Source organism: Rhopalosiphum maidis, chromosome 3 (assembly GCF_003676215.2).
Source record: "Rhopalosiphum maidis isolate BTI-1 chromosome 3, ASM367621v3, whole genome shotgun sequence".
Lineage (NCBI taxonomy): Eukaryota > Metazoa > Arthropoda > Insecta > Hemiptera > Aphididae > Rhopalosiphum > Rhopalosiphum maidis.
The window spans coordinates 11,022,243-11,083,925 of record NC_040879.1 but is presented as its reverse complement, the minus strand read 5'-3'; the positions used below and the strand labels follow the sequence as shown (position 1 = coordinate 11,083,925).

At 25.5% G+C, this 61,683-nt stretch overlaps 1 protein-coding gene and 1 long non-coding RNA gene across 2 annotated transcripts; both read right to left on the bottom strand.

Annotated features, from left to right (window-relative positions):
* Positions 1–8,436: 8,436 nt before the first annotated feature.
* On the bottom strand, positions 8,437–10,521 carry LOC113560236. The gene is made up of 3 exons (XR_003406099.1): positions 10,407–10,521; positions 9,384–9,517; positions 8,437–8,500 (listed from the first exon to the last, which is right to left on the bottom strand). It is a non-coding gene; the product is annotated as an uncharacterized LOC113560236 (long non-coding RNA).
* Positions 10,522–33,458: 22,937 nt separating this feature from the next.
* On the bottom strand, positions 33,459–42,944 carry LOC113559822 (protein PFC0760c-like). Its single transcript, XM_026965586.1, has 9 exons — positions 42,571–42,944; positions 38,831–39,036; positions 38,482–38,753; positions 38,252–38,414; positions 38,022–38,174; positions 34,288–34,425; positions 34,072–34,218; positions 33,751–33,982; positions 33,459–33,688 (listed from the first exon to the last, which is right to left on the bottom strand). The coding sequence occupies exons 1-9, from the start codon at positions 42,728–42,730 to the stop codon at positions 33,528–33,530; spliced, it is 1,632 nt and encodes a 543-aa protein (XP_026821387.1). The 5' UTR covers positions 42,731–42,944; the 3' UTR covers positions 33,459–33,527.
* Between the last annotated feature and the right edge of the window lie 18,739 nt (positions 42,945–61,683).

The window sequence follows — 61,683 nt, the reverse complement described above, 5'->3', positions numbered from 1 at the left end:
GAGTTGCAAAGGTGTTAATTGCAAGATGTTAATGATAATAATTCTTCAAGGAATGAGAATTCCAAAAAAATTGTTAGCTTTACTTATGTGAACAAACCACATCATTACAATAACTTTGATAACAATAGTTTAAATTAATTTGAAAGATTATAATTGTATGATTAAACAATGCTCACTAAAATTATCTGTGTTAAATTCACACATTGATGAGAAAACATAATAATAACTTTGGACCTGACGCCGTATGACTGTAATATTGACTTTCAATAGACTGAATGGTGAACCATCAAAGACAACGTCATATGACTCCATGAAAATCTGTAAATAATAATGTGCATTAGTAATCGGAAATAGAACAGAAAAAATAATGCATAATTATAGTTACAAAAAGGCTAAACTTCCAAGATTAGATAAACAATATGATATAGTTGAGTTGATAAAGCAAAAGTGTTTGTACAATAAGAACAACGTTACAATAAAATAAATATTGTTGTCAGAGTTCTGAGAAAAAAAAATTGGCTTCAAAAAATATAACCAAAATAGTTTGAACTAGGAACTCATGTAATGTTTTAAATGACATTAAAGAACATTCCACTGTTAAAACATATAAATAAATCGTTGACTGCAATAAATTATTATTGAATAAACTAATAATTTTCCAAAGTTTCAAAACCAATGTCAAGTTTCACTATGAATTTATTATTCAAATCAATTTTAGGAGAATTCCTCACTCTATTTTTACTAAAATCAAAAAATTTATTAAACTCAATTACTTTTACTTTACTACAGAATGATTGAAAAACAGGATTTACCATTTGTGGTGGCAATATCAGTATAAAACATACAGTGACATTTAAACACTATTTTTGTGTTACTGCTACTGTATATTTTTAAGAAAACCACATAAGAATCCTTAAGATCTCTACAAGTTGTTTAGAAAGTTAATTAAAAGAATGAACATTTGAATGAACGATAATATTAATTGGGTAAAACTTAAAAAAATGAAGAATAATAACAGACCATTGTCCCAGAGTTGCAATAGGTGTTAATTGCAAGATGTTAATGGTAATAATTCTTCAAGGAAATGAGAATTCCAAAAAAATTGTTTAGCTTTACTTATGTGAACAAACCACATCATTTACACTAACTTTGATAACAATAGTTTAAATTAATTTGAAAGATTTTAATTGTATGATTAAACAATGCTCACTAAAATTATCTGTGTTAATTCACAATTGATGATAAAACATAATAATAAATTTGACGGCCGTATGACTGTAATATTGACTTTCAATAGACTGAATGGTGAACATCAAAGACAACGTCAGATGATCCATGAAAATCTGTAAATAATAATGTGCATTAGTATCGGAAATAGAACATAAAATAATGCATAATTAGAGTTACAAAGGCTAAACTTCCAAGATTAGATAAACAATATGATGTATTTTGTTGAATAAAGCAAAAGTGTTTGTACAATAGAACACGTTACAAATAAAATATATAGTGTTGTCAGACTTCATAAGAAAATAAAATTGGCTTCAAAAATATAACAAAATAGTTAACTAAGAACTCATGTAATGTTTTAAATGACATTAAAGAACATTCCAATGTTAAAAAATATAAATAAATCGTTGACTGCAATAATTTATTAATTGAATTAACAATAATTTCCCAAAGTTTCAAAAACCAATGTCAAGTTTCACTATGAATTTATTATTCAATCAATTTTTAGGAGAATTCCTCACTCTATTTTTACTAAATCAAAAAATTTATTAAACTCAATTACTTTTACTTTACTACAGAATGATTGAAAAACAGGATTTACCATTTGTGGTGGCAATATCAGTATAAAACATACAGTGACATTTAAACACTATTTTTTGTGTTACTGCTACTGTATATTTTTAAGAAAACCACATAAGAATCCTTAAGATCTCTAACAAGTTGTTTAGAAAGTTAAATAAAAAGAATGAACATTTGAATGAACGATAATATTAATTGGGTAAAACTTAAAAAAATGAAGAATAATAACAGACCATTGTCCCAGAGTTGCAATAGGTGTTAATTGCAAGATGTTAATGGTAATAATTCTTCAAGGAAATGAGAATTCCAAAAAAATTGTTAGCTTTACTTATGTGAACAAACCACATCATTTACAATAACTTTGATAACAATAGTTTAAATTAATTTGAAAGATTATAATTGTATGATTAAACAATGCTCACTAAAATTATCTGTGTTAAATTCAAAAATTGATGATAAAACATAATAATAAATTTGACGCCGTATGACTGTAATATTGACTTTCAATAGACTGAATGGTGAACATCAAAGACACGTCAGATGATCCATGAAAATCTGTAAATAATAATGTGCATTAGTATCGGAAATAGAACAGAAAATAATGCATAATTAGAGTTACAAAAGGCTAAACTTCCAAGATTAGATAAACAATATGATGTATTGAGTTGAATAAAGCAAAAGTGTTTGTACAATAAGAACACGTTACAAATAAAATATATAGTGTTGTCAGACTTCTGAAGAAAATAAAATTGGCTTCAAAAAATATAACAAAATAGTTAACTAAGAACTCATGTAATGTTTTAAATGACATTAAAGAACATTCCAATGTTAAAAAATATAAATATATCGTTGACTGCAATAATTTATTAATTGAATAAACAAATAATTTCCCAAAGTTTCAAAAACCAATGTCAAGTTTCACTATGAATTTATTATTCAATCAATTTTTAGGAGAATTCCTCACTCTATTTTTACTAAAATCAAAAAATTTATTAAACTCAATTACTTTTACTTTACTACAGAATGATTGAAAAACAGGATTTACCATTTGTGGTGGCAATATCAGTATAAAACATACAGTGACATTTAAACACTATTTTTTGTGTTACTGCTACTGTATATTTTTAAGAAAACCACATAAGAATCCTTAAGATCTCTAACAAGTTGTTTAGAAAGTTAATTAAAAAGAATGAACATTTGAATGAACGATAATATTAATTGGGTAAAACTTAAAAAAATGAAGAATAATAACAGACCATTGTCCCAGAGTTGCAATAGGTGTTAATTGCAAGATGTTAATGGTAATAATTCTTCAAGGAAATGAGAATTCCAAAAAAATTGTTTGCTTTACTTATGTGAACAAACCACATCATTTACAATAACTTTGATAACAATAGTTTAAATTAATTTGAAAGATTTTAATTGTATGATTAAACAATGCTCACTAAAATTATCTGTGTTAAATTCAAAAATTGATGATAAAACATAATAATAAATTTGACGCCGTATGACTGTAATATTGACTTTCAATAGACTGAATGGTGAACATCAAAGACAACGTCAGATGATCCATGAAAATCTGTAAATAATAATGTGCATTAGTATCGGAAATAGAACAGAAAATAATGCATAATTAGAGTTACAAAAGGCTAAACTTCCAAGATTAGATAAACAATATGATGTATTGGGTTGAATAAAGCAAAAGTGTTTGTACAATAAGAACACGTTACAAATAAAATAAATAGTGTTGTCAGAGTTCTGAAGAAAAAAAAATTGGCTTAAAAAATATAACAAAATAGTTAACTAGGAACTCATGTAATGTTTTAAATGACATTAAAGAACATTCCAATGTTAAAAAATATAAATAAATCGTTGACTGCAATAAATTATTAATTGAATAAACTAATAATTTCCCAAAGTTTCAAAAACCAATGTCAAGTTTCACTATGAATTTATTATTCAATCAATTTTTAGGAGAATTCCTCACTCTATTTTTACTAAAATCAAAAAATTTATTAAACTCAATTACTTTTACTTTACTACAGAATGATTGAAAAACAGGATTCACCATTTGTGGTGGTAATATCAGTATAAAACATACAGTGACCTTTAAACACTATTTTTTGTGTTACTGCTACTGTATATTTTTAGGAAAACCACATAAGAATCCTTAAAATCTCTAACACGTTGTTTAGAAAGTTAAATAAAAAGAATGAACATTTGAATGAACGATAATATTAATTGGGTAAAACTTAAAAAAATGAAGAATAATAACAGACCATTGTCCCAGAGTTGCAATAGGTGTTAATTGCAAGATGTTAATGGTAATAATTCTTCAAGGAAATGAGAATTCCAAAAAAATTGTTAGCTTTACTTATGTGAACAAACCACATCATTTACAATAACTTTGATAACAATAGTTTAAATTAATTTGAAAGATTATAATTGTATGATTAAACAATGCTCACTAAAATTATCTGTGTTAAATTCAAAAATTGATGATAAAACATAATAATAAATTTGACGCCGTATGACTGTAATATTGACTTTCAATAGACTGAATGGTGAACATCAAAGACAACGTCAGATGATCCATGAAAATCTGTAAATAATAATGTGCATTAGTATCGGAAATAGAACAGAAAATAATGCATAATTAGAGTTACAAAAGGCTAAACTTCCAAGATTAGATAAACAATATGATATATTGAGTTGAATAAAGCAAAAGTGTTTGTACAATAAGAACACGTTACAAATAAAATAAATAGTGTTGTCAGAGTTCTGAAGAAAAAAAAATTGGCTTAAAAAATATAACAAAATAGTTAACTAGGAACTCATGTAATGTTTTAAATGACATTAAAGAACATTCCAATGTTAAAAAATATAAATAAATCGTTGACTGCAATAAATTATTAATTGAATAAACTAATAATTTTTCCAAAGTTTCAAAAACCAATGTCAAGTTTCACTATGAATTTATTATTCAATCAATTTTTAGGAGAATTCCTCACTCTATTTTTACTAAAATCAAAAAATTTATTAAACTCAATTACTTTTACTTTACTACAGAATGATTGAAAAACAGGATTTACCATTTGTGGTGGCAATATCAGTATAAAACATACAGTGACATTTAAACACTATTTTTTGTGTTACTGCTACTGTATATTTTTAAGAAAACCACATAAGAATCCTTAAGATCTCTAACAAGTTGTTTAGAAAGTTAAATAAAAAGAATGAACATTTGAATGAACCATAATATTAATTGGGTAAAACTTAAAAAAATGAAGAATAATAACGGACCATTGTCCAAGAGTAGCAATAGGTGTTAATTGCAAGATGTTAATAATAATAATTCTTCAAGGAAATGAGAATCCCAAAAAAAATGTTAGCATTACTTATGTGAACAAACCACATCATTTACAATAACTTTGATAACAATAGTTTAAATTAATTTGAAAGATTATAATTGTATGATTAAACAATGCTCACTAAAATTATCTGTGTTAAATTCAAAAATTGATGATAAAACATAATAATAAATTTGACGCCGTATGACTGTAATATTGACTTTCAATAGACTGAATGGTGAACATCAAAGACAACGTCAGATGATCCATGAAAATCTGTAAATAATAATGTGCATTAGTATCGGAAATAGAACAGAAAATAATGCATAATTAGAGTTACAAAAGGCTAAACTTCCAAGATTAGATAAACAATATGATATATTGAGTTGAATAAAGCAAAAGTGTTTGTACTATAAGAACACGTTACAAATAAAATATAATAGTGTTGTCAGAGTTCTGAAGAAAAAAAAATTGGCTTCAAAAATATAACAAAATAGTTAACTAGGAACTCATGTAATGTTTTAAATGACATTAAAGAACATTCCAATGTTAAAAAATATAAATAAATCGTTGACTGCAATAATTATTAATTGAATAAACTAATAATTTCCCAAAGTTTCAAAAACCAATGTCAAGTTTCACTATGAATTTATTATTCAATCAATTTTTAGGAGAATTCCTCACTCTATTTTTACTAAAATCAAAAAATTTATTAAACTCAATTACTTTTACTTTACTACAGAATGATTGAAAAACAGGATTTACCATTTGTGGTGGCAATATCAGTATAAAACATACAGTGACATTTAAACACTATTTTTTGTGTTACTGCTACTGTATATTTTTAAGAAAACCACATAAGAATCCTTAAGATCTCTAACAAGTTGTTTAGAAAGTTAAATAAAAAGAATGAACATTTGAATGAACGATAATATTAATTGGGTAAAACTTAAAAAAATGAAGAATAATAACAGACCATTGTCCCAGAGTTGCAATAGGTGTTAATTGCAAGATGTTAATGGTAATAATTCTTCAAGGAAATGAGAATTCCAAAAAAATTGTTAGCTTTACTTATGTGAACAAACCACATCATTTACAATAACTTTGATAACAATAGTTTAAATTAATTTGAAAGATTTTAATTGTATGATTAAACAATGCTCACTAAAATTATCTGTGTTAAATTCAAAAATTGATGATAAAACATAATAATAAATTTGACGCCGTATGACTGTAATATTGACTTTCAATAGACTGAATGGTGAACATCAAAGACAACGTCAGATGATCCATGAAAATCTGTAAATAATAATGTGCATTAGTATCGGAAATAGAACAGAAAATAATGCATAATTAGAGTTACAAAAGGCTAAACTTCCAAGATTAGATAAACAATATGATGTATTGGGTTGAATAAAGCAAAAGTGTTTGTACAATAAGAACACGTTACAAATAAAATATATAGTGTTGTCAGACTTCAGAAGAAAATAAAATTGGCTTCAAAAATATAACAAAATAGTTAACTAAGAACTCATGTAATGTTTTAAAGACATTAAAGAACATTCCAATGTTAAAAAATATAAATAAATCGTTGACTGCAATAATTTATTAATTGAATTAACAAATAATTTCCCAAAGTTTCAAAAACCAATGTCAAGTTTCACTATGAATTTATTATTCAATCAATTTTTAGGAGAATTCCTCACTCTATTTTTACTAAAATCAAAAAATTTATTAAACTCAATTACTTTTACTTTACTACAGAATGATTGAAAAACAGGATTTACCATTTGTGGTGGCAATATCAGTATAAAACATACAGTGACATTTAAACACTATTTTTTGTGTTACTGCTACTGTATATTTTTAAGAAAACCACATAAGAATCCTTAAGATCTCTAACAAGTTGTTTAGAAAGTTAAATAAAAAGAATGAACATTTGAATGAACCATAATATTAATTGGGTAAAACTTAAAAAAATGAAGAATAATAACGGACCATTGTCCAAGAGTAGCAATAGGTGTTAATTGCAAGATGTTAATGATAATAATTCTTCAAGGAAATGAGAATTCCAAAAAAAATGTTAGCATTACTTATGTGAACAAACCACATCATTTACAATAACTTTGATAACAATAGTTTAAATTAATTTGAAAGATTTTAATTGTATGATTAAACAATGCTCACTAAAATTATCTGTGTTAAATTCAAAAATTGATGATAAAACATAATAATAAATTTGACGCCGTATGACTGTAATATTGACTTTCAATAGACTGAATGGTGAACATCAAAGACAACGTCAGATGATCCATGAAAATCTGTAAATAATAATGTGCATTAGTATCGGAAATAGAACAGAAAATAATGCATAATTAGAGTTACAAAAGGCTAAACTTCCAAGATTAAATAAACAATATGATGTATTGAGTTGAATAAAGCAAAAGTGTTTGAACAATAAGAACACGTTAAAAATAAAATATATAGTGTTGTCAGACTTCTAAAGAAAATAAAATTGGCTTCAAAAATATAACAAAATTGTTAACTAAGAACTCATGTAATGTTTTAAATGACATTAAAGAACATTCCAATGTTAAAAAATATAAATATGTCGTTGACTGCAATAATTTATTAATTGAATAAACAAATAATTTCCCAAAGTTTCAAAAACCAATGTCAAGTTTCACTATGAATTTATTATTCAACCAATTTTTAGGAGAATTCATCACTCTATTTTTACTAAAATCAAAAAATTTATTAAATTCAATTACTTTTACTTTACTACAGAATGATTGAAAAACAGGATTTACCATTTGTGGTGGCAATATCAGTATAAAACATACAGTGACATTTAAACACTATTTTTTGTGTTACTGCTACTGTATATTTTTAGGAAAACCACATAAGAATCCTTAAGATCTCTAACAAGTTGTTTAGAAAGTTAAATAAAAAGAATGAACATTTGAATGAACCATAATATTAATTGGGTAAAACTTAATAAAATGAAGAATAATAACAGACCATTGTCCCAGAGTTGCAATAGGTGTTAATTGCAAGATGTTAATGGTAATAATTCTTCAAGGAAATGAGAATTCCAAAAAAATTGTTTGCTTTACTTATGTGAACAAACCACATCATTTACAATAACTTTGATAACAATAGTTTAAATTAATTTGAAAGATTTTAATTTTATGATTAAACAATGCTCACTAAAATTATCTGTGTTAAATTCAAAAATTGATGATAAAACATAATAATAAATTTGACGCCGTATGACTGTAATATTGACTTTCAATAGACTGAATGGTGAACATCAAAGACAACGTCAGATGATCCATGAAAATCTGTAAATAATAATGTGCATTAGTATCGGAAATAGAACAGAAAATAATGTATAATTAGAGTTACAAAAGGCTAAACTTCCAAGATTAGATAAACAATATGATGTATTGGGTTGAATAAAGCAAAAGTGTTTGTACAATAAGAACACGTTACAAATAAAATATATAGTGTTGTCAGACTTCATAAGAAAATAAAATTGGCTTCAAAAATATAACAAAATAGTTAACTAAGAACTCATGTAATGTTTTAAATGACAATAAAGAACATTCCAATGTTAAAAAATATAAATAAATCGTTGACTGCAATAATTTATTAATTGAAATATCAAATAATTTCCCAAAGTTGCAAAAGCCAAAGTCAAGTTTCACTATAAATTTATTATTCAACCAATTTTTAGGAGAATTCCTCACTCAATTTTTACTAAAATCAAAAAATTTATTAAACTCAATTACTTTACTACAGAATGATTGAAAAACAGGATTCACCATTTGTGGTGGTAATATCAGTATAAAACATACAGTGACATTTAAACACTATTTTTTGTGTTACTGCTACTGTATATTTTTAAGAAAACCACATAAGAATCCTTAAGATCTCTAACAAGTTGTTTAGAAAGTTAAATAAAAAGAATGAACATTTGAATGAACCATAATATTAATTGGGTAAAACTTAAAAAAATGAAGAATAATAACGGACCATTGTCCAAGAGTAGCAATAGGTGTTAATTGCAAGATGTTAATGATAATAATTCTTCAAGGAAATGAGAATTCCAAAAAAAATGTTAGCATTACTTATGTGAACAAACCACATCATTTACAATAACTTTGATAACAATAGTTTAAATTAATTTGAAAGATTATAATTGTATGATTAAACAATGCTCACTAAAATTATCTGTGTTAAATTCAAAAATTGATGATAAAACATAATAATAAATTTGACGCCGTATGACTGTAATATTGACTTTCAATAGACTGAATGGTGAACATCAAAGACAACGTCAGATGATCCATGAAAATCTGTAAATAATAATGTGCATTAGTATCGGAAATAGAACAGAAAATAATGCATAATTAGAGTTACAAAAGGCTAAACTTCCAAGATTAGATAAACAATATGATATATTGAGTTGAATAAAGCAAAAGTGTTTGTACAATAAGAACACGTTACAAATAAAATAAATAGTGTTGTCAGAGTTCTGAAGAAAAAAAAATTGGCTTAAAAAATATAACAAAATAGTTAACTAGGAACTCATGTAATGTTTTAAATGACATTAAAGAACATTCCAATGTTAAAAAATATAAATAAATCGTTGACTGCAATAAATTATTAATTGAATAAACTAATAATTTCCCAAAGTTTCAAAAACCAATGTCAAGTTTCACTATGAATTTATTATTCAATCAATTTTTAGGAGAATTCCTCACTCTATTTTTACTAAAATCAAAAAATTTATTAAACTCAATTACTTTTACTTTACTACAGAATGATTGAAAAACAGGATTCACCATTTGTGGTGGTAATATCAGTACAAAACATACAGTGACATTTAAACACTATTTTTTGTGTTACTGCTACTGTATATTTTTAAGAAAACCACATAAGAATCCTTAAGATCTCTAACAAGTTGTTTAGAAAGTTAAATAAAAAGAATGAACATTTGAATGAACCATAATATTAATTGGGTAAAACTTAAAAAAATGAAGAATAATAACAGACCATTGTCCCAGAGTTGCAACAGATGTTAATTGCAAGATGTTAATGATAAAAATTCTTCAAGGAAATGAGAATTCCAAAAAAATTGTTAGCTTTACTTATGTGAACAAACCACATCATTTACAATAACTTTGATAACAATAGTTTAAATTAATTTGAAAGATTATAATTGTATGATTAAACAATGCTCACTAAAATTATCTGTGTTAAATTCACAAATTGATGATAAAACATAATAATAAATTTGACGCCGTATGACTGTAATATTGACTTTCAATAGACTGAATGGTGAACATCAAAGACAACGTCAGATGATCCATGAAAATCTGTAAATAATAATGTGCATTAGTATCGGAAATAGAACAGAAAATAATGCATAATTAGAGTTACAAAAGGCTAAACTTCCAAGATTAGATAAACAATATGATGTATTGGGTTGAATAAAGCAAAAGTGTTTGTACAATAAGAACACGTTACAAATTAAATATATAGTGTTGTCAGACTTCAGAAGAAAATAAAATTGGCTTCAAAAATATAACAAAATAGTTAACTAAGAACTCATGTAATGTTTTAAATGACATTAAAGAACATTCCAATGTTAAAAAATATAAATAAATCGTTGACTGCAATAATTTATTAATTGAATTAACAAATAATTTCCCAAAGTTTCAAAAACCAATGTCAAGTTTCACTATGAATTTATTATTCAATCAATTTTTAGGAGAATTCCTCACTCTATTTTTACTAAAATCAAAAAAGTTATTAAACTCAATTACTTTTACTTTACTACAGAATGATTGAAAAACAGGATTTACCATTTGTGGTGGCAATATCAGTATAAAACATACAGTGACATTTAAACACTATTTTTTGTGTTACTGCTACTGTATATTTTTAAGAAAACCACATAAGAATCCTTAAGATCTCTAACAAGTTGTTTAGAAAGTTAAATAAAAAGAATGAACATTTGAATGAACCATAATATTAATTGGGTAAAACTTAAAAAAATGAAGAATAATAACAGACCATTGTCCCAGAGTTGCAACAGGTGTTAATTGCAAGATGTTAATGATAAAAATTCTTCAAGGAAATGAGAATTCCAAAAAAATTGTTAGCTTTACTTATGTGAACAAACCACATCATTTACAATAACTTTGATAACAATAGTTTAAATTAATTTGAAAGATTATAATTGTATGATTAAACAATGCTCACTAAAATTATCTGTGTTAAATTCACAAATTGATGATAAAACATAATAATAAATTTGACGCCGTATGACTGTAATATTGACTTTCAATAGACTGAATGGTGAACATCAAAGACAACGTCAGATGATCCATGAAAATCTATAAATAATAATGTGCATTAGTATCGGAAATAGAACAGAAAATAATGCATAATTAGAGTTACAAAAGGCTAAACTTCCAAGATTAGATAAACAATATGATGTATTGGGTTGAATAAAGCAAAAGTGTTTGTACACTAAGGACACGTTACAAATAAAATATATAGTGTTGTCAGACTTCAGAAGAAAATAAAATTGGCTTCAAAAATATAACAAAATAGTTAACTAAGAACTCATGTAATGTTTTAAATGACAATAAAGAACATTCCAATGTTAAAAAATATAAATAAATCGTTGACTGCAATAATTTATTAATTGAAATATCAAATAATTTCCCAAAGTTGCAAAAGCCAAAGTCAAGTTTCACTATAAATTTATTATTCAACCAATTTTTAGGAGAATTCCTCACTCAATTTTTACTAAAATCAAAAAATTTATTAAACTCAATTACTTTACTACAGAATGATTGAAAAACAGGATTCACCATTTGTGGTGGTAATATCAGTATAAAACATACAGTGACCTTTAAACACTATTTTTTGTGTTACTGCTACTGTATATTTTTAGGAAAACCACATAAGAATCCTTAAGATCTCTAACAAGTTGTTTAGAAAGTTAAATAAAAAGAATGAACATTTGAATGAACGATAATATTAATTGGGTAAAACTTAAAAAAATGAAGAATAATAACAGACCATTGTCCCAGAGTTGCAATAGGTGTTAATTGCAAGATGTTAATGATAATAATTCTTCAAGGAAATGAGAATTCCAAAAAAATTGTTAGCTTTACTTATGTGAACAAACCACATCCTTTACAATAACTTTGATAACAATAGTTTAAATTAATTTGAAAGATTATAATTGTATGATTAAACAATGCTCACTAAAATTATCTGTGTTAAATTCAAAAATTGATGATAAAACATAATAATAAATTTGACGCCGTATGACTGTAATATTGACTTTCAATAGACTGAATGGTGAACATCAAAGACAACGTCAGATGATCCATGAAAATCTGTAAATAATAATGTGCATTAATATCGGAAATAGAACAGAAAATAATGCATAATTAGAGTTACAAAAGGCTAAACTTCCAAGATTAGATAAACAATATGATGTATTGGGTTGAATAAAGCAAAAGTGTTTGTACAATAAGAACACGTTACAAATAATATATATAGTGTTGTCAGAGTTCTGAAGAAAAAAAAATTGGCTTTAAAAATATAACAAAATAGTTAACTAAGAACTCATGTAATGTTTTCAATGACATTAAAGAACATTCCAATGTTAAAAAATATAAATAAATCGTTGACTGCAATAATTTATTAATTGAAATATCAAATAATTTCCCAAAGTTGCAAAAACCAAAGTCAAGTTTCACTATAAATTTATTATTCAACCAATTTTTAGGAGAATTCCTCACTCAATTTTTACTAAAATCAAAAAATTTATTAAACTCAATTACTTTACTACAGAATGATTGAAAAACAGGATTCACCATTTGTGGTGGTAATATCAGTATAAAACATACAGTGACCTTTAAACACTATTTTTGTGTTACTGCTACTGTATATTTTTAGGAAAACCACATAAGAATCCTTAAGATCTCTAACAAGTTGTTTAGAAAGTTAAATAAAAAGAATGAACATTTGAATGAACCATAATATTAATTGGGTAAAACTTAAAAAAATGAAGAATAATAACAGACCATTGTCCCAGAGTTGCAATAGGTGTTAATTGCAAGATGTTAATGATAATAATTCATCAAGGAAATGAGAATTCCAAAAAAATTGTTAGCTTTACTTATGTGAACAAACCACATCATTTACAATAACTTTGATAACAATAGTTTAAATTAATTTGAAAGATTATAATTGTATGATTAAACAATGCTCACTAAAATTATCTGTGTTAAATTCAAAAATTGATGATAAAACATAATAATAAATTTGACGCCGTATGACTGTAATATTGACTTTCAAGAGACTGAATGGTGAACATCAAAGACAACGTCAGATGATCCATGAAAATCTGTAAATAATAATGTGCATTAGTATCGGAAATAGAACAGAAAATAATGCATAAATAGAGTTACAAAAGGCTAAACTTCCAAGATTAGATAAACAATATGATGTATTGGGTTGAATAAAGCAAAAGTGTTTGTACAATAAGAACACGTTACAAATAAAATATATAGTGTTGTCAGACTTCTGAAGAAAATAAAATTGGCTTCAAAAATATAACAAAATAGTTAACTAAGAACTCATGTAATGTTTTAAATGACATTAAAGAACATTCCAATGTTAAAAAATATAAATAAATCGTTGACTGCAATAATTTATTAATTGAATTAACAATTAATTTCCCAAAGTTTCGAAAACCAATGTCAAGTTTCACTATGAATTTATTATTCAACCAATTTTTAGGAGAATTCCTCACTCTATTTTTATTAAAATCAAAAAATTTATTAAACTCAATTACTTTTACTTTACTACAGAATGATTGAAAAACAGGATTCACCATTTGTGGTGGCAATATCAGTATAAAACATACAGTGACATTTAAACACTATTTTTTGTGTTACTGCTACTGTATATTTTTAGGAAAACCACATAAGAATCCTTAAGATCTCTAACAAGTTATTTAGAAAGTTAAATAAAAAGAATGAACATTTAAGTGAACAATTATATTAATATCGTTAAACTTATAGAACTAGTGAATAACAACCGACTTTTTTCATATAGTTGCAATAAGTGTTTAATGCAGGATGTTAATGATAATAATTCTTTAAGGAATTGTACTATTCAAAAAAGTTTTAGCTTTACCTATGTGAACAAACTAGTGTATTGACAAAAACTCTGATTACTATGCTTACTGAAGTTATCTGTCCATTTCCCGAATTTGATAAGAAGGTATAGTATTCTAAAAAATTCTAATATTGATTATTGACTTTCATTTGTTTAAATGATGCATATCTATGACAACTTTAGATATTCTTTTAAAACCTTAAAATAAGATTATGCATAAGTACTGTTAATTGTACAAAAAAAAATAAGGAAATAAGAATACTATGGCAAAACTAAATTCATTTTTTTACTTGCTATGATATAATCATTTCAATTTCTTCGCATGATGAATAGAAGGTAAACGGCTTATTGAATCGATGCAACGTGAATAAATTATAAGTTGATTTTTTTTTTGAAGTTTTTGACTAAAATTTAATTGCTATGATAATAATTGATAATCAATCTATCACGATTTAAGATAGTATGATTCAATGTTAATATATTATACAGGTTGCCTCATAATCATGTAAACATTGAATAATCCCCGCTTCGTCTATTGTGACTGTGACGTCACCTCTCTTACAAATTTTAAGGCGGCGCATTGTTTTGCATGGCCATCTGTATTATTTTTCGTTCTTTTATATTTTTTAGTCGTTTTTTCACTATATTAATACGATATATTTCGGCGTTGTATACTTGTATGGTAAAGGTGTAACACTTATTTGAATGAATAAGAGTTATGCATTTATTGTTATAATCCTGAGATCTTCGTCAATTTTTAAGTAACTAGTAGCTACTTATAATACAGTATATCTGTATATGAGTATATAATCAGCCCTGAAATCCATCTACACCATTTTTTTACAAAATTAATCGTAATATTCTTTATTTATCATTAATGAAAGATATGCATATTTTCTGTGAGGTGAAATTAACCAATATAACCATTAGTTTTAGTTAATTTAAGAATTTTACTAAATTTATTCAAAAATAGAAATATTTTTTTAACAACATTTCATGGTTACCTTAAATTATTAATATTACACTTTACACTTTCTTATATTATGTACCAAAATATAGTTTTATATATTAGTATATTACTATAAGTACTTTATTTTTTTTTTTGCAAATTGTAAAATTAAGTGTTCATATATAGTTAAGGTTATAATATATTATTGTACAAAAGTTTAATATTAATAATTATTAGGGCACGGATGTTGTAGTAGTAAAAAACCACTAAAATTGATTGCAGTATTGCACTAAAAAATACCGAAAATTGCACTTAAAATATTAAAAATTGCACTAAAAATTACAACATTTCGTTATAATTTATAGATGTTTTATTTTAATTCTGCCAAAAAAATATATTTTTTACATTTTATATTAATGAATATTAACTAATAATCTATGCGTATTCTAAACATATTAAATATTTTAAATTTTAAACCTTATTGCATTGGACTATAAGTGTTTGTTTTAAATTTTCGAATTCGAACGCTCTTCGATTTGGAGCCAATAAGTTCTTATACCTCGAAAAACTTCATTCTACGTCGGTCGATGTAAGTGGAGCGTATTTAAAATAAGCTATATCGTTTATTGTTAAGTCTTCTGGTAAACCATCGAAACATTTTCCTTGACCAGTGAGTATATCATTTATTTTAATAATAGTTTCAAATCCGATATTCTTTTCAATAACTTTCTTGAATTTTTCATGGACTAAAATTCCTATTTCACAAAATATATTTTCTAATTTATTTTGAACATTTTTAATTATTCCAATAGCTTCAACTATCGAAAGTCCTTGATTTTCTAATTTTAAAATCGCGTACGGCAAAAATCCGTAGTTCGAGTGAATAAATACTAAAACGGCTGAAGTTGAAATCTAGGTAAAAATATTTTGTGAAACTTTTATTGAAACAGCTTCGTCAGGATCAAGTTCTTGCACGACACTTTTTACCTCATTAAAATATTTACAATAGTATGAAGCAGCCTCAAGCCATGTGCCCCAGCGTGTGATAATAGGTTGTGGTGGTAATGGTGTACCTGGTACTTTATTTTTAAAAAGAATAGTTCGGCTTGGTGCTTTTAAAAATATTTGTTTAATTTTAGCAATGAGTTTATCTATTTCTGGAAATTTTCCTCGTATGTCTTTTGCAACTCGATGTATACCATGGGCTAAGCCGGTGACGTGGATCATTTTTGAATACAGTGTTTTAATCGTAGTCCCTGCTTTTATATATATGGAGCTGCATCACTAAGAAACAGAAGGACGTCGTCATGACGAATGCCATCGGGCCAAAGAAGGAACATTGATTTATCGAATAATTTTGTTATTCTTGAATAATTTGCTTTATCGAGAATTTCTGTGTTTAATAAATACACTTTTCCGGGTTGGTCTATTTCAAGTGTACCAATCACAACATTAGTCACATATCTTCCATTAACATCTGTGGTCTCATCAATTGAGACCCAAATTTTATTTCCCTTTACATTGTCTCTTATTTTATTTAAAATGTCGGAGTACACCTCATCTACGTAATTTTTGCGTAACATAGAATCACTCGGAATGTCTCTATTCGTATATGTTTCCAAAAATAAACGAAATTCTGAGTTATTAATTTTATGCAACGAAATATTGGCAGATAATATGGCCTTACACAAGTCTTTAGAAAATGATGATTTTTTTGTAAGTGTTGTCACCTTAAGTTGTAATATAGACATTTTGGTGGTATTTTGTCGATTAACCGCCCGCTGATGCTTTGCAGTTTCAATATGGTGTGTAACTGTATACCTCCGTTCAGCATTTACTTTTGTTTCACACAATTTACAGAAAAGTACAGATTCATCACATGAAAACACATTCTCACCAAATTCTAATATGTATTTTTTTAAAACAATAGAATTAGTTGGCCTTATTTTTGGCATATTTACAGAATAATAACAGAACACGATAGCGCAAAATTCACGGAGTGACTGAAGAACAGATTATAAAAGTCAAACAGTCACATTTCACAAAATTATTATCTTCATATTATCAAAATAAAGATAATAAAAATAATAAAGTAATAAATTATTACTATTTACCTATACTGGAAATATTTAAGTATTATCTTATCTATAAAACTGCTGAGTTTCGAATATAGCTAAAATAGTTGTATAAAATGATTAAATTCAACAAAATTGCAATAAAATTGCACTTAAAACTTTTAGATTTGAATTCGTACTTATATGAAACGTATTAAAACTTACTTAGCAATAAATTGCAAAGGTAGAAGAAAAGTTGCAAATGCAACAACATCCGTGCCCTAATAATTATAAATGGCTACAATTAGGTCATCTGTTTTTTAAGTTTTTGAAGCTTGTGATTTGAAGTTGGGGTTTTGCTCTTCTTTTTTGAGTAATTTGTTAGAAATTAGTTTTTAAATGAGTTATGAGTTTTTAATTTACGTTATATTTATTTGCATAACTTGCTAAAAATCTTATCTATTGTAAAAAAACCAACATACGAATACAGATAATGTTCCCACCATTAAGTTTAATAAACTCTAATTTTTAAACTGGCGGAGTTAAACGTGATCTGCTGAGCATAAATTTGCTGTTACACACTTATAAGACGGAGCAACACATGCGAGTGTTGAGTCCTTTTAACTCCAAATAAAAATTTCGTTCTGACTACTGCCTACCGGTTTTTACTTTTGGTTTTAATAAATTGCACCGAAGCGGAAAGTTGAACGAATATTTATACATTCATAGGTCACAAACGGATTACTCAAATAAAATACTGTAAAAGTTACAACTATTTTTTTTTCAATATGATCATAAATTAGCGATTTTGAATTATTTTTTTTTTGTACAAAAACTTATCATAACTTCATGATACGCCTTGTATAGTTAAAAAATGTACATCACACCTGTGAAAAGACAAATCGGTTCTACCAGTATTTTTGGCTTTGCCTGGACCCTGGATAGTAAATAGTTATTGACGTTATTGCATACGGCAACTGCACAAGGCACAACATTAACCACCTTTATATTTCGGGATTGTCATTAAAACCAACTAATTTATTATACAAAACAACAAAATCTCAATAATAACATTTTTTATGTTGTATACCAGGAGCATAAAAAATCACACCACAGTGTAAATAAACCTGTAAAAAAGCGTGTAATTATACGTGCTATAACAAGCAAACAATTTTGTACGACGGGTGACATCACGGCACAATTTCCCCCACTCACATTTTGTCGGAATATCAAAAAACATGAATTTGACTACCTATTCTACGGGGTATCCTGATATGATCGTTCGTGAAATTGGGTTTTACTTTTTAAATTTATTATAACAAACTTCAAATTATAGTTATTTTTAATATTTAAATACAAATACAAATATATCATTAAAAACATTTAAACATTAATGAATCTTCATTTTCAATTCATTTAATTGTGTAATGGCATCTTTTTATGATTTAGAGTAGGGAGAGCAATTTAATTAATTATAGAGGTTTAGTGAGGTTTATTAACCACTGATCTATAACTTATTACTTATAGCTTTTTGTTTGTAACTTTCCCCGTAAAACTTATCTTTCAATTCTTTGAATTGAATCTACTAGTTGATCTGTAGGCTCCGGTGATCAGGCTTTCTGTAGACGTACATATTTTCTAACAGCACCTCCATCTGACATATCCATCAGTCCTCTGTCTGAAGTATCGAAATTTGTGCTCATTCACTACTAACGAATCACTCCCATTTTCCGAAGTAATATGACGAATTTGGCATAAATGCAGTTTAGCTCACAAACGATATTTTGGAATTTTTTTTTTTTTTAAATGTGTGTTTTTGCATCCTCAATTTTATGGTACTTTCTAAAAAAGCCGGTTGAACTTATTTTGGATGTTATGGTCTAAAAACTTCAAAATACTCATTTTTTTTTTTAAAATCGTGTTTTTGAATTTAAAATACAAAAAATTTAAGTTTTAAGATTTTTTTTTTTTAAATGATTGTATTTATATGCTCAACATGTTAGTGGAATCAGAATTTACCTATCGTTCTTACTTTTAATGTTATTGTTAACAACCCACATACAACTGAATTATAAAGTTATTTCAAACATTAGCATATTTGAGAAACTCAAAATTGATTTTTTGGACTTTTTTTTTTCATTCAATGAGTAATAACATAAATTAGTTTTTGGTGAAATCAAAATATCAAAATACTCCGAAAAAATTCTGTTTTTGAATATTAAATTAAAAATATATGTTATCATTCAAAAAAGTAAATACCTAAAAAATTATAATGATAAAAAAGATATCTTCAAAAACATCAATGCATTTTGAAATAATGTGTGTTGTTTGATAAAAGGATTGTCCTGTATAATGTTATAGGTAATACGTATATTACTTACGTGCGCCCGTGCATCAATTATGTTATGAATTAAACAATAATTGAATAATATGATTGAAATAAAGAATAAACAAGATATCAGTCATTTAGTTTTGTATAATTGATCTTATCGATGTTATTAATATTGTTATTTCTTAAAATTATTTTTATTTATTTTTATATCGTTATTTCAAAACTAGTGACTTCTTACGTACTTTGCTATTAACATACATTTTTATATTTTTGTATTTATTATTACTATAATTACTATAATTATTAGCATGTTATTATTTTATCTCTACTGATACTCAAGCACTGGACACGATAAGAAGAAGGAGTTCTCTACTGAACAGGTAATAAATTAGTTATTGTAGGTATTATGATAGTCGAAATTAATATAATAAGAGTAAGTTTTAAATAGTACGAGTATATTTAATCATAAATACAAACTAACTGTTAATTATTTTTGAAATATAAATTTTTACAAAAAAAAAAAAAGAAAAAAGAAAGATACATTATAGTAATATATAATTCATACGTATTTTATATTCTTTTCATATCCAAGTGATGGATATTTTTGGGTAGCATACTTCTAACGTTTCAGCTGTTGTTGTTGGCGGTGTTGGTTTTGGCGTTGTTGTTGTTGTTGTTGTTGTTGTTAAAATTTTATATTCGCGACGGCTTGTATAAATCAATACAACATCAGTGTTAGTTCTGTAAATAATAATATAAGTAAGTTCCTCACAGATAACTGATTAAATAGCTTTTAGCTAACAAATAAACACAGATACTCCCCCGTAAAAAATTAAAATTAATTACATACAACACGTACATTAGATATCCATAACTACATATAAGATATCTTCAATTTTATATACACTATATTTAGATTTATTTACTCTTCATGTTATACACTATATATTTTTAAAAAAGCTGCACGCTTTCGTATTTCAGATTTTGCGGGAATTTCATCATCAAGTGGATTACCACAATGCAACGATTTCCAAACTTTTTAGTTGTGCGGACCACCAATTTTTTAAATAAAATGTTAGGCTCACTAACTTAATATACGGCTAAAGAATGTAGACACATTAATACAAATCGACGCCTAGCTGTTTACGTATACTGAATATAAAGGTACATAATGTGAATATATGTCAGTATTTAGCATTAATAGTAGAGTAATTACCTATTGATTAAAAATTAATTAATCTAACCAGAAGTATAGACGTTTATAATATAATATAAAAATATCTATGTAGATCCAATAGTATAAAAAAACGTACCAACTCTTGATTTAGACCCTCGACCAGCGTCTGTGTGCATGAGTTGGTAAATAAAGAATTATGTTTAATTATTACAAACGAAAAACTATTCTATGCGGATACATTAGGATGAACTTTATTTCTTAGGCTATGCTAATATTTTGTAATGTATTTATTTTACTTTTAGTAGCTATTTTTTATTTTGGTAATATAGTAGATCAAATTGAATCAACAATCAATAAATGTTGTCAAAATAATTTGAATATTTGACAGATATTGGTATAAGTATAAACTTTGTTAGTACCTAGTTCAATTAGGTAGGTATAAATTAATTTAGGAAAACACGAAACAGTTAAATAGTATAAATGAGTAGGTGTATTTATAGACCTTAGAACTATAATATTAATGCATAAAAATGGAATTTAATTTAGAATATATACTTCTCTAGGTCACTATGACAATACTCCTGCATATATAAAGGTGTACAAGCATTCTTGCAACAATCATCTACAATGCCTCGTCGAATGCTAAGATGCCGTCTACCTGAAACAAAAAAAGTACCTAAATTAAAGTACTAGAAAATTGATTGTGTTATATTAACAATTTAAATTATTTGAAGAAAATAGAAAACGAACTAATTTTTCCATGACTAAAAAATAATGGTGTAATTTCTTACACATTATTTTTATTTAACCACACACGTTTAAAATTTCTTAAATGACTCTTAAATAGAAAAACATTTTATTTTCATTATATAATATTTACTTTTAAAAAATTTTAAAATTATTTTATATGTATTTGATAAATTTTAAATAACGTTTAGTACTTAGACACAATAATTTAGAATTGTAATATAGATAATTAAAATAATATTAAGCGACTTGCATTTTTCAACAAACGTTTGTTTATATTATTAGTATTTTCTAGGTATTTTATAATTTTCAAAATATTATTCCTATTTTCCGACATTTATAGATACAAAAAATATATGTAGAAGATTACCTAATTTAGTAAAAGTTAACCATTTATCTTATTTATTATTTATTCGATCTTTCTATAATCGAGTAAAATATTATCACATTTTCATAATTGGACATATTTGGTAAATATGAAAATAAAAACCTAAGGCAACAAATGCATAAAAATTATATAAATAGCTTACTGTTTATGTTTTTAACTAATCTTGGAGGAAGGTTGCGGGGTCGGCAAACTAGTCCCATGATATTTGGTATATCAGATGAGCAAAAGCGACGTGGAACGTTCCAACCAATAATTTCATCTGGCTCACAGTTTTTAATCAAACTTAAGGCTATTAAAATAATAATGAACTGCATACCGTACCTAGAACATAAAGAAAATTATATTACAAACTTAAACATGTAATGAAATTAAATGAAAAAATAATAATTTTATAATATTATACCTAATTATTCACGTACAATGTAATACATTGAGAATTATACTTAATATATAATGAGTGAATTTGCAGTCACTGGCAAAATATGTATAGAAGTTGGACAAACGAATGCATCTTGATACAAGTGATGATATGGCAGAGTAATATAGGACAAAGGAGCAACTAGTACTAAATATTTGTTTTAAGGAGAGGGAGGTTATAGCTCTTATATTTTTCTTTATTGATTCGTGTGACCATTTATTCTACACTCCATTCTCTTTACTATATAAGTTTATATTCTCATTGCGAGAAGTTCATTAGGTAGGCACAATAGGACTAATAGTTAAAAAGATAAATTGTTGTGTTTAAATGAATAGTGAGAGACGAGAGTATGAGGAGTTTTAGTAAATGATGTAAAAATGTAAAAAGTTACAGGTGTTAATGTTTTATTCAGCAAAAACTTGGGAATTAAATTGAAAAGCGTGTCTGGATCGATGAAAATAATGATGCAGTACTGTTTGTGGTTAAAATTTATATTAATGCTATTTTGAAAATAATAATGATTATGTATTTATATGATGTATTCCTATCATATTGGAAAATACGGTACATATTTTTTTTTTTAATGAAAATAAAACATTTAATTCTTACTTAATAAAAGGGTTCTAGGTTATTTAGTACGTTCGAGCATTAAAAGTTCGAAACGCGAACATTTTGTAGAGTCAGGTAAAAATTAAGATTTTGTTAAAATATAAACAAGTCGTTATAGCAACTCTCCTCCATAAAAGACAAAAATCCAATAATGGTGACAATAAATTATTAAATTTATGTAACTAGGCACTAGCATTATTTAAGAAATCACAAATTTGGAATTTTAAAATTCACTATATTGGCTATATTACATATGACATATAGTTTAAGACGATTTTTTCAATATTATTATTTATTTATATTTGTATTGTACACATTTTTAATTTAATTTTCAACATAACTTTTGATAATACTAGTAATACTAGTAATACTATTTAGTACTTAATAATTTAAAAAAACTGATTATTTTGACTTGTTAGTTGTTCATATAGTATATAAATATTGAATTTATTTAATTTTTACATTTGAATAGATTACATTATATATGCTTATTACTTAGGTACATAACTTATATTTAAAATAATATATACTTTATGTACATACTAGTACATAAAGGGTATACGTTCTGAAATGAACATTTTTAACCGACCGTACAAAGTGTCCACGTTAAGCAGTTTTAACAATATAGTATGCTCTATATATTCTATTCAGTGACAGATTTAGGGAGGGGTGCTTGGAAGCTGAAGCATCCACCGTCCCGCATATTTTTATTAAAAATTACTAATAATTCGCCAATTTAAAAAAAATAATGTATGTTAAATTGTTAAACATTTTTATATTGCTTAATTATTAATTTTTTCCTCCAAATTTTACAAAATAAGTTCTTTAGGACTATTATTATGAACAAAATAGCACCCACCATAAAAAAATCCTAGATCCGTCACTGGTTTTATTATAATACGGTTTGTACAAAGTGACCGTTTTCCAATAAAAGATCTGATTAGAAATTATATTACCTAAGAATATAATCATAATAATACTAATGTGATAAAAAAAATAAATATATTTTAGGCCCATACAGTAGATAATTCTAATAACTGAAAGTAAGTATTCTAATTAACGATACATACAAAAATAATGTTTTAATTTATAATAATGATTAATTTTTCTCCAACTTAAAAAACATTTTTTACAATTAATTTTAATGAAATATCCCAATGTAATTGAAACAAATATTTTTACTTTAAAATATCAGCTAAATGTGTAACTAAATAATAATAATATATTATTATTATTATAATATCTATAACTTTTTATTTGTAGTGTATACAATTATTTTTAGTTATAATAATTTTAAGAATATTCATAATTATAGCCTATAAATAAATAGTTATTACTTACTTCATATTGTTACTAACTTTCAATATTTAATTTGAAACAATTTGTTTATAACGCCTAGAAATATAAAAAATTTAATCAATACACTTCAATTGATAAGAAAATAACACATTAAAAATGCAAAATTGTTTTTTTAATTCTAGAAACAAACATTCAATGTTTTAAATTATACGAAATAAATTAGGCAATTATTTAAATAAAATTTAATTAAATAAATAAATATTAAAATGTATTATCTGTTAGTTATTTGGTACAACATACATGCAATGAAACAGTCAGAACATGATTTAATACACTGTTTATTTTTTGAAATTTTTATTGCTTACCGTCTTAGGCCTTGACAAATAGTTTATTTCGTTATTGTAAATCGATGTAAGTGAAGGTTAGGAGAGCCCTATTGTACATATGGATTGTAAGTGTGGTACTGAATTCATTTTCAAATTTAAAAAGATGAGCAGTGCTAAATTCTATATCGTGGCCAGTGCTGATAACTATTGAAGGGGGGCGCTTAATGATTTCCTATACTGCCACCTAGTGAACTATAATGGTATAACGAGGGAAGTAATAATAATTATTTTTTTTTTTTTAAAGATCATAATATATTCAACAAATTGAATATAAGTAATTAACTTAGTTTTATTTATACATACTATGGGACCTGTAAAATCACTTTATCATCTTCTTAAAACAATCACTTTATTCGCTTAACACCTAGGCGATTAATTCGCATAAGAATAATTGGGTATGCAGTGGAGTAGTAGTTTGAATTGCAATAGTCATGATTGTCGGATAAATACCGTCAAACTACCTACGTAATTCGTATTCTACAAAATGTGTATTTGTGCTTAATTATAATTATAATTAGCTCTCTTGACTCGTCAGAAATAATAATTATTTTACCAATACAATAATTAAACCAATAAATAGAATTCAACAATTCATTATAGTTCTATGAGCAACAAATTAATAACAATAATATATAGATAGTGAAAAATATTAGACCTATTACTTATTACTTATTAGTTTACCAAAAGTTCGAAATATAATAAACAACACAGTCATCAAGGCTGGTAAAAATATAATTTACTACGTCCCTTTTGGTCGTAAAAAGTAAAAAGAAATAATTATTATTCAAAATGTAAAATTATGATAAAATAATAATATGTAAACATTAACTCACTATTTACGAAGCGCAGTCTGGCAAGCTGGTGCTAGTATTGATAATAATATAAAAAGTAATATGCCTAAGATAAAACAAATAACTATAAGTACATATTGGAATACTTTGGAATCATGATTGACGATTGAAAAATATAAAACTAATTTAATACATTTTATCAAGGCTTTGCATCCTAATGATTTATTTGGTTTATAGTTTCGGGGGTCGTGGCCGCTGTAAATTAAGACCTATTTTAAATTTTTTATGTAAATGGTGACCCGGGTATATTTCGTACATACATAAATTGCGGCCTGGTATATTTTTGTATGTATGCCTACGTACAAATACCTATATGTAATATACCCCGTATGTAATACCTAAGTATTTTTTATTCATACGTAAATTACATCTGAGCATTTTTTAATTCAGAATGAATAATTTTAGATGGACTGGTAAACATATCATCGATGGCTTTTGTTTTTAAATTGTTGTCAAGTTTCTGCAGAAACATGTTGATTTATTATTTGTTCGAAATTTTAAAACGATTAAGATTTTGAAAACTATTTATACACACATCATTATCATTAAATTTCAAAAAACACGCGTTTTAATTATGCTACACCAACTATGAATATAATTTATTAGCAATTTGTGAAAACGAAATTAGAAATTATCAACTATTTTCAACAGTTTTTTCCTTTAGCTTTTCATAACATCCATTTTTATTAAATTTAAAAATTATGTAAGTTGTTAAGCAACGAAAAAACCCCGTTCGTAAGATCTTCGATCAAATGTACATTAGTTGCTAGTAATATTATATTAATAAGCATATTATTATTATCAATCAAAAATTAATACTTATTATTAAATTGTACAGCCGACCGGAAATCGGAATATCCCTGGCCGCAGGTTACGTACATTCCAAATATACCCCGAACACAATTTACGTATGTTTTAAAAGTACATGGGTTGCAATTTACCGACTCCGGGTTTCGGGTGCTTCAAAGAAAAAAAGGGTAGGCAACTGGGTATCGCCCTGCTGTATATTAGAGGTGGTGAGTAGGTCACTATAATGGACGTGTTAAATTTGAATGCAATGACAGGTATCATTGTACACAAAAGACTATTCTGAACGGAGATTGTTTGTCAGTCTAGAATAATTAATAGGATATATTATATTATTACTTATATTTAAATTGTAATAAGTCAATATTTTAATCGATTTCGTAAAAAAATAAATTTCATACGCTCATAAAATTTTTTCTATAGTGACGCTGGAGTTTTTTATTACAGTAATTTGAAAAAAATAATGGAGAACCTTGTGCTGGGTTTCTTAACCTTAGGTATAAGTCAATAACATTTTATGAATTTTGAAGTTCAAAATTATAAACAAAAATTGTGACTAACGATTTTTGATTTTTTTTTTTTTTACTACTTTAAGAATAACTTATAATAAACTTTATATTAAGTTTTAAAGATGTCTAAAGCCACATTTTTTTATCCGCATTTAAAGAAAAAAAAATTTAGAAAAATCGAAAATTTCGATGGTCTATAAATAGTTTTAAAAATTCTATATATTTTGAAAATTTAATCGTTAATATACAACGCTAATACAAACATTTGGTGAAAATTTCAAAAATTTAAAGTTAAAAATCGATTTTGTCGAAAACTGATTATGCGTAAAAATTTTCGTTTTTCTGTTACTTTTTGTAGGGTTTTTCGTGACGCTTTTGAAAACTATTGGAATTTTTTTTTCCCCAAATTACCAGCTAGATTCATTTTCCTTTTCAAAGAGGGACTGAAGTCAAAACTGTTAAAGACATAAAGTAGTCACACAAAATATAATTTAATTTAATATACATTTTATATTTTTAAAATATATGAATTAACAACAAAATATTAAAATACTAATAAAATGAAGTAAAATACATTATCGAATAAAATATTAAAATTTTATTTTGAATAGGTAAATACAGTTAAATTACATTTACAATTAATCATTATAATCAAAATGTTATAGTAGATATACAAATTCATATGTCACTCGAAAATGTAATATTTTCTTATACGGGAGGGGGTGAATTGTTGAATTGTAATAGACTGCACAGAAATTTTCACAGCAGTGTCTCGACAATTTATGAATATAAGAGGAGATACATATAGCAACTATAAGCATAGAAACACGTGGAAAGTTCTTTTAGGAATTGCACCTAATGGTGTAGCTACTTTTGTAAGTAGCTTATTTCCTGATTCCACGTCTGACAAAGTAATTACATTAAAAAGTGAACTTTTAGAGCAGTTAATAGAAGGAGACCTAATTTTAGCTGACAAAGATTTCCTAATCAGAGAAATTTTACCACCTGGAGTATCTTTAAATCTATCATCTTTTCTAGACACTCCTCAGTTTACACCTGAACAAGTGTTGCAAACTAAAGTCATAGCTAAGGCAAGAATTCATATTGAAAGGGCCATACAAAGAATAAAATGTTTCGCAATTTTAAATTTTAGGTATCATGTCTTTACGCCGACGGTATCTACGCCGACTGTATTTACGCCAATTAGTATCTATGCCGACGAGTATCTACGCCGTTGGTATGATTTTTTATAAAAGAATGTATTTCTATGGGACTAGCATAAGAATAAAAATGAACTAATATGAAACTGAAAATTATGGAAAAATAATTAAGTTATTAAATAATTAAAAATAAAATACCTAATTCGTTGTTGCCTAGTTTTTTTAATAATAAATATTTGCTCTAAAAAGGGCATTTTTTAAAACGACGAGTGCCCCCTAAACTTGGCTATTTAGTATGATTGGAATTGAAAATTATGAGCAATTCCCTGCAAATAATCGGAGGTGTCGCGATTCCCATAGTCTTCGACAATTTCTTTAAACCGCAATGCTGTGTCTCGATAACACCGTCGTCCCTGTGCTGGTGGTAATCCAGCAATGTATTGATTGATTTGGAATTCATTTAGGCTCTGCTGATTTTGCAAACCCTCAATGAATTTCCAAATAGATGGATGATTTGCTCCTAAAAGAGAGCTGATTCCTCGATGCTAGCCTTCAACGGCGTTGTTAGTTTTGGGCAGGTCATTCAAAGATGCCTCGTAACAATTCCAGAGGTTCAGCTTAAATTTACGAAGCATTCTTCCAAGGCCGGTTCGTCGGGGCTTTCCAATCCACGTGGACTCAAAATAATCTACCAAATCTGACATCAGGTCTTCGTTATCCGTTAAAAATTTTGTCCCGAGGAGTCTTTTAAAACAATCAACTACGTTGGGCTCCGGAACAAATGCAAGAGCGGCCAACTTTCGCACGTTCAATGCAAAATCTGGTTCATCCTTATCCTCCTCGTATTTGAATCGAATGTCAGCGATTGTCTGAATTTTTCTCCAAAAGACTATGGGAATCGCGACACCTCCGGTTATTTGCAGGGGATTAGTACATAAATAGAGTTTTCATTTTTCATATTATATTGATCATTAAATATAATGATAATGATATAATTTCCTTAGAAAAAATGAATACGTTATAAATTATAAATAATTTAAACATTATATTTTAAATACTTAAAAGCGTTAGAAATTATAACTGTATACCTTTTATGTCTTCATATTTCATCTTAATATGCTATTACTTATTAGTAAGAAAAATAATGACGTTTTTTTTTTTAAAAATCATTATCATTTAAAATTTTAAACTTGTTACCATAGTCTCATTAATATTTGGTTCACAATTTCAATCCATTGATGATACTCATGCATTGGGAAATTGCTTTTTTTGTTAAGACAATAAAGAAAATATAACCATAGTATACGACATACGTACCTATACATCTGAAATATTGAGTATCTACAATCACCTACTTTAATATATTTAGTAGAGATTTAGCAATAGTAAGCACCATGGTTATGAAAATACTGGTTTAAGATATATAAAATTAATTATTACCAGTCTAATTATTAAAAAAAAAGTATGAAATTAATTGCTTACAATCATATTAACTAATGTATTTTAAATGCTTAATTAAATTAGTTAAAAATTTAAACTATTTGTAAATTAATTTTAAGCAATTTATATTTTTTATTTTCTACTTACTATGTTTTTATTTTAAAGAATTTAGATGATTTACAAATCATTAATTGTGTTTTAATTTGAAACTAATGTATAATTAATTATCGGTGTTATCCGTCTAGCCAAGATTGTACTAATCTGTCTGGACTAGTGATTATTAATCTGTTTTCTGTGAAACAACTGAAACATGATTATTATATGAACTCGAAGAAAGTTTTCCGTCTACATTTTAAAATTATCGAAAATTTAAAAACGTTTTATAGGAAAAATTCTTGAGTTTTATCGTTTTTACTTGTATTACACAATTATTTTAAATTTAATATTTATTATTATATTAATATTTATATTATAATTTAATAATTTAAAATCAATCGAATTTGGAACATACAAAATACCAAATTAAACGATATCTTCCGCTGGACAAACCCAAAGCTCAACCGGAAAGAGGAGACTGTAAAAAAATATGTAACCTAATTAATTATATATCTTAAATCTGTTTAAAATCATAATTTGTTTATAACTAATGGCCTTTGTTGTCAATGTATTTTTAGATCAATAAAAAAAAAACAATCAATCCATATGCAAACTATTGTATATGTAATTTTGAATTTATTTCTCATAAGCACTATTATATTTAATTCTTATATAATTGTATGTTCCATGATTCTTAAGAGGTTAGAACTATGATTTAATTGAATAAAAATATATCGTTGATTAATATAGTATTAACGCAGTATAGTATATTATAGTATTATTAAACATATTTGAAATTAGGTTGACGAAAACGAACGAAAATAATCATAAACAGATATGAACATAATAACATAGAATATGAACTAGAAATAGGCGAGCTAAACCAAATATATATTGAAACAGTTATAGTTTTTATAGATTATTTTTCAATGAAAAGTTCATTATTATCTCAAGTTTACAATGTAGTGATGCATTATTATGATAATGCTATTCATTTTTCTCGTAGTTTATATAACTTTTCACTCTCTTAATCCTATTGTTCTGTTAATTTTTTTTATTATTAATGTCATTTCTCCATTTTAATTGCCCAAACTTCCCAGCTTTTACGTCAGTAGGTACATCATAACAATGTTGAGTTAAAAGTTATTCAGTTTTATCAAGACCTAACTAAGGTGCACTTTATACTTTCTTACTTTTTCTACCTTCTATTGCCCATCTTCCCTACATACCATGATTCTCTAGCCCATTACTTCTCTGTAATTTTAGAAGCATTTTCTTACAAGGAGCTAAAAACTTCTTTGCTTTTTTGTTATATTGGTTGCATCTCCTTGTTATAATAAGGAGCAATATTCTATCTTTTAAATTCTTAATCATTTTAGGGCTAAACAAATCAGTCATTATAATACAATGTCTAAGATATTTGGGCAAAGTAAATAATGCATATTCAATTCCCATATAGACTAGTCATTGTATACAATGTTAAAACTGATATGGGCAATGTGAATATCAAAGATATTTTAAAGTATTATATTTTATCATTTCTCTTAGGCACTGCGTCTTACGGGTTACAATAACTTTTATCGGTAATGAGTTATGTCATTAGTAGATAATCGAGAATTTTCAACATACGCCGCATGGGCATTCTTCTAGAAGGCCAAGGCTATGACCGCTGCACTTGTGATCAAAAATGTGAAACAAAGAGATACAAATGTAAAGCTACTGAAATTTTATGCAACTCTAAATGCTATAATGGTAATATTTGTAAAAATAAATAGTTTATTTAATAAAAATGAATACAATTAATAAAATATTCTTCATTTTGTTTACGAATCAAATCTCTTAAAAACATATTAAATAAAATTATATAATTAATTATATTTTTAATGTTCATATAATATATATTCATCATAATAATTGTTCACTTGGCTCCTGTAGTACTGGCCGCTGTATACAATGCCTGGTTTACGTGAATAATTATCTATTTGGCTTGAACAACTTGGACATTGTAAACTTTGTCCAGTCAGTATTTACAATGACCATTTATCCACCTGGACCTAACTTAACTATAGGCTGGGCGAAACCACTACCACTATCATCCATTCTCCTTCTTTCCGACTTCGTAGTTAGACCCACCCGGGCAGACTTACGCAAATAGGAAAGGCGGCCTCCTGGTGCACAGTTTATCGGAAGGTTTGTGATTGTGAATCAGTCAATGTTGTAATAGTTGGAGTTATTCTGGCATTGCATTGGTTGAAACACCGTTCGATAAGCCCCCTTTCCCGTCATTTCACTGTTCTAAATAAGCTTATTATACCAAAAATGCTTAGGGCCGATCTTACCAAGTGAGCGTTATTTCTTTTTAACCTGGTAACTACCCTAACCTTTAGGTTGGGTTAACTGGAGTATAAACCTATAACTTAAGCTGATATATTTTTCACAAACTTTTTAAATATTTATGTTTGGGCAACCTCTAGGTTAACACCAAAATTATAGTATTGATGTTAGTAACCATGGTATAATGTACTTAATGTAAAGTGCTTTTAATTTTAATATTAATTTTATTATTGTTCAAATTTATAAAATTTAATTAAAAATATTTATTTTAATTTATATTCTATAAATACCTATTCTAACACACTAAAAACTGTTTTTCTTGTCCTAATAAATGAGTCAATGTACAATTGTTCCTTTTCAGTTCTAGGTTCAGTTAAAATTGTCATCATTATCTACTTCATACCCACTTACAAAAAAAAAAAAAAAATGCTATCACAATTATTTTGAACATTGAAAAAGGGTGGGCAAGTGGGTATCGCTCTGCTGTATAGTGGAGATTGAGAATAGGCCACTATAATGGATGTGTTAAATTTGAATGCAATGGCAGGTATCATTGTATACGAAAAACAATTCTGAACGGAGATGATTTGTCAGTCTAAAATATTATATTATTATTACTAATTACCTATACTTAAATTGTAATATATTGTTATTTTAAGCAAATCCATAGAAATTAAATTTCATATGCTCATAAAATTTATCACTCCGTTCAAAATTTGAATTTAAAATTTTGCTTAATTATATACATTTTTATTCTTAAGTATTAATTATTTGTATCATTTTCGTCATCTTCTAGTCCTCCTATCTTCTTTTTACTTTGAAAAATGAATTTACAATTTAGGTATAGATATACCATACCATAGTATAAATTCGTTTAACTTTTTCCTTATGTTTCATAATAGAATTGTATAGTAAACATAAAAAAAACATAGTAAAAACATAAACAATGCACTTTTTAAGTGCACTAAAAATGTCAAAAAATGTATAATCAAAGTTACATTTTTTAATTCTTTGATATATGAAATGAACTTTGAGCTTGGAAAGCAATGTTTTCAAAAAAAAAAAATGCAATTTGTATTTAAATCTGTTTCCTATTGGTTACCTATTCAAAACATACAACATTAATAATAATAATTAACCATGTACTTTGCAACTAAACGGCAGGAACAACTAGCTGTTAAAATAATCTGAAGGCTAAGACAAAAAACCAATAGATTACTTTTAAAAATTGTTTGATAAGAAATATATATCCTAAATCTAAGTTTATTATACATTAACCTCAGGGTTTATTTTAACCGTTAGATTTTTACTCCTAAAAGAGTTGGATTAGTTATTCAAAAACAAAATACAATAATCATTTAGGTATAGAAATACACAATGAATAAAAACATTTAATAAACAGCCATGTTAAATTATTTACTTTTCTGTAGTAGATTTTATATCTTAAGCTATAAATAACATATACAAAATTGTTGGTACATAAAACTATTCAACTATATATATTTAAGACTTAAATATTATGAAATTTGGGAAGGTAAAGTCAAGACACACTTATATATATTAATTCGAATAATAAGAATTTCTTATGTATTTAGATTTTTATGTTTGAGTTAATTTAGATTTATTTTTTTGTATCTTCAACTTGTTTTTGTGGTATGTTATTTTGGCAGATGACACAGTTTCTGCCTCAGATTTTGATGCTTCTAGATGATCCAAACAGACATGGGGTTCTGGAATTACTGAAGGCCCTTTAGGTTTTACTACAATAAAATTGAATTCATAAAAATAAACAACAAAGTTATATTGAAATAATTATATTAACCTGTTTGAGATTTCTCCAATTCAATTATTTTTTTTTTGAGTGCGTTAATTTCTTGTTTCATTTTATACAAAGTAATAGCATTTTTTTCTTCTTGTACAACTTGGAATAACGTATCAACTTTTTCTTGATAGTATTTTTTTAAAGATGCAAATTTTTTCTCAATTGACAAATGAAATTCTTGATAATTGTTATTTATTGACACAATAGTATGCCTTTGTCTATCATTATTTTCCTGTAAATATAATTCAATACAGAATGTTATTGTAGTAGAAAAAATAAATAAATTGCTTTGTAAGCATTAAATGATATATATTTACTCACATCAAGTTTAGATATTAGTTCATCATTTTCTCGACCAGATTCTTTTAAATCAACGACTTTTATAAAATAATGTACCAACAACTTTTTCATTTCATCTATACTTAAAGTTGATATACATTTCCAGAAAATTTTGGATTCATTTGAATTCTGTACACAGATACATGTAATTAATTAAATTAAAAACACGATTTATTTAAGAATTATATTACTAATTACCATTTGGATATACTTTAATAAGTTTGTTTCATTATTGGACACTTCATTATTTTTTAATTCTGTTAAAAAGTCTATTGTATCAATTGCTTCATCATTTTCTAAATATTTTCGTATATCTTCTTTGGATAAACTATCTTCCTTAAAAATAAAATAAACCTATATAATTTAGTATATTATATTTGTTAAAATGGACTCCACACCCAAAAATATTTTATCCGTCATTATTCTCTACCAAGTTTTGATTTTATAAAACATTTGCTACTATGATATAAAAAAAAAAAACAGTTATGTCCAAACCAAATAATGTCTTATGTTTAAGATTGATAATAATATATTGATTTTAATTTTTCTTATCAGATTTGCCAAATTCACATAAATTGTACTAACATTTTAATTGTGTTTGGTAAATTATTGTAAAAGTGGAAAGTAAAAAAAAAAGTTGTTTTCTAGTTGATATACTAATTTATAAATAAATAATTAAATAAAAATTAATTTAATACTACAAAATAAGCCAAAAATATTTCTGAATAGTACAATTCATCTATTTTATTTTTATTCAGTAATTTTTACTAAATAAATATAATATAAAGAAAATGTAATATACACACAACAATTAAAACTCTAGTTTCTAGTTTCATAGTTCTATTAAAATTATAAAAGGATATGTTTGGATTTTTTTTACAAATTTATTTCTGTTTTAATATTATCATCTGATACTAATATAAGATATACATATCTATCTATACATATATTATATATATATATGTGTGTGTGTGTATATATTTTAGGTATGGTCCAATGAATCTTTATTTGTATTGATTTAATAATTTCACAATTACGTTAACATTGAATATATGGATAATAAATAATACAATAATAATATTGTATATATATATAATATATGTATACATACATACTATTAACCAAACTATTATTTGCATTTTGTCTGCCTAATTCGCGGTTATTTTTACTCCAAAATTGTTTAGGGTTGTTACCTTTTTTTATAGATTATAATTATGAACATTGTTTAATCAGATACTTATTTATCAATGAAATTAGCTTTAAAAGTTCTAAGGGAATTAGTTTTAATTGCTTAATTCCTCTGTGATAATAAAGGGAAATTTTTCTATTTCTATAATTATAGTGATAAAAGAATACCAATTACTAGCTACTGTAGTTACTAACATAAATTTATTGTTATTTTGTCTATTATAAAACTATTTTTAAAATGTGATTACCAACTAAAACTGATGATTTGATTTAATATTGTAAGTGCAATCCAAATGACTAGATCATTAGGGATATTCATATTTTATGAGTTTTTTTATTTTAATATTGTGATAAAAATACTGTAACTATACAAAAAAAAATATGATAATTTAACAACACAACTTGTTTACATTAATTATCTGAATAAATACATAATATTTATTAAAATTAATCTATCAAGACACTAATTTAATTATTAATGAATTAAGTAAATTATCGTTGTAATGAGTAACGTATAATATTCAAGTAATTAGTATCTTTTATGAATTCTTATGTTAATAATTTAATTTTTAATAGTATTATTATTTTTGAACAAAGTTTCTTAGTTAAAATACAACAAAAAGGAAATATCTTAACTACAAATATTTATTATTTTTAATAAAATAAAGTCTTCCTCCTTTTTTTAAATATTCTATTATTGTTATACATTGAAGTTGTTTAAAAAAAAACATTGATAAAATTATAAATTATTTAAAAATAAATATTTTATGTTTTGATTAATTTTTTTTTTTTGAAAAATTGTTATGTTGGAGTTAGGACCATTGTAAGTTAGACCGACGATATGATAATGATGTATAATTTTATTAAACTTACACAATTATATATATATATATATATACATACATACATAAATAACATGTTATTTAAATTTAACATAGTTCAAAATTTAACAAAATAATATTGCCATTTTACTTAGCTTAACTCAATCTGAGAATTCTGATTTAGGAGTTTATGATACTGAAGATAATTTTGTCAATAAAATAAATTTTACAGATAAATAATCACAAAGAATTTCTTTATACCTCTGTAAAAACAATATTACACAATATGTGATAGTATGATAAATATCTGAATGAGATAATGACACATTAAATATTTAGAATAAAGATATTTTAGTGTTTACACAACAGAATTAATAAATAGTTATAATGCAATTACAGAAAATGTTAATATATTTGACCAATTATTAGCAGTTATATTAAAAACTTTTCTAGACAAATAGAAAAAAACAACTGAAATCAAGAATAAACTCTAAATTATGCATGTGATCATTTACCAAAAGTAGGTACCCTACTTTTTGCAGTACTTAACTAAATAAAAAGTTCTCAGTGATTTGTAAGCATATGATAAATGCTAGGTGTAAGAAATGTTTTGTACCCTATCATTATAAAAGAGAATTGAGGGTGACAATCCAAAATGTACTATTTCTATTTTTCACTTTTTTCAGTATTAATGGTTTTTGTTACAAACTACTAAACTAGTTTAGAGATATAGTATTTTACCAAAACATTTATAAAATTATGATAAGCATTTTTTTGTTATTTCCCCGAAGTTATATTTCAGTTTAATGTCCTAAATTTAACATCAAAGTTTATTGATTGTGTCAAAATGTACTATTTCCAACCAATAGTAAGTTTTGACTTAATTTAACTCAAATCCTGTACATAAGTAGGTAGTATTCTAATGTTTTAATTAGTTAATAATTTATTTTTGATAATAATAATAAATAAATGAATAATATTAGATTATAAAACAATAAAAATATATTAAGCTAAAACTTACATAATCTTTATTAATCTCTTGGAAAACATTTTAGTTTTATATATTAATTAATATTTTTTATTCGTAGTTATTCAATAAAATATAAAATTTATTTTTCATTAATTATTATTAATTTATGATGAATTATGAGACCATAGACAAGATTGTAGTAGTCGCACAATTTGTTATTAATCATAATGAAGGTAGAGACGTCTTGATGATTTTGTTATACAAACAAATAAAAATAAGTAATCTGCACAATATTTATTTATAATTTAATTTAACAATAATACAACTAAAAATTTGTTATATAAAAATTTAAGAGTACTATTCATGGAAACAGTACATTATGAATTTAATTCAATTCCATTCCCTATGTTAGTACTGTGGGAAATAGTGCAATACTGGCTTACTTTGGAAATAATACATTTTATAAAAATTTGAGAAATTGGTACGTTTTGCGTCATTTTGTCAAATAAAAAAATGATTTAACATGGGAAATACTATGTTTTGATATAATTTGGAAATAGTTACTTTTGTTTTATATTTTCCATTGGATTTAGTGTGTTTTGGCGTAATTTATGATTTTCAGATTGATTTTAATAAAGGACATAGTATTTTAGTTAACACTTAATAGCACCATTTTATTTCTCACATTTCTTTCTATAAGAATTAATATATAACTTAATTTTGTCAAATTTTGGATTATCGCCCCTCAATTATTATTTTATACTTTTATAATTTTGATAATAATATCATGTATGACTTATATTTTAGTGTAAAAATAGACTAGCAAATAATGTTAAACTAATTTCTCATTTAAAAGCTATAATGGTATTGGATGAAAAATTTGGTCACAATAGTAATTCAGCTTAATTAAACAAAAAAATTAAAAAATTAAATAAATTGTATAAAATAAAAACCTTTTGATACTTTGGATTGAACATCCCTTTAGGCCGTGAACTTAAAACTGCAGTCCTCATATCTCGCAATTCTAAAAATTCTTTTTTTAAATTGTCATTTTCAATCAAGTTTGAAGATGTATGAACTCTACTTTTTTCAATACTTGATATAACCTATATTAAAAATTTAGAGTAAATTATCATTTTTCAAGTCAATATTAAAAAAGTATAATAATTCTTTTTTTACTTACTCCCAAATTAGATAAATACATTTTTAATTGATTAATTCGCTTATCATTTTCTATTAATATTAATGCAATTCTTTGTTTATTTTTTAGTTGATTAGTCAATTGGTCATAAAATATTTGTAAACGATCATTAGAAGTTTGTAAAGCAGTTTGATATTGTACTAATCTGAAAATAAATTCCATTAGTATTACCTATTTTGTTTGTAGAATACCCAATTAAATATTTTACATACTTTTCTTTACTTTCACCAGCAATTTTTATCACGTCATCCATTTTTTTAATTTTAGCTTCATATCGTAAAACTTTTTCATTTATTCGTTCTCCATAATCTGAATGTTTGCTGGTTCCATTACTAGAATTTGTTTTTGTCATTTTATTTGACTTGTTCAACTCACTTAAGATTTTATTATATTTTTTTAATATTCTACAATATTCTTTTTGAACTTTGTGTTTTGCATTACATCTAATTTCTGCATAATTAGCAGTTTCACGAACAAAGTTTTCCTAAATTAATTAAAATTAAAATCATTTATAGAACAACAATTTGAAAAATATAAATATTATAATACGACTAAATTAACCTTTATTGATATAATATCTTCTAAGTGTTTAATATTTTTTCTCAATCCTTCCTCATTAATAGAAATTATACTCAATTCTTTTCTTTTTGCATGGACTTCTGTTGTTAAGGTTTTTAATTCTTCTCGCAGTTTTGCAATATCTTTTACATTATTATTACTATTTATGCAAGCTAGTAAAATTTGTTGACTTGGATCAAATTTAGAATCTGTAAATAATAAAAGTTTATAATTATTATTAATAACAGTTTATAATTTTTTTATAATTTATTTATATGTATTATATATATTTTAATTATTAACAATTCATTAAGAAATAATGCTAATGGTCATTTTCTTGATAAAAAATTCATATTAATACAACACGTCAGATTTTTAACTATTTGTATAGAATTTGCAATGGCATATATATAATATAAATATAACATATGTAATCATACATTTCATATTTTATTAAAAGAAAAAATTTTGTTTGATTATCGCAAAGATTAAAAAATAATTTAAGACATTAAACGTGAGATAAATAGGATCTAGATATTTAGAAAATATAATATTAGAGCCAGCTTATGATGGACCCATATAAAAATAAAATAAAAAATTTGATTAATTTCTTGTCATTAATACCCAATATATGTTTTATAAAAAATTTAAAAGACAATCAAAATTAAGCTGTTGTATATGATCCTGACTTGAGTGAAAGTGATTAACTTAGACTGCTAAAAACAATTGTAATGCAACTCAACATTTTTGATTCTATTATAAAGTGGTCTGCTCTTTATTTTAATCATATATATATTATATATACATTTTTTATTTTAAATTTATAAAGAATTTTCAACTATTAATTGTATGACTATCAATAACTTTGTATTATATTAATAATTTCTTGTTTTCATTATATTTAGCCCTTATTTATCAGCTACTCGCCGATAAGCATGAAACATTGACAGTGAAAAGGATCTCAACTAGGATACCACTGTCATTGCGAGAAATTGTGTAAATTACAATGATGCAAATAATTTGTCTTAATAAATGTGTAGAAACTATATATTTTAATATTCTTTTTATTGTATTATAATGTAGTATAGTTATTTATATTTTTTAGTTTTATTTTAGGTTATGTACTGCATTACAGTTGCAAGTGTATTTTTTTTATCATATAGCTCATATTTTTTTTATATAATATATATATATATTAATTTTTCAGCTTTTTTATAATCTTAGAAAAGTGTGAGGAATTTAAATAATGGACAACAATTAGAAGAATAAACAGCACGATAATTTTATCTTTTTTTTGAAATTCATTACTGTAATAATTATGAGAATTAATTTTAATATTGCTTAAAAATAAAAAATCAATAACACCAATTTCAATTTTTAATGATAACATTGTATTTTATATGTTTAATTTTAAATTGTTTTGATTTTTTAGCAACCAAATATTTGTTTTGGATCATTAGCTACTCGCTGAAGATCTAGGTTTATAAATCTGATGATGGAAAATATGTCGACTATGTTTCAACTCAAACTTCGCTTGACAGCAAAAAGTAACTTAACCAAGAATCAACTGTCATTATAGGAAGACTGAATGATGTAAACTATAATAGGGTGATGTTAAAAACTATTTATTTATTTTAATGTTATATTTCTTTGAATTATAGTACTGTATATTATACAGTAGACGCCACTTATAAGACTCATGGATATAAGGTTCAGTCGCTTATTAAACTCAAAATCGTTTGGAACGGTCTGGACATATCCAAATACATTAAAAAAAAAAAATCGGTTATAAAACTCAACACATTGGTTAGGTAAAATAAACTTTTTTGGTTATAATTTATAAATAAATTGGTATTGAAAAATTAAATAATATTCGTGTTGGTTATTTCTAGTTTCTGTTGATACCTTCTAATGTTCTAACGTATAACAAATTTCATCGCAGGTAAAAGTTCACATTTATTGCAACGATTATTGTTATTATATTGAGGTATAAATACACTCCTGGCGATTATCTGGCGGCTGCACAGTTATTGTATTTAAGAGTACATACATTTTCAAACTTTTGAAGAGTATTCTGAGGGCCGAAATTTGTCAGTCTATTATAAATGAAACTACCAACATCAACGTAGAGGAGAATGTTGAAAGTGATGAAGAAAAATTTGACGTTGTAGTTAAACCATCATAAAATAAAGAAGATTTGAAGATTTTAGACTTCTATTCTATAAATAGCAGGAATCAGATATTATGAGGTATAATACTATTTAAAAATGTTAAATTTACATTACTTAATTTATACTACAATGAATTTTGTATTATTAAAATCTTGATAATCACAACTTAATCTATTTACTGTGGTCTATGATCTAAACTTTGTATATAATTTATAACCCCTAATAATTGTGATATAAACACAAGTAACAAATATCTGCTAATAAAAAGTTCTATATAGTTCTATATCATACATTTTAAATTGTTAGATTATAAAGACATTATATATTTGATAAAATAAAAACAGGATCTGATGACATTGTATGATGATAACTACATACCAAAAATATACCATGATTTTTATAAAACTTAACAGTCTTAACTAATAATTATATTTCATAATAATCATTTTTTATTCAAAAAATTTTAATTAGTTTATTTTGAAAGTTACTTTTTTATAAATGTATTGTTATTATTTTTATTTTAGTTGTGAGGTAATTCATTTTTATTTTATTTAATGATACTTTTAAAATAATATAAAATAAAATAATATGTTATTTGCATTGTTGTTGATAATTTAATTTTTAATAATTACCTAACATAAATGTATGGTCAAGTTTTTAAAATAGTATTTTTGTAACTAATATAATTTATAATTTTAATTTTCATGTTTATTTACTACTCGAAAGAAAGACACATATAGATGAAAAAAAATTATTATTTCAGTTACGAATAGAAACAGACATAAGTCAAAATGTTTCCAAACATTTGTTAATAATATCGACAATACATCCAAATTATCATCCACTAGGTATTATTAAAAATAGTGTTTTTTAACATAATTTTATCAAAACAACATAAAAATCTAATACAAATTTAAATTGTTGTATCTTTTTAAGCTTAAAATAGCTGATTACCAAAAATTGTGTTTTTTGAGTTTAGTCACTACTTTTACAGCAGTGCAAACTATTGTATTTGTATCCCATGAAACATAAAAATTATTCAGATTCTCACCACAATATTATTTTGGTCACCATTGTCTTTTATTTAGTAGTTATACTATACCTTATCAGAAACATTTAATTTAAAAGTAGATGGGCCATGGGCATCAACCAAAATTGCAATTGATTATCTATATCAGTATCCATCAAACGCATCTCGCATGCACATCGTGAGAGAAATTCTCTATACTCTCCTTATTATCATAGATAAGTTGCATAACATGTTCAAGTCCAATTTGCAATAAACATACTACAACCAGTACAACCATATGTGATTGCATTTGTAATACACTAATTCAAGAAGAAAAAATTTAATTTATTTTTTTTTAATAACAATAATAATAATGTTAATGCATGATTAACTGCATAAACTATAAAGTGTTATGTATTTTTAATAAAAGAAAATATTAATACAGTAGGTCCTCGTTTAACGTCACCTCATTCAGCATTGTTTCACTTTATATAAATAGATATTTGTAGTACAGACATAATGAATAGTTGCCATTCAATTCAATAATAATGATAAATACTCACAGTCAACGTTATGATTGAGTTCATCAGGTGTTTGAGTAATACTTGTTCTGATGAGATAGTCGAATCGATAGTTGATGTATTTGTTATACGTATCAAACACACTTATTAATTTCTGATCAAATTTTATTTCATTTAAAATATTTTCGATGTTTATACCCATTTTGGACTGTTGAAATAAAACAGATTTTGATAATATGATTGACCTACTGTCAATTACACGTTTGGTTCAGGAATTAATAAATGACAAAATCGATGTTCAAAATTATGTTTAAAAAAAACAACAGCGGTAATAACATTATTTATAAACGTATTTAGTAACAGTAACACTGAATGCGAACATTAGAACTAGGCGAATAATAATATTGAGACAAAACAATCGAGACGGTGTAATCACGAATATTTATCACGATAATCAACCGTCATCGCTTGGGCACGTCCGTTTTCATTTTAGTATCATATACGTGCAACGTTTCACAACGTTTGTTACGTGATAGCATAGAACAGTAGGTAGATAATATGATAGTACTGTGGTAGTAGCTATAAATGGGACTTCGCCACTTTTTTCAATATTACGATGTTTCAACAATAACTTTTTCCAATTTTGAAAAAAATACTAGATTTTCCAATATTTGAATTTTTTATAGATGAAAAAAAAATATATTAGTTTTAGTGCTCTTTAGAAAAATGTTATACCTAGGTACCGTAGTATAGGTATAGTAGGACAACCAATTTTTCCACTTTTCATATTAACCAACAAACAATTTTTTTTATAAAAAAATAATACAGTTTTTGTATTATAATACTATTTTTAAAAACCTAAAAATTAGTTTATTTAATTATTTCTCTCCGATTCAAAAGTCCCAATTAGAAATACACAAAATTAGTAATACAAACAATTCGGTTCATTTGCTAATTAATTAATATTATATTTGTTGTTCAGTGTTCTACTTCTACTTTGACAACAATGAGATCAAATATCATTCTAAATCCACCATCATATGCAATACTAACACCGCCACAAACAACAATATCACCAGCATTGTTACAAAATTCTTCTCGTTCTTCAATTAAATCAGAGACACCGGCATAGTTTTAAAATTAAGAAAATATGAAAAAAAAGTCAGTTTACGAAGTAGGTATTGAACTGAACATATTAAGATGAATTATAAAATATTAATTTGATTTTAAATTATTTTTAACTAAAAACTGATATCATTCAGAATTGATAAATTGGAGACAACTAGACAAGAGAACATGCAATGTTACAATTTAAAAAGCAACTTGTTAACAAATTAATCACAGCTAAAGATATTGAAATTAAAAAATTGGACGTATTCAAAAAAATGTTAAACATTGATTAAATTAGAAATAATTAATCAAAATATATACCTATGTTATATTGTTTTTTTAATTGTATTAAGTATAAATATTAAGAAGATTGATGTATTATTTTAGATTGAACAAAATATTATGTTCTTTTTAATTATTTAAATAATTTTATTTTATACTTAAGCTTAATTTAAATGTTATGTATAATATTTCGCGTTCTGACCCGTTTCGTGAAATAGATAGAAATTGCATCCAGTTCACAAAACAGATATGGATTTTTAGTAGTCCAGAACTTGTTACATACACATGACAAAACTAATAATACGTATATAATTTTTATTAAGAGGATGTAGTACCCGCATGTGTTGTCTCTGTTTTACACACATACAAATGAAAAATAATGATAGCGTTGGAAATCAACTCTGCTAGTGCTATTATATGTAATTTATGCCAAAATAAATGAAAACATCATCGATCGAACAAACATAGATTAAAAAGCTTACAAAATGTTACGGAAAAAATATTCAAGATACAAATATAATATTAAGTATATTTCTTAAAATTATTATAAAATAATATGAGTTCTATGCTTTACAGATAAGTAACCTTAAGTTAACTCAATTTAAAGTCAGAGATAGTGTTATAGTTCCAGTTCCTAAGGTGGATAGAGATCTATCAGACTTGACGAATATAATTTCCATAGTCACAGAACAAAAAAAATGAGCTAAATCGCCTTGGAACCAAACACAGATTAATTAAGGAATGGTTTAATTCTTCAACTCTTCGACCAGTTACATCTAATTTTATTAACATATCAAAGGTCAATAAACCAAAAGAGGTAAGTCTTAGAAAAATAGTGGTTTTAACAACAGGATGGCAAGGTTTTCATAGTTGTAATTGTAAAGGCAAATGTGAAACAAAAAAACCACCTGCTTTAAATCAAATCTGAAATTTAAAATCCGTTGTCATAATACTACTCCATATTCAAACAAATAACTAATTACATGCTTTTAAATTAAATTTAATGATAATAATTTACAATATAAATGTACCTAAAAGTTTAGTACAGTTAATAAAACGGATTAATCGTGTTTTTAAAAACATATTTTTAATTAATTAATTTACATTAATATAACTATATAAGAAGAAATAAGTAAAAAGAGCAATAAAAAAAGAAAATATAAAAGTAGATGTCTTCTAAAAAAGAAGTATTAAAAAATGTTAATTTCGAAAATTTCCTCAACATTCTAAAAGAATCTTCAGCATTATTTAATAAACTACTCTAAATATAAAGTGTTTTACTTATAAATCTATATTCATACATTTGTTATGCTGTTGTTTATAATATATTCGCTATTATTCACTGTGTTTGAATAAAATTGATTTTAATTCTATGGTGCAGTAGTGTTTTGTCTTAAATTCACCAAATGTATCTACTTGAAAAATGTTTGATTTTTATAGAATGTCACCAGTATAAAATAGTAAAATATTGGGGTTTTAATCAAAAATTTAATTTTATAGGATTTTTTACCAGTTATGAATATATAATTGTTCAATATATAAATTAGAATTATTTATAAATTAATTATAACAAATGCTGTTTAAACCTGTTTTAAATTTTAATTTTGATAAAGATGTCTTATGGGTACATTCGTACAGATTTATAAGTGTAATGGATATGAATTTAATAATGCATAGAAAAATAATGTAAGAAAAAAGTAATTGCTTCTCTGATTTTTTTAAAAAGGAAGCCTTCTACAATTCTAGGACAGTAGGCTTTTACTGACCCAGTCCGCCCCTGTGTATACTTAACATTTTGTTTATTTATAACTTTTTATAAATGGTAAAAATATCCAATAAGTAATAAATGAAATTAAAAATATAATAAATATATATATAAATGTGTTCCTGTCGTAATGCATTGCAAATTGAATTACGCTTTAATACTTCTCTTTTAGTCCAATCATTAAGTAGATCACCTACTATTTTAATTTCAGACATATATGGTTCAGCAATATAGTCATTTATAGTTGTTATCATAGACCTTATACTAAGTAGTATAGTAGTATAGTACTATTAGTACAAGTAGAGCACTAGAGATGACCTTTATAGTACGTTAGTATAAGGTCTACGGTTGTTATACAAATATTGTATCATATATTTCATATTTCCAAATATGATAATCTGATTATGCGCGCCCGAATTTGAATAATTGTTTTATTTGTTTTCACTGTTATAACAAAAACAATTATGCTTTATATTTTTAGTGTTGTGTAGTAATTAAGGAATTACTTTTTTGATTAATTTATTTAATGAAAAATAAAGATTAACTTTGAATTACCACTATTCTGCCGTCCTAAGAAAAAATGCCATAAGTTTCCTTCATGACATTTCGAGAAAAACGAGTTTTTATGTTAAGTGGTTTTTGGTAGTTCTATTTTCATAAATATAACATTTTTCAAAGTAAAATACATTATTTCTTATGGAAATATACTCGATGAATGCAATGGAACTAGTCAATTTTATTTCACCAAGATATGCTTGTTTTGATATTTATACTAAGTACGTTATTAATTATTTAGAATAGTGTACTTGGCAAAAATGCCGTAATTCTAGTTACGGCTTTTTTACGTAGCATTCCAATATGTACTAATCACTAACGATTGAAGAAATAACGTCGTATATTATGAATACTAATTTTTAGTTATAATTTTTTAACACAATTTGAAAGTAATAACAATATCTTTATTTTGAAATCAAAGTCATATCTAGTCATTATACATTTTTAAAATACATATAAAAATGGAAATATGAAAATAAATTATTAAAAGAGATACATGCAGTATAAATTAACATAATGTTAGTAACTATAATTATAAATGTATTAAATATTTTTTTTTATATAATAGATATTTAATAATTATAATTTAGATGAATTATTGGTTATGTACCGTTATATTTTCCCAAAATTGTTTTCTATTTATTGGGAGAATTTGGCTCGAATTCGAAAGAATATCGTCACATTTTTCTTTTGGTATTCCACAATTTTCTTTATGCGAAGATGGTAGAGTCATTCCTTTTTTGTTCATGTACTTTTTTTAATTGAGTTTGAGTTAAAGTTCCACTTGATGGTGGAAACTATCGGCCGACATAAATGTGTGCCCGGCTTCAAAATAATTTAAAACAATTTCTTGGTCACAAATATCATCTGAGTTGACTATGTATACTAATAATAATAATAATGATAATAAACACCAGTTCTTATTTTGACTGCTGCAGTTATCCAGCCAAATTGTCAACTTATGGGTATCGCGATAGTGCAAGAAAAACGAATAAAGTGTACTAACCAAGTTTTCCTTTTTACGCCCATTTATACCTTCATGCCATATGTATGCAACAATGGAAAAATATGTTTATTTCCACAAGTAAAAAACTTTCATTGTATGCAACTATTCGTTTAGTCAACAAAACTTTTTTAAATGTATCAACACGTGGCATCATAATAACTTTTTGCAGATTTACTGTAACATAAATAGATTTTGCATAGAATTCATTTTTCGCGTGCTCTCTTGGTACAGAGCTCTTGCAACATCGGCATTTATGTACAGAGTAAGTTTGGCAAATTTCACAATCGTCAACTAAATTGTCTTTTGCGTGTTCATGGATTTTTAAACTTTCGCATACCTCAGGAGAATAATTCTCCCTCTTGTATTATGGAATTCTAATTAATTTTTGTAATATGCTGAACCTCATACTCTACACACTGTGTTTATAGTGTTTATACTTATTGTGATTTTCATTAAGCTAGTATTTTATTTTTGTTAGTATCTAAGTATCGTAGCATTATATCATTTAGTGTATCTGAAATTGAATGTTCAATTTATGATACAAAATGTATGTATATAAAAAAAAAAATTCTATAATATGCTCATTTAAGAAATATACACAGCAGTGATTCTGTAACTGTAAATAATTTATTTGTACAGTTTGTGAAAACATTTAAAGCTCAAAAAACATTAGATACACATTTTAAAATATATCATAAAAATGGCGAGAAACAAGAATTATTTTTCCTCTTAATGAATGTTATGAACCGTTGTTTAAATTTTCAAAACTAAGGATTCACTTGTTCAAAAAACACAACATTACTATAGAAGTAAAAGAAATGAGTTTTTCGACTATTGCCGGTAATACTTTTATGAACAAATACTAATACTACTATTACTGTTTATTTAAAATTACTCAGTACCTTATGATTATAACTAATTTTTTTAGCTATTGGCATCCTTGTAAATAAATAAGGGGGACAATGTTGGGAAACTACATTCATACCATCAAGTAGAGTAAACAAAAGTTTTGTGTTGTCGAAACCTTTTAAATGTTGGTACATCTGGACCAGATGTCGTGCATAGCTTTGTATCAAAAACACATTTTAAAACTAACTCATAAATATGGTGACAACATGGTAAATATAAAATGTTACGTTCTAAGTAATTTTCTAATAGTACACAAGCACCTAACCTTCAGCCTGTGTTTGAAACCGTATCACAACAAAAAGCTTGAACATTTTCTGTGATGCACCAATCATTGAGCATATGAAAAATTGCATCTACCTGGTCAATCTTTGTTCCAGCATCAAGAGCTGGGACTCCAAGTAATTGATCATAACCACTACATGAAATTAAGATGGGAAGTCTATCAACATTTTTTGCCCCATTAACGCAGGTAATAGCTTTCCATCCCAGTGAAGAATAACTGCATCATCGATTGACAGTTTATATTCCTTACAGATATTCTCTGCGCGCTTTTTTCGAAAACTGTAAACGTGTATTTCGAATTGATGTTCTATTTATAATTAATTTATTAACATCCTCACCTAATGCTTCTGCTGTTGAAATTAAAATGTGAACGACATCTCTGTCACTAAGCTTGTATTTATCTAATGCAAATGCAAGTTTTGATGTAATGAAATTAATATTTCCTCTATTTGGTTGTTTAAAGCACTTTGAAGATGGACCAGGCTTGTCAAACTCTTCATTTTCCATAGTAGACTCATCAGTTGATGATGTACTCATTTCCACAAATGTATCTAAAATATATACAAAAAATAAATACAAATGATAAAAATGAATACATAATATTCATAGTTATGTAATAATTTTACTGACCGTGGATCTCCGACTCTTCATAAGTTCTTTTTCGTTTTTTCTCAACAATTTTTAATCTTTCCTCGGCTCCTTTATTAATTATTTTTAGATCAATCCCCAACATGGATCCAGGACGATCTTTTTGCCTCTATGATATTAGAAAATCTCTGTCTTCTTTTATTTTTATAATTTCAAGAGCATCAGCTTGAGCAATGTCAAATAAATCTTCTAATATCATGCTAAATTTTTCATTTTTCTATGTTGTGCGTCTGTTTTTCTATACTGCAACTTTTGCAAATTTCTCTATTCGTTATATAATTTTTGAAGTTTTATGGCACAATATTGTTCAGCACTAACCGATATACGTGACTTTTGCCAAAAAACACTTACCTCTTTTATTACTAATTTCGCATTTTGTTTAAATTAAGGCGAACTTCACGCATGTTGTAAAAATGAACCGATAACGCCTGTCTTATAGATGGTAATTTTCTACCGACAATTTGATTTGATGTTTAGCCAATTAAAAATGTATAAGAATCATTACGTAAACTCTTTTCTGAAGCCATTATAATAATTTAAACACAAATAAAATGACAAATGCTTTATTTAAATATAATTTAACAATAAACAGTTAATATGTAGTGGCAATCGGGTTTGTGATACGCTGATATAGCACTGTAGACTAGTGTTCAACTCTAATAGTTACTAACAGACGGTCACAATATTACTTATCGATCTGTTCAATGTTCAAACTTTAGATTAGAAAATACCGTTGAAATAATAATCATAAGAATATTGTCTCATTATCGGTGTCCTGGTATATTTAGCGTAATTTTATAACAACAAATATTTTATTAATAGTCTACTTATATTTACTTTTCGACAAAATAAATAATATTTTTTCTTTTTTTTTTGTAAGATTTGTGAAATTATTATTTTTTAAATATAATTTTCGTGATAAATATTAAGTTCATGAAAAACTGTTTAAGATTATAAATAATATAAAATATTTTTCTTAACAAATAATGTATTGTCGTTTTTTTTATAGAATCATTATTTAATATACTATGTTTAAAATCTAAGAAAAATATGCTATTTTCATAAAAAAATAGAGATAGACAATTTCAACTCTTTTGTGGCACGGGTTTACTTTGTTCAATTTACATGGAACTTTTCGTACATCGTTTTTAAGTGTATTCAAATATTATTAAAAAGAATAATTTAAGAAAAGACATAAGTAGAAATTCATACCTAATAGACTAGTACCACCCTACTAGGCATGTATTATAATTTATCGATTTTAAAATATTTGATGATAATACTATAGTATTTATTATGTTATTAATTTTATTAATTAATTTTTATTTTTTTATATTCATTATAATTTAAAGTTTTTAATATCGATTCGGAAAAAAGTTCATTTGGGAATTTTGATTCAGGAAAAATACCGGTAACCAACAAATTTTAATACTATTGATTACAAATAACAAAATAAAATAAATTTAGTAGAAACGTAGTCTGCAGACGATTGCAGTAGTATTTAGGAAAACCTATCTGAAAGCTCTGAAAAAAAAATATATTTGTTCGGATCATCTCCAAAAACATTTGTTTATGAATGCTAACGATCCAAAATTACGTCTTATTCCAAATGCTGTTCCGATCAAATATTCAGGTACCACCTCAATAGAAAAATAATTAAAATATCAAAAAATCAGAATCTTTTAAACTAAAATATAATAAATAACATTTTTAGAAATCAACATAAATGATAGTTATAACCAAAATTGCAAAATTGCTGATAACTTATTAAAATCAAATCATTGTCGAATGTATGTATATATTTATAGAATAATGAATTTTACATTTATAATACAATCATTTGTTTATTTTGTTTAATATAATTATCACAAGATAAAGTAAATGAAACATAAATACAATTCCAACAAAGTATAAAAGAAACATGAACACAATGAAAAATATGTTATTATTATAATTGTATAATAAAACAAAATAAATATATAATTTATACATGTATTCATTGTACTTTGTACTTGTATAACTAACTTGGTATTCCTATTGAATTTTTCAAAAATTTTAGGAATTAGATAAAATGTAGATTACCTATATATATTTTTTATGAACATTTGAATAATTTCGCTCTATTAGAAATGTCGAACATTTAATACAAGAATAACTTTTAACAAGATTTTTCATAAGTTAAAGCCTATGCATTTTCCATATTTTTAATATATAACTGTAAAATCAATTTATATTAAACTTATATTTTCTATTTTGTACAGATTACATCTCAAATATGCCTAATCATTCACCTATAACATTGAAAGTATTAATACCAAAACAAAATTGTAGTTCTGGTGTTTGAAAAATATCTAGTCCTAGATTTCCAATATTTAACTAATGTCCTCAAACACCAACTGTTTTATCAAAAACTAAGGCATGGATATCGTAATTACTCGATTTACCAACTCCGCCAAAAAATAAAATAATAATAATAGTACTGCATCTGCAGATTTCCCAAACATTACCTAATATAATAAATAAAAACAATACACTCTCATCTTAAATAAATTATTGCAATTAATAATCCATGGGCGTTCTCACTGAGGTATGTGGGGGGATAGATCCCTCCATGGCCTTTTTTTTTTTATTGCTAAGTAACAGGTAGGTATAACTTTTTTTTAACCTATTTAAGAAATTCAATGACTGAAGTAAGGAGTACCAGGGTTGGACTGGGCCTCTAGCTAATTTGAGCGCTCAGACTTCATGTTCATATTTTAAATTTAAATATATTACCATTGTTTTAATAATGTAGTAATATTCCAGCAAGAGCCAGCTTGCATTCCCCACTATTATTATTATTATTTTTAATATATAGTTAGTTCAGTTCAGTAGTGTGCCCGCGACCGATGCATGTGATCGGCGTCGTCGCAAATTGTTTTATTGTCTCAAATTTAAATTGTTAAATCATATCAAATAATAAATTGAGTAGGTATATAATATAGTACAGGTATCGATTGAGGGCTGATAGCTAGGTCCCCAATTACCATTTTTCATACTTATATTTTTTTTTATTTATTCAAAAATAAATCGGACATGCGACGGGACATGGTATTACACCGATTGATGACTGATAGCTAGACACTCAATTACAATTTTCGGCATGTTTTTATTATATTTAAATTCAAAAAAGAACCAGGCATGCGACGGGACAAGCTTTTACACCGAATAAACTGATAAGTTATAGAAAAACTATTAACTCACAAATACGGTAAACGACTTTATCATATTTTTAGTGACCAATTTCTAGACACCCGATCACCATTTCCTACCGATTCACTCAACCACCTTGAAGGCGGTTCTATACACCGGAATCGAGTTTCGCCAGCTCCTAGTAGATTAAATAAAAGATTTATAAGTAATTCAAAGTTACTTAGTGATTGAATTTGCATAGATGTAAAAATTAAACTAGATTTAGACCAAGACCAAGTATCATTTGTTGATTCATCCAATAATTATTAATTGTAAAACATGTAATAACTGTTTACGGCGTGCTTTCAATGTATTACATAAAATTATTCAACACTCGGGTTGCTTTAACAATATAATATTATATTATGCATATAAATTTGTATTAATTGTACTCAAGGTTACTTTTGAAAGAATATTTTCGAAATTAAAAATTACTAAAACAAAATTAAGGTTAGCTATTTCCTAAGAAACAATGGAAGCATTGTTATTGATGAATATTGAAATAAATTTTAAAACTGATAAAGAAAGTGCAATTGATACTGTTGGAAAAAGTTCTAGTGAATTATCTAAACTATTGTTTTAAATTTAATTATGAAAAAAAATTAATTTAAAATTTTAATTACCTATTAAGTTACGTATTTTGTTTTAATTGTTTCAACAAACATGAAACAATAAATTGTTTTATTTATAAATAATTTTATTCTAATTATATGTATTATTTAAAGTGCACGGTGGACTTATATAAAGTATTACATTTTTTTTCAATTATTTTATTATTATTATTATGTATGTGTTTTTTTCATTACATTTAATTGTTATCTTAATTAAATACAAAAATTAACAAGTAAAGAGCTAACAATTTTTAGTATAATCTAAGGGCCCCTTGATCAGATTGCAGACTGGGCCTTTTGACGGGAGCTACCGTTTTCGCCAAAATAATATTAGCCGTTTCCGCCCATAGCCATTTTCCGCCAAAAACAAAAAAGGTACGATTCCCATTTCCGCCAAAAAAGTTTGGAAATCACTGGTTTTTAATTTTTAAGTAATATTGAATATATGTTGTGGTATCGAAAGTATCGGATTGTTTTTCTTTTGACTTTATTTCAAAGATCCCTAATGACAGCAGTTATGGTAAGGACGCTGATTATATCTTAGAAAACTATATTGAGTATGTGGGTTTCACATACAGCGACATTACACAGAACAACCAACAATTGTGAATCTTTTCATTTTTATTTCAATGAACTATTTTATAAGGCACACCCATCATTTTTTACATTATTACAAATACTTAAAGATACGATACAGACGAATACTAACATAAAAATTAACAGTGCTCAAAATAATATAAAAAAAATTTCAATGAAATTTTAAGGTACACTTTTATCAAAACTGTTTCTTTTAATTATAAGATAATTAAAACCAGACCTATACTTACGATTGTAATTTTTTAAAAATTGACTTATACTTTTATTATAATTTATATTTTTTGTAACATTTTTAAATATTTAAAAATGACGATATGTGTTTTTTCAAAACTATTGAGACTATATTTTAATATATTTTTATTTATTTTTTATTATATAATATTTTAAAAACTAATATAATAGTGCCTATATTCGACTAATACAATATTATTATCTACTTTTATTAAAATTAATTGTAATGATAAGAATATGTAACAATTGTACTTTTTCTCAATGTCATATACAACCCGATACAATGAAAAAAAAAATTTTAATTGCCATTAATTTATGAACATGTACGTTATACGTATTATAATTTAATTAATTAATATTAGTTTAAACAAATTTTTGCATTTGTCTTGTGTTTGGTGTATTTGTATGATAATGAATAGGTAGGATTCCGTTTTTATAATATCTGTAATGCTTTGGTATTTCTCTGTATGTCATAAACTTCTTAATAATTGGAAAATAATTTGTGTTTCACTTCAGGACTAACTAATGAGAATTCCACTAATAATAATTAAACGAAACAACTACGACAATTTATGTCACTAATTATTGGTCGGGAGATTTTTATTATACCAATACGTAATAACTACCCGTAGAAGTATATTTTATTGTTACCTATATATGTACCTACACGAGAAAAATCCCATTAATTTTTTTATTACAAGAAAGATGTTTTCGATAGGAGATATTTGTACTAATCATAATTTACGTTACCCTCAGGTATACCGGTAGGTAGGTAAAATAATGTTAACAACTTCAATGGAGAACAGTGTTCTTACGGTAGAGTTTACGAGAGTACCTAATGATTGTTAGATAATATTTAATGTTCACCTGTGCATTAGGCAGGTATGTTATTATCTGTATGTCAACCTATCATATATTCGTATGTACCTAGGGTAGTAGGGTATATACAGGATAATATACAGAGTGTAATAGAAATAACTTACAAATAAAACAACTTGTTCTACTGAATCAATATTTAGACAATAAAGTTATGTGTATAGTGTACTATTTTTTTAACATCTACAGAAAATAAAATTGAATTAAATTTTATTTTATAAAATTCTAAACAATAGTTTTATAAATCTTAAACTTTTTATAAGAACAATTAATACTTTTTATTGTAAATTCAATACAATTCCGTTAATATTATTATGTACACGAATTAGATTTTTTACTTTGTTGGTGAGTATGACTATTTTGTTGATTAATAAATGAGTAAAAATTAATTATGTTTAATAAAATTGTATACAATAATACATCTATAACCATTAAAAATAATAATTGTCATTTATTGTACTTATAGTTAATATATAATGTTGATATAATTTTTATTAATTATCTAGGATTGTGGTCGTGTTAAGTATTAATATTTTTATAATAACTACTTAAATTCTATAAAAAATTAATTTGTATTACACAGATGTATTTATATTTTATATTCAAATTAAATAATTGCTAAGTAATGAATTCATTATTTTGATAAGTTAATACTAAATTAATTTTAATTATTTGGTATATTTAGTATTCACACACATGATAGTTTCGATATAAGTTTAATATGATTATAATATAGAAACTATAATATTAAATATATATATTTTTTAAATTCATCCTATTACATCCTATATGTATAGTATTTAAATTAATGTACATTTTAACTTTGTTGAAGATAGGTTTTTCTTTTAGTGTCATAATATTATATCATTAGCCATTACATTATTAACTGTAGTGTTACAAGTTATACATTTATAACATGACTATTTTAAACATACAAACAAATATATGAACCATCACCTGCAGTGTAACAATATTCTTTGTGAGCGTACCTGTCTAATCGAAATTCATGACATTTGAATTTATAATTTATATACTTCTAACGATGAGTCAATTAATGTCAAATTAACACAGATGAGATTATAGTAGTTAAATGCAGCAACATCATACAATTAATAAATATATGTTGAAAATTCTTATTTTTTAAATTTCTAGCATTTGTATTTAATCTACCGATATTATGATAATTTAAGACTTGATTATTATATTATATTTAAATCGAAAATAAAATCATTAATATTTTGCCAAAAACATAATTATATAAAACTGTCAAGAAACACAAAGGTAAAAACAAAAGTAAAAATATGAGTTTTTTTTATAATTTCTATGAAGACGAATAGGTCATAGTTAAAATTGAATCACTACATTTCAAGATATGGAAATTTAAATTTATATATATTATAGACATAATATTTATAGAATATTTGAATTGTGTAATATGAGCTATCATGACTAAGGGTGGCAGAAAAAATGTATGCTGCAAAATAAAAACGAAAAATAAACGCGTTATGAATGTCTACAAATAGTTGTATTTAATTAAGTAGGTACAATAAAGATAAGGCTGATATAATGTATAATGTATTTATTTATATATTATTATGATTAATTTAATTAATTATTTTTAAAAAAAAATGCGTACTATTGACTATGATTTAAATAAAATTGTATTAATTATTATTATTATTTGAGAAAAATATACTACTTCATTATAATTATAACAGGTAAATTTGGCACAAATGGGCTATCAAAAATAACATTCCTTTTTTTTATTTCGGTGCAAATTGGCTGTACTCAAAAACGAATAAATTTTTTTTAGTGCAAATGGGCCCGATACCGTAACGCCCAGTGCATGATTATAATTGTTCTTTATAATCATGGCCCTGAATCGGTTATCGGCTTCACATAGACACATTAAACAATCAAACAAATAAGAAATACCCGAATGTGAGATAGCAATAATGAAATGCGATGATTTTTCCAATGTATTAATTGATTTAGTAAATAATTAAGAATTAGTTAAGTTTGGTTAAAAAAAACACCAAAATGTACACTGTTTAAATAGGCAACTCCTGTTTCGAGATAATATACACTGTTGCGTGTTGTACCGCCGCTTTTTTTTTTATACTTAGCTCACGCCTCGACCGTAAATATATTACTATAATCTTAAGCAATATTATCTAATAACTTATAAAAGCATGTATGTTGTATAATAGTTATTATGGACCGGTTTTGCAGGTGGCTAATACCTACCTCCCGACCAAGGCCATGTGATTATTGATCCGACTCGACTACCCCACTATAATATACCATGACCCTCATAACAACTTTAATTACAGTTATTGTGTACTACACTAGTGAATATCGATAAATCATGTTACTGTCAAACCACTTTTTTATGTTTATAACGAAGGATCAAGAAGATGGACGTAGTTTTGAGATTGTAATTTACTTCGACATATTATACACGTAGAATCATAATCATATATTGTTGTTTCGTTATTATTTTTATTATATTTTTTAATTACAAGCAATGAACAGAATATTATATTTTGATTAAAAGATTTTTATTTTTAAAACTAGTATCATCATAATTCATAGGTTAGATTTTAAATGGCCTACCATTAACAGTTTTCTTGTATAAAACAATGTTATAATATATTTATTAAAATTGTGATAATATTATCTACAGATACAGTTCCAATTTGTGTTTTACATTGATGTATGCTCTTTTTTTTTGTTTCTGAATTAGTTTTGGAGCAGTGTAAAATTACATGGATTTTCAATTTCGAGGGGTGTTTCTGATAGAAAATTGAATTTAGTTAATAATTGGGGGAGTAAAGTAAAAAATTTAAAGTACGTTTAAAAATAATGAGAAAACAAAAACAAAATAATTTAAAACAAGAGTATTCGTAAAAAAAATGTTATATAAAATCAATTTATAATGTGTATTCCTTCTTCGTAATTAAAATAAATTTTAATGGTAGAAATGTTCAATTTTTTAAATTTAATCAATTTATTTCATATGACTATTCACACACTTAGGTACAATATAGAGGTATTGATGTATAAAATGATTAATTATAAAGCAGCTATTATAGTGGCGGCGCCAAAGACGGGCCAGGTAGGGCCATGGCCCTACTCGAAAATGCCTGGCCCTACCAGTGGCCCTACCACTAACCTGGTCTTAAACATAATAATATAGTCATTTTTCATAAGCAGAAAATCTGAAAATATTAAATAATGGTATTTGTATTTTGTTCACTGTCTGTAATTTAACAATATAAATACTTCTAAATTATATTTAATATTATATGATAGTTATTGATAATATTCTTAGAATAAACATAGACCTGTAAACTATTGATAATATATATACACACTACATACTTTTGATTATATGGGTAAACCTCCGTGCATATATAAATAGATTCAGTGGGACAGTTATTCTGTGCTAGATTATGCTCATTATCAATTATTTCTAAAATTATCATTCATTGTATTGTTGTAATTTGTAATCATGTTATATTAATTAATAATATTATTCATTTGTGAAGTGTGCTCTGTGAAGTTGACAGTACCAAGTGTATTCAGTATTGACATATTGTCTACCTATATATTGTTTTATGTGTGTAATTTATCCAACCGTATAATTTTATTAAAAAAAAAAATATGTCGAAGAGAAATACAAATAATATTAGTGACTTTTTCATTAAGTCAAAAAAAACAAAAAAGTTCTATTAACAATATTACTGAAGATGAGTCTGGACACAATGAACCGAAATGCTCCAGTTTAATAGTTTCTAATCCTATAACCAGGTATTTAAAATTGCCTATTAATTATATATTAAATATTTAAATACCTATATGTATCTTGAATATAATATGTTCAAGTATTTTATAGGTATAACTCGTTATTCAGTATTGACATTGTATATTTTTCCATATAGTATTGCCATTGAAAGCAATCAAGAATTGATGTCTAGTGATAATGATGATTATGAAAATCAATTTAAGTAGTTTTAGTGTCAATTTAATTTTCTAATTACCTATGTTATATTTTAATAATGGGTATGTGATGTGCAATGTGCAATCATGTATTTATCAGTTAAGATCCTGTGAAATATTGAGGTGGGCTTATATGTTTAGTTAGATACATTCCAGTTATATTGTGTTAAATTTGAATTTTATGATAAATAGTTAAATTATTAGTTTAGTAATCTTATAATTTATGTAGAATGTAGATATGTAGTTAAAAATTAAATTAATTAAATTTTGATTATTTTTATATTTTATAATACCTTTAATATTAAGAATTTAATAATTAATGTAGCTTTTATCTGTATTAAGAGTATTTTATTTTTAATATTATTTTTTAGTGATGATTTAAGTGAAGAAAGCAATTGTGAAAATGATATAGAGGTAATTAACAATTATAATGAACATGAAGTAGCTGCAAAATATTTAACAAAACCAAATAGTTTTCGATAAGTTCCTGGGCCTAATGATATAAGTCAAAATTTAGATGAGGGTCCTACTCAACAAAAACTAAAAAAATATCCAAAAACTGTTTATGGAGTCGGTCAAACAAAACGGATGAGAGGTTTTAATTCCAACTGGTATGAACTTTATAAATAGTTGGAGTACAGCAAAATTGAAGATTCTGCATTTTGCTTTCCTTGTAGATTTTTTTCCAATAAATTAAAAACAAATTTAGACACAAACTATAGAACTACAGGATACAAAAACTGGAAAAATGCAATGTCTGCCAAAGGATTTCCTTTGCATGATAAATCTGACGAACATAAACAATGTTTAATATCATGGGTAGAATATAAAAAAAATAAAAATAAAAATACTTCAGTATTATCTCAAATTTCAGACCAACATGAACGTTTAGTAATGGAAAATAGAAGATATATGAAGGCAATCATTATTTCATTAAGAATGCTGGCAGTTCAAGGACAAGCTTTAAGAGGATATATTGAAAATGAACAGAGTTTTAATAGAGGAAATTTTATTGAGGTTATGAGTGCCATTAGTAATTTTGATGATGTAGTTAGAACAAAAATGAATGGACCCAAAAATGCAAGGTATTTACATCATTCAATACAAAACGAAATTGTTCATATTATGTCCACCATGATTTTATCTAAAATTTCTAAAGAAATAAATGAATCAGTTTATTTTGCAGTCATGGCTGATGAAACAAAAGATGTATCTAAGACAGAGCACCTTTCTATTGTAGTGAGATATTTTTTCCACGGAGAAATAAAAGAGAGATTTTTAGGTTTTACACCTCTTAAACATTTAAATGCTAATTCTTTATTTTTGCATATAAAACAAGTTTTAAGTAAATGCTAAATTGATATCAACAATTGTGTGGCACAAACATACGACGGAGCAAGTGTTATGCGGGGCCACATTAATGGTGTACAAGCTATTTTTAAAAATGACGTCCCTCAAGCAATATATACCCACTGTGCAAACCATAGACTAAATCTAGTAATAGTTGATGTAGCAAAAAATATAGAAGAAGCTGAATTATATGTTTTTTTTTCTAGTCCTGTAGTTCATTCAAAATTTATTGAACTACAAAAAGAAGTATTAAATACAAAAAAACCTGTAGAACTAAAACGCCTATGCCTAACAAGATGGTCTTCGCAAGTTTATTGTTGTAAAGCTATAAGAAGTACTCTTACAATTGTTCTGTTACTTTTAAATAAATTATCATTTTCAACTAATAAAGAACGTTCTCTTGAAGCAGGACTATTAAGAAAAATTGATTTTAAATCTGTTTATTTACTATTGGTATTTGATGATATTCTTTCTCAAATACAAATACTGAGTAAATACTTACAAGATGTTAAGGCTGATATGGCTAATAGTATTATATTAGTGGAATCTACAAAAAAATACTTTTTGGATTTGAGAAATGCTGAAAAACACAAATTATTTTATAACGAAGCAACAAATATTTCAAAAAATTGTAATATTACACATCCATCTGAAAAAGTTAAACAAAGAAGAATAAAAAAAATACCAAAAGGATTGGAAAAATTTGTATATGAAAATACCAGTATGGAAAAACAAGTGCCAATAGAAGAAAACGAATTTAGATCGGAAATATTCTATTGTATTTTGGACAAAATAACAAATGAGTTAGATAAGAGATTCGGTGAAAATTCTGATATAATAAGCGGGATAAGTGCTCTTGATACAGAATCAACAACATTTTTAACATACGACACTATACTTCCTTTTGCAAAAGCTTACTTAGGTGACATAGAATGCCTAAAACCAGAATTAAAAATATTACTTAGGTCCATGAACCGTTATGAAATAAAAAATAATTTAAAAATTAAAGATGTTTTCCAATTTTATAACTTTCTTAAGGAATATGAAATAGCATTTTCAGAAACATTAAATTATGCTCCATTGCTATAACAATACCCGTGTCATCAGCTGCATGTGAACGTACATTTTCATGTATGAAACGCGTAAAGAGTTACTTAAGAAATAGTTTGTTAGACACTACTCTTACGAGTTTGAGCATCATATCTATTGAAAAACGTGAAGCTAAGTCACTAGATATTGATGAAATAATAAATAAGTTTGCAGATGCACATGGCAACCGTAGAATTTTTTTAAAGTAGTTTAATTATAGTGTTATCATAATATGTTATATCTAGTGACTTAGCTTCACGTTTTTCATTAGATAATATGATGCTTAAACTCGTAAGATTAGTGTCTTAAGTGTCTAACAAACTATTTCTCAAGTAACTCTTTACGCGTTATAGTTTTGTTATAGTGATAATACTTATTGTTAATATTTATTATATTTATTTTATTGTTAATAATCATTAAACGTTTTTAAATATAGTAATAAACTCATTAATTGTTTTTTTTTATTATTTAATTTTTTTTTTTTGTTAAAATCTCATTTTTTAGTGGCCCTACCTTATAATTGTTGGCCTCCCATTGGCCCTACCTAGCAAAAAATCCTGGCGCCGCCACAGAGCTAGTAATATTATAATATTTATTAAAAGATGGGATCT

What these genes read in the sequence shown, in the direction of transcription:
- LOC113559822 (XM_026965586.1), bottom strand. Translation starts at nt 42,730, where the DNA reads ATGGGTATAAACATCGAAAATATTTTAAATGAAATAAAATTTGATCAG. An exon ending in TGTATTTATCTAATTTGGGA is followed by an intron (nt 38,175 to 38,251) that starts GTAAGTAAAAAA and finishes TTTTTAATATAG; the next exon opens with GTTATATCAAGTATTGAAAA. An exon ending in TCAATCCAAAGTATCAAAAG is followed by an intron (nt 34,426 to 38,021) that starts GTTTTTATTTTA and finishes TTTATTTTTAAG; the next exon opens with GAAGATAGTTTATCCAAAGA.